The 72,089-nt window shown below is 39.0% G+C and overlaps 1 long non-coding RNA gene across 1 annotated transcript; it reads left to right on the forward strand.

Moving 5' to 3' along the window:
* Nucleotides 1-884: 884 nt before the first annotated feature.
* On the forward strand, nt 885-33,310 carry LOC149149856 (uncharacterized). The gene is made up of 2 exons (XR_016262393.1): nt 885-1,087; nt 32,871-33,310. It is a non-coding gene; the product is annotated as an uncharacterized LOC149149856 (long non-coding RNA).
* Nucleotides 33,311-72,089: the final 38,779 nt, after the last annotated feature.

Below are 72,089 nucleotides of genomic sequence, written 5' to 3' on the forward strand. Positions count from 1 at the left end.
AATACTACACTGTAGAGCACAATGATGATGGAAAGTATGTTTAGATGCAGCATACTTGGATGGTTGCAGGATGGATAGTGAATGCATTGATGAATCCAGTGACTGTTGTGGGCAGCATGGTGCAGTATAGTGTAGCAAAATGGATGCAGTACAGTGCAGGACAATGGTACAACATGGCGATGATGGGCATGTAGGTATAGTAGTAGCACGATGCATTGCAACAGCTTGCTGATAATGAGTACAACATGATGATGTGGTACTGCTTAGTGATGGGAGCAGCATAGTGATGAGAGCAACTCAGTGATTGGGTGCAGCACAGTGTCAGGTGCAGCATGATGATGAGGTGCAACACAGTGATGGGTGCAACATGGTGATGGAGTCACCTTGGAGGATCAGTTGAAGCAGTATGCCTTCACTTGAGATCAGATCAACTACCTCATTATGTTATCTTCATGGTGAAGATCTATGCTCTTATCTTGTCAAGTCAAAGTGTTGACTTCTGATGTATATGTACTATCTCTCTCTGCTGAACTATTGAAGAACATAAGAAGAATTGATCAAGGGTTTCCCCACATTGGGGTTTGTCCTTGGCTGGCGCCACATCTTGTTTCCTCTTGTCTTGGCTTGTCGTCTGCGATTTATGTTTATGTACTATCTGCATTTTACTATCATGCTAAATGTGATTGCAAATCTAGAATTGATATTGAGTTAATGTGAAAAATTGAAGTAAATTGCTCTCAGCATAGAACATACCTAAAATTTACAATTGGGGACCATTGATACGATGTCATTCACATTCCAGTGATTTTTATACATTGTTTGCTTTTAAATTTGGGGTGTAGATTTCAAAGGAGTTTGGCGCCCATTTGCGGTCAAATCTGGGAACAGATAGTTTTGTGGTCCTATAGCCATCAGATTACCACCAGAAATTTGGGTATTAGCATTATTGATTGCAAGTTTTGTAACAAAGAGGAACAAATGTGATGGTTGGGAAACCAACATGGGTGATCCATGGGGCGTGCAGACATTCTCCATTGGCATTCAGCCCGGTGGTCTTCACTTCGCCAACACTGGAGGAGACCATAAGGTTAGTTCATTCTCATTTTTATTATTTGTCCCGTGCACATTCCATCCACTATTTTCGTAAAATGCTATCTGTTGATTAAAGTACTATTTTCTCATGATTTTATGGCACGAGCGTACTGTTAGTTTTTTTGATGCATCTAATGAATTTACTACTTCCGATGAGTTTGTGCCTTGTAAGGTCCGGTCATAGCTGCTATGCCATATCATGAAATGGCCCAATTGGAATTGACAGATAAAAATAGCCCTAACCCAAACTCTAGCATTTTCCCACCATAACAATCGACGAGAATGGTCTCAGATGCATGATATTTGTTAAGTGCCAGTTCTAGTTTTGGGTATGGCTATAACAAGAATTGATGTTAGTTTTATGAACACTAAAATAAATGAAAACTGAAATGAAATGAAACTTTTGTTGTTGTCCTCAGAAGACCAGAACAGGATCTATCGGTGTCACGTAAAATGGAGTAGACAAGATTATGGGGCGTTATGTGTATTTTTCCCCAGGAAAACTTCAGTCTTTTTCTTTGTATTAACAACCCAGTGAGTCTCTGTATGCACTCGAGAAAACCAAGAGAAACTGAGCTGTAATCATCATAAAATATCTCTCATTTAGTGTAACTGGCAAAAACAACCCTCCTCTACCAGTGTATCCCGAATCTGTTTGCAATGAAAGGATATTCTATCAAGCCACATCTTCTGAACAAAAGAAATTGATATCCACTTGACCAAAAGAATGAGCTAAAATTTAAGGAAACACCTCTGATTTATAACCCAAAGTTCCCATCAGAACAAGCTGAAATGAACAGTAAAAACATTAAAGGCCAGATGCTAAGTCACATGGTTCGTGTTCGAGTTCAGGTTTGGATCGAATTCAAATTTTTTGATGATGTTTGGATGAGGTTTGAACCTCAAGGTTGAGGTTTCGACAAACCTTGTGATATAGGCTAGAAGTCCTCACAAAAGTGAACACAAGTCGTTGGCATCATATATCAGTGCCTCATATTATGCATCCAGGAGTGAGAGTTCTTCCTTTGTTGTTGGCCTATCAGCAACACTGTTTTTCAGCCTGATTATTTGAGCAATTTCAAAAGGCTGAAAACTGCCTTTTAATTCCAAAACTTGGTGTCAAGCACCCTGAAGCAATATATTATTAAGAGCTGATTCTATAACTTCCACCACCACCTGAGAGTCGTTGTAAACATCAGGAGAAGACAGTTTGAGGAAGACTTCTATTTTGAGGATCAAACAGGTAGCAAAGATATTAGTGAAATTGTTATAAAGCCCAACCTAGGCCCATTTTGAAAATGATTTTTTTGCTATTCCATGAAACCAAGCCACTTGCTTCAGCCATCCCCAGGTTTCAGCTGGATGATTCATCTAAAAACCATAGTTTACTGTGGGGAAAGAATGAGGGGATTTACCTTACGCTGTCTTGGAATCCTAACCTTTGCACTCGACTCGCAAGGCAGTGCAACCTTCAAATTAATGATCACCTGCATTGCAGATGGGTATTTACTATTTAGAAAGAGAATGGAAGCATTTTGACACAATCATATTGACCATATAATGTAAAGAAGTAAGCCATGAATATGGCTAGATCCTTTACATTGAGAAAGCCAAACATTTAGTTATTCCACAATGCAAGGGCCATTCCTTTTCAGCCGATTATGGACAAACAAACCTAACAAGTTCCAAACATCCATTCAAAAAAGGCAGTGAGTGAATAAATGAACACTGGTTTCAGTTTTGTTATTGTACAGAGGGAAAAAAATGTAAAAAACTAGCCTTTGTCATCCTTTAGAAGTAAGCCATGAATATGGCTATATCCTTTACATTGAGAAAGCCAAACATTTAGTTATTCCACAATGCAAGGGCCATTCCTTAGCCAATTATGGACAAACAAACCTAACAAGTTCCAAACATCCATTCAAAAAGGGCAGTGAGTGAATAAATGAACACTGGTTTCAGTTTTGTCATTGTACAAAGGGAAAAAAAACTAGCCTTTGTCATCATTTAGAAGTAAGCCATGAATATGGCTATATCCTTTACATTGAGAAAGCCAAACATTTAGTTATTCCCCAATGCAAGGGCCATTCCTTTTCAGCTGATTATGGACAAACAAACCTAACAAGTTCCAAACATCCATTCAAAAAGGGCAGTGAGTGAATAAATGAACACTGGTTTCAGTTTTGTCATTGTACAAAGGGAAAAAAAACTAGCCTTTGTCATCCTTCATTGTGGAGGACTTCATGGTCAAAGCTTGATTTGACACTACTAGCCAAAAGAACAATTCTACTTTTGGAGGAGACTCTAACTTCCATAATATCTCAGCTCAAAAAATAATGAGAAACAAAACACCTGTGTCACTTGTGGGAGATTATTTGCAAACCTTTCTTAACAACATACATTTTGGAGTCTAGATTAGACATTTAAATTTAATGGGTAGTTCTTGGTGCTATGTACGTGTTTCACTTTATGGTGGTTTCATATCAATTTAATGAATGGAAAATATGATTTGTATTACAACAAAATAGCCATAATAATGGCACTCCAATTATACATATGGATATGGTCAACAACATGGGAAGGCAACAAGTGCAGCAACCATGTAGGTTGGGTATCTTTGAAGTTGAAACCTGTTGCATCTAGAAGCCAAGTAGTGTACACTTGGCTGCATGGCAGGCTGTATTTTTTGTGATACTCTCCAATTTTGTTGAGATGTCATAGGAGAATGAAGGCACATTTGTATGGAACAACCCACCCAACAGTTAAAAACCTTTCCATGAAGAACTAAAAGGATTAAAAATGTGGTTGTTCAATCAATAAAATTCATGATGTACGATGTTTTTGAGTTTGATCTTTTTTTTTTAACTTTTATTTGCACTGAGAAAATGACTCCTCTCTATTTCATCTGACTAATAAAAATGATCTTATGATGAGTGTTCTTTAAGTTTGAGCACAAAACATTTCAATTATTTTCACAATAAGAAGACAATTTTTAACATGCAATAGATCAATATATTTCAGGGGAGGTTAGATACTGATGTAAATCTTTGTGGTCATACACAGGACCACTATTCCATCCACAAGCATTTAAATCCCCTTTTAGATAGTAAGGCAAATCTGTTTTTCACCTATATTTATTTGATCATTTTCTTGCATTTATGTTGGATAAGCACTTACCACTGGCATGATAGGTTGTGTGTAGATTTATATGGAAATGGTTGTTGTTTTTTTATCAAGTTATCTTTTCATCCACTCTTCATGTTTGTATTTTGTGTTAAATAGTTTCTGTGACTAACTGTGAGAAAATTGTATTTTGATAAAAAATGTTGTCTTGATATGGTTCCATTTCTCTCTTAGCTGCATTTTGATGTCTATATGCAAAGAAAAAGTGACCAAGCCATCTTTTGTGTTACATAATACTGTACACATATAAACCCAAGAGTCATATTATGTGAGTGTTATGTTTACTGAACAGCTAAGCTATTGGCCAGCTTAGTTAATGGGTACACAAAGGAAAGGTAGGCTTGTGTAGTTTATGGGAAATTAAGACTGAAGCAGTTACTAGTTAGAGCATTTGTATAATATATGAACTATGTGCCAACTCAGTAAAGAATGTGCAGCCAAAAATAAAAGGCAGACTTAGTAAAAGGATTGCATAGCCAAAGAATAAAAGGTAGGCTCAGTCAAGAATGTGCAGCCAATAAAATAAAGGTAGGTTCAGTAAAGAATGCCCAGCCACTAAATGAAAGGTAGGCTAAGGTATTGTTCACATAATGCCTCCATCCTGTTCACATAATTCTTGCAATCTCAAGCTATGTATATGCCCCAGCAGTTCTAGGAAAGGCACCATAGAATATTGCTCATTGTCTCCTACAAGTTACCTCTTTTGGTGAATGGGCCCTTTGTGTTGGAGATAGTTTGTTTGAGTTATCTTGCCAGAGGTTCTTTGTGAAATTATACTTTCAATTTTATATAAATTGTCATTGGAGTGTTTTGTATAGTTCCTACCTTGTATGAGTGCCAATAAGTTTATATGGGAGAATTTCATTTTCCTCATTTTTTTTTGTGTTTTCGTTTTGGAATGTGCTTCCTTTAAGCTCATGAGAATCATTTTAAAAATGGGAAAAGGGGTTGGGCACTGCAAGTGGCACACTTGCTTGAGTGAAATGGATTTTGTGCGGTTAACCATTGAACACAACTTACACGTGTCTGGGTATATCTGAAAAGATAGCACATTTATTTATTGTGTAATATCCCAAACGGGATATTTTGCTAAATATCCAACAATTTAACTCAACCAAAATTCCACCATAAAATTACTATTCAATTAACAGAAGATTGTCATGTAAAATATAACAAGTAAAGTGCATGCAATTTAATAACACAATGAACAAAAATAATCTCAGCTTTCATTATAATAAATAACTGAAAGAGTGTACAGGATGATATAACTGAAATAATTAAGATAGATAATTTGGTCTCCAAAACTGATATGCTCCAATGCTGAAACTAGCCCTCCAAAACTGAACTGATATCAATCACTGCACCTGTGAATTCTGGTTGAATCCTCCAAGGTGATGAGGTGGGTTTTCGTCCACTCTCACCAAAATCACCCGAAGGTTTCCGTCCTGGGGCTACTGCTGAAGTAGAGAACCAGGTTCTCAACCTCTCATACAAGGAGAAATATCAAATCCAAGATGTCCTCCTATGGCCTCCTCCTCCTCTTTTATAAATATGATGGACCCCTCTAGAACCTCCTATTTTATTATTATTTTAATCATGGAGCACTTTTCCCTCTTTTTATTTCAATTAAAATATTTTTTTAATTGGAAAAAGGGTAAATTGGCCACCATGCCTCCTCAGGTCACTGAAAATCCCTTCTAACCATCCCATGTTGTAGATCTTCTCATTCCAGTTCCAACGAGCTATTACACTAAGATGCTCTGCCAAGTATTGCTCCCGAAATGCCACCTTAAGCATAATTAATTGAGGCAAGCCCATTAATAACTCTGTTTTTTGAAAATTGTCGGAATGCAATGGAAAAAAGACAAACTGTGCGGATGATGGAATATACCAAGCAAATGCCATCGGACCTCATAATAACTCCTCAAAACCCCTCCAAAATCCCCTAGGCTCGTTGATGATGCCAACCTATACCTGTGACCTGTGTGCCCCCAACTTTGAAAGTCCATCCTAACCATGCCATAAGGAACACCGAAAAAAGGAACATCACAAATCCTCTCACCCCAAGATTGCTTTCCCTCAAGCAATCCATATCTGTCGACCAATCTGGCAGTCCCATGCAACTGAGAATCAATACCTGGATCCCATACAAACCACTGGGTGATATTGTAGCTCCGTGCCACCCAACCAAGAACGGCTCCCTCAATGCTTGGATCCCAGACTAAACTCTGACTTGTCCTACCTCAACAGATCCTCCTGGATCCCAATGCCACCATAGCCACTCATCAACACCCCTATCCCATGGATCTAGTTGTGCTCTGTCTCCAGCTATAACTGTTTCTCCCTCAACTGAATCCCAACTCATCACCTCTCTCCATTCTAACCCCTAACTTAATCCAATGTCAATCCCATTCTCCTGATGCTGGGGTGGAATGCTAAAGAGTTGTCAATCTGTATCCCATTGCTAATTGGAGCATGTAGTATTTGTTATGCTTACCATCAATATCTGTATCCCTCTCCACTATGCCCTTGACTAAGAATATCATACCATCAATATGATACCAACTCATGATCTCCCACCAATCTAATGTATGGACACTTGTGCAAGGAATACATCTACTATGCTAATACTGGCCCATGTTCAACTCCTGAGGCTCTGCCCAGTAAACCAACCAAATCTGTCCAAGAAATCCTGCCCCTCTCCCTATAATGGGAAAAAGTGGGCAAGCGGTGCTGCAAACCTTGTCTATGTACTCTTGGAGAGGGATGTTGCTTGAAAATGTTGCAGCTTTGTTGGCTACCACTACATTTGTTTGCATCTCATCAATGGGTAGACCCAAATATGGATGCGCTTCCATCTCCCTCTTCTGATAGGAAACTCCACGCTTGTCCAGTCCACCAATCTCCTACAAAACTATCCTGTTAGATTCCAACACCTCCTGAGGACAAGTGTCTATAAATATTGCCACCCTGCTAACTGTCTATACATTTGTTTTGCTCCTCACCAATGACTGACCCCAAGGGTGGCTGCTCATCCTCCTCCATCACAGGCTCAATATGAGCCTCCAACTGGCTCTCCCAAAAAGGCTCATCATGCATACTGTGCACATCATCCTCCTCAGCTGACTCATGCTCCACCATATGCTGCTCATGCTGAATCATCACTGGTGACTCATCATCTTGAATGTCTCCCATAGGGTCCACTGACTGCTCACCATACACACCTAAATATAAATTTGGCTTGTTGTCAACAACTCCACATGACTCATGCTCCTCAAAGGCATCCTCGTATGAACCCATGGACTCGTCTAAAGAAGAATCCTCACCCTGAAAGTTAGAAGGAATCTCCTCCTGCTCTACCTCTGTCATCTCCTCAGTGTCACTCAAGCATGAGTGGTCAAGTCCCCAAGGTTCCTTGCAGATGAAGCAAAGTCCCTTCCTCCTCAATTCATTCTTGCTGCATGATCCACCAAACTTGAGCAACTCCTCCCTGGTCAATTGTCTTCTGAACAACCCAATGTTTTGCTCAACCAACCTTTCAGCTAGTTCATAAGCAGTAGGTGAGACCAATTGTTCTCTCCTCCAAATGGTCAACAATTTAGTTCACAATCTTCTACAAATGGCATCATGGCTTTCCATACATGAGAACAAATAGACTACATGTGCGCTATCACTGTGTCAGGATGATGTTTCTTAATGCTAAAGAAGCATTGGAACATGTGCAGGATTATATCATCACACTCCAAATCAAGCATGATGTCATAAGATCTAACCAGGGCCATGGCTTCTAGAATCTCAAGCTTCTTTCCAAAAGTAGGACCCTCACCGTTATCCAAATCCTGAAAGATATCTACTATCAATCTGAAAATTCTCCTTATTATGCCATCACTGTAAGGAGCTATAGGTGTGGTTAGCACTATGATATTGCTGAGACAGGAGGCAACTGGAAGTGTGACCCCTTCACAAGGGTACTCCAAGAACTTGTTTTGTATTAGGGCTAGCATAGCTGGTTTTAGGGCCCAAATTAGTTTCTTCCCCTCTAACTGGTGTACTTTGGAAAGAAGTGCATCCAGTTCTTCTAGTTTGAGAAGAGATTTCACTGTGACCCTCATGTGTTTCAAATCTATCCCAAGATTAAAGATTTTGTGTCCCAACTCATGTTCTTTCTATGGTTGTTCTTGCTGTAGCACAGTGAGTATCCCCTTGGAAAGGGATCTGTTAATTTTTGCTGCAAATTTATTAAGAGATTTTATGAAGTTCTCATCCATGTTTTTGTTCAGTGATAGCAAACACCTCAGGCTATTTTATGCATGACTTTGACTGACAAACTTTCCAACAAAATTTATCATTTAGCAATGTTATACAAGGCTGCCTCAATCCTTGAGACTATGACAATAATTTGACTTTTGAGGACTTAGTCATAAATGACAGATGAACAACAACAATATAAGGCAACTTTATAGCAATATCTGTAGACTTATTGTTCTAGCACAGTCAGAGCACTCTCTCTTACATTTGGCTAACATATAATTACACACTTTGTCCTTGACCATCGAAAAACCCTTACATGAAACTTATGACAATACCCTACTCATATCACATTTCATCAAATCTTTGATTTGGCTCACACTTCACTAAGACACTTTACAATCAGCTATGAACCCTGTCCTCAACACATTTGATTTATTAAGCGCTCAGAAATACATATGCAAGGGTATTAATGTTGTTATAAACACAGAGGATAAAAAGTGTATAACAACCCGAACTTGTGCTTAGATTTAGCTGAAACAAGAAACCTTCCCACGTACAGTGAAGTGCCCAGAACACTGGCTGATTTGATTTGAATATCTTTTTCTGTTTAGGCTGCTACAAGTATATATATACATTGGCCTTTAGCTATTGACCAACAATTCAAACCAACAACTGATAAATTTTGCTTAGAAATGTCTAGTCTTTAGAATACATACAAACAACTCTAGATTAATGACTTGTCCTGCAATTCAACATGTTTTCTACCCAACGAATGCTACATGATATGCTCAACATATAACATATTCGGTCCTCAGAATGCGGCTCCCACTCGAAGAATAAAATCTACCTCCTTCGTAGACGATTCAGGCAATTCAGCGACAACGCTCTCAATTATCCTATGGACAACAACATTTAAAGCTGGGCATGTGGATGGCATTTATGGATCCTAAACTTTATCAATGGCACAATACGCCCTAGCCAACCCTTTTGCTCGATCTCTATTCATTCTCTAGCAACCATCGTATTCTGCCAAAGACCTTTGATACAGGTGCACACCTTGTTCTCCAACGAGTGGAATTCAACTTCCCAATGTGTTCGATGCACACAGAGTCAATATGAACAATCCAACTCCTGTAGGCACGATGGGTCAAAAGTCAAACCTTCGTGATTGACTCCTCCATCTGGACGTGTTGCAATAGGAAGGATGATTTGTCGCTGTTAGTTTTTGTAGCATCAGATGTGTTATAGCCACGAAATTTGGTGGAGAGGCTAGAATACATGAGATCTCCAAAACCTAAAAATTGTTTCTGGAAATTCGCCTAGAAGTGTCCTAATTAGATTATTAACTGTTTTTTAAATATTTCCCAAGTCGAAACTTAGGTAATATGGTTAATTAATCAGTATTAATTGAGATAAGGTGAGAATCATCTAGAAACTCACATGAATCGATCCAAAGATGATCCTGGCCATTGATTAAGTTTTAATTTTGTCGTTGGTGCTCCAATAGTGGATTATAAGAGGAGATCGATGTGGTGATGGAGAATACACCAGTGTCGATACTCAGTTGCCTAGGCAGTTCAATTTTCTCAGTAGCAGTAGCTCAACAAAGAAGATAGAGCCAAAGGGTGAGTAGCAGGTGGAAGAGGAGGGTAGCAGCATTCCAGAAGGAAGGTTTCCAGTTCCCGGAAGAGGCAAAGGAAGGAAGGCCGAAATTCTCATAGGGCTAGCAAGGTAATTTCAAAGGCAGAAATTAGTTGTGGGGTGAGAGGAAATTCTCACAATAATTTTGCCAGCATTTTCCTTGGATTAGATTGCCAGTTGGCATCTAAATTATTGTACTCGTAATTGTTGCTGAAGAATTATAATAAAACCCTCATCTACTGTACTGGTTTTCCCGCATTGGGTTTTTCCGGGGACAATTGTCCGAAAATCACTGCTTCAAAATTCTTGTGTGTGTGCTAAAATTTCTAAGTTTTCAGTATATTATTTTTTGTAGTATTCTTATGGTTAAAATTGCAGTTGTGATTTTATTCATTGTTTGCTGTAGCAAATAAACTTCATAATTAAATTTTTAGTTAGAAGAATAATTTCCAGTTGCTGCAATAGATAAAAATTTCATAGTAGAACATCTTTGAATTGACAACAGTTTGAGGGTTTAGCTCAACAATTAATAATTTGATTTGCTCCTGGAAGGATGGCTCAATCCTAACGGAATTCGCCTGTATTATGGAGCTCGACTCCCAACAATATTGCTACCTGCTACGCGACAAATCTCAGCACCTGTAACTAACTCGGCTCCACATGAAATCTTGGTGCAGACATTTACAACCCAAGCACTCAACAATCACTCTGTCAAGGAATGCGACTCCCTTCCGTCCGTGGCTTTACCAGCTGGTTCAATTGTCATGTTGTTCACCCTCCAGCAGTGATTCGAACCATAATCACCTCGCTCTGCAAACAACAATTAAACAGATAGGCAGATGAAATGCACCAAATACGTCTACCTCTGGTAAACAGATGACTCAGCTCAGGTAGTTGCATCCGATCACTACGCTGTCATAATTTTTGGATAGATTACTTTACGTCGATTGTCCTGAAGATAGTTGACACCGTTGAATTATCTGACATGGCTGGCCACCTAGACACTTGCGACCACAAAATCTTGTCCCTGACGGCTCAGTTACGATGCTAGTGAACTCTATTTTGAAGAATTTAGGGACGTAGCCGTGCCTCTCAATTGGATATGGGGTGGTTGACAACTCAATCCGCCAAATGATGATTGACCCACATATTTCAATCAATCCCTTTAATTAATCAAATCCACGTATTAAATACATCAACCTCCCCAAGACTTGATTTTGGGTCAGCGCAAACTCGGTCTCGTGACTATAGCGAGACTCGGCCAATCACCAACATCTTATTCGACACAACTTTACAAATAACCACACACCACATTTCTTGATATCTAACGCTACCACGCTCTGCTACTACGATATGAGTATGCCATCACACGTCAACAAATATAGCCAAAATCCTATATGCGAACAACCTTTATCAATGCATATCTTCACTTAACGATTTCTGCAGCTTCTATGCGCACAACAACATTATATTCAACAACCAGTAGACGTTGCCGCTCAGGAAAAAAATATACACTCGGTCTTCACAAGAAATGAACTTGGCAATAATTAGAATAACTTGATCTTCCTCTGCAATTGATTTGTGGTAAAACCCTCAGGCTGGCACGAAAACCAGCTCTGATACCACTGTAATATATGGAATGAGATATTTTGCTAAATATGCAGAAATATAACTCAACCAAAATTCCACCATAAAATTACTATTCAATTAAAAGAAGATTTCCATGTAAAATATAACAATTAGGGTGCATGCAATTCAATAACACAATGAGCAGAAATAATCTCAGCTTTCATTATAATAAATAATTGAAAGAGTGTACATGATGATATAACTAAAATAGCTAAGATAGATAATATGGTATCCAAAACTAATCTGCTCCAATGCTGAAACCAACCCTCCAAAACTGAATTGAAATCAATCACTGCACCTATGAATTTTGGTTGAATCCACCAAGGAGATGAAGTGGGTTTTCGTCCACTCTCACCCGAGGATTTCCATCCTGGGGCTACTGCTGAAGTAGAGAACCGGGTTCTCAACCTCTCATACAAGGAGAAATATCAAATGCAATATGTCCTCACATGGTCTCCTCCTCCTCTTTTATTAATCTGATGGACCCCTATAGAACCTCCTATTTTATTATTATTTTAATCATGGAGCACTTTTTCCTCTTTTTAATTCAAATAAAATATTATTTTTAATGTGGAAAAAGGGTAAATTGACCACCATGCCTCCTCAAGTCACTGAAAATACCTTCTAACCATCCCATCCAGGAGATCTTCTCATTTCAGTTCCAACGAGCTATTACACGAAGGTGCTCTGCCAAGTATTCCTCCCGAACTGCCACCTTAAGTGTATTAATTGAGTCAGACCCATTAATAACTATGTTGTTTGAAAGTTGTCGGAGTGCAACGAAACGAAAGGCAAACTGTGTGGATGATGGAATATGCCAAGCGAATGCCATCGAACCTCATAAAAACTCCTCAAAACCCCTCCAAAATCCCCTAGGCCCACTGATGACGCCAACCAATACCTCTGACCTCCCTGCCCCCAACTCTGAAGGTCCATCCTAACCATACCATAAGGAACACCAAAAAAAGGAACATCACACCTTGATCTTTTTTTTTTTCTGGTTTTGAATGGCTAGATTGTCACCTACTTCTCACATGTCCACAGAGTCATATCTCCAATATATCTAGAAATGGTCATCAATATGGTGTATAATTTTTGCTCTTAAAGATGGCTAATATTTTGTATGATCATGAAGTTTTTCCAATTTCCCCGTGGAATTTTTTAGACATACTGTATTTTTCTTTTGGCCAATAGGTTTTGGTTTAGTTGTAAGTAGTGTCGATTACATCATGATTTCATGTAAAACGTTGTGATTATTGATGCTTGAGAAAACATACCAGTTCAAAATAAAATCCCTTTTGAATTGATAAGTAAAAACTGGTTCAAAATAATGATCTTTGTTCATTTTCAGTTGTTCCTTCGTGAATGAAATTTGTTGCCTTGTTATTCAGATTTCATTTTTTGCATATTTTGTTACACGTGCATGATACTGAGAGATTGTTGTTGTGTTTTTTGTTTTAAATTCTTCCCTCTATTTGTTTAAATAAAATGAACATTTTTATTTATATATAATCACCTTCATGGCGATGCACATAGTACATAAATATATTAGTCTACCATAACTAGGTTCCCTATTTCAAAAATGAAAATAATTAAATATTGAAGACCAAAACAGACAACTTAGTGTAAGCGTCTAGCCTTAGGACAATTACCCAAATTTACAAAAACTCTTTAACAAGTTCCAAGAGTTTTTTGATATGTGATTGGGATTCAAACTTTCAAGTCCAACAAACAGAAGATTACAAAACTAGGCTATCAACATATGAAAATAAAACTACCCTATCAGGTTGTGTTAAGTTGTTGTAGGGCCACATGATTTCCTATGGTATCTCATCCTAGATTAGACAGAAGGTTACAAAATTAGGTAGACAACATATGAAAATAAACATCTTAGATGGCCTTGTTGAGCTGCTGTGGGCCACGGGATTTTGATATGGGATTTCCTCAATCGGAACTGGTGGTTAACAATTTAGTATTTCCGTGGATAGCATCTACAACTTCCTTGATATAATTTTGTTCATATTAAATAGTTCACTATGAAGTTTCCTAATGTTTGAGACATTGACTCTGTGATCATTAACCATTTTATCTGTGCAAGTTTTTGACTGGTTGAGTTTTTGTTAAAATTGGCAACTAGGGCCAAATTCCACCTTAGGACAACTCATATGATGGAGATGATTATTGCACTGGATTCCTCTTTCGGAGAGGTACAATTTTGATATGAAGATCATCTCATTCTGATAAGTAGAAATGGAATTAGGAATTTATTTCTCCTATGGACAAATTGTCAAGGTCAACTTTAGTCAAATGTATGCTCATGAAGCCCAACAGATGTGTCTTTTCACCCTCAACGTTGTGTATAAATAAGAGATACCTTTTCCTCATTTGGACATCATCCTCTCATCACATCTTCTTCTCTCTCTTGATTGGGTCAAACAACATTGGAGGCTTCTCTTTTCTACTTCGCACGTGTGGCTGGGTAGCGCTTTCTCTTCTTCGCACGTGTGGCAGGAGGCCGAGTTTCTTTTGGGCAAAACAGGTTGAAATTGCAGAGCGTTGACCAATGAGAGTTTGACCAATGTTGACCTTGGTTTTTGGGCTAGAATTTCGCTTTTCCTAGGCTGCATTTATTGGCACAGAAATCGAGGCATTTGGAGTGGTTTGACCAATGTTGACTTTAGGTTTGACTACATAAAATTACAACAGACTTTCTCTCTCCTTTGACTAGGTTTGACTGAAGATTTTGAGCTAAATTTGACTCTCTTGGCAAGCCAAATTGGACTGTTGTTTGAAGGATCTTTTGGGGCAGCTTTGACCACCGTTGACTTTCTGATTAGGGCTGATTTGACTGTTGATTTAGCATATTTGTTTTGGGCTTATATTTGTACTCTCTCTCTCTGTTGTACTATTAAAGAATAATAAGAAGATTTGATGAAAGGGTTTCCCCACATTGGGGTTTTTCCCTGGCATGCACCACATCTTGTGTCCTCTTGTCTTGGCTTGTCTTATGCATATGATTTTATGTTCTATTCGCATTTACTGTCAATGTTTATAAGTTAATGTGATTGCTACTAGATATAATTGGAATTTGTCATTGGGTTCCTAAAGGAACATTGAAGTAAATTGCCTTAAGCATAGAACATACCATTTTTATCTAAAATTAACATGGAATCACTTGTTACCGATGAAGATTCCACACTTAGAAAGATTCAAGATCTTCCTATTCCTAGGAAGGCGAATGATAATGTAGATGTAGAAAAGCAGGATGAATCTCCATCTGATGAACCGATGCCTGATGGTGAAGGATCGATGGATGCCATTGATCCATCTCCTTGTGAGCCCTCTACTAAAAGAAAGAGGCCTTTGTTGCTTAAAGATACTCTTGAAGATGCCGAGAAACACATTCCACCAAGAGGGACATTTTGTGAAAGCAAGAAGCTGAATAGGTACCAAGGGTACTTAGCTGTCATGAGTACTATTGTACAATCTAAGCCTTGTACATTCGAAGAAGACGTGAAGCAACAGGTTTGGAAGGATGCGATGAACGAAGAGTATGAATCAATCATGAAGAACGATGTCTGGGATGTGGTTCCTAGACCCAAGGATAACCTTGTGGTCACTTCGAAATGGCTCTACAAGATCAAACATTGAGCTAATGGGAATGCTGAGAAATTCAAGGCCAGATTTGTAGCTTGAGGCTTCTGTCAAAAGGAAGGAGTAGGCTATGACGAGATATTTGCACCAGTTTCTCGATATACCACCATTCGTTCGATCATAGCCCTTGTTGCCTCGCAAGGATGGAACCTTCATCAGATGGATGTCAAAACTACCTTCTTGCATGGTTTGCTTAAGGAGGAAGTATATGTGGAACAACCCAGGGGTTCGAGGTTCAAGATCGTGAGACACATGTGTGCAGGTTGAAGAAAGCCCTCTATAAATTGAAGCAAGCCCCTAGGGCTTGGTATGAGATGATCGATAACTATCTTATGAAGCTGGGGTTTACAAGAAGCGATGTTGACCTGAACCTATACTTCAAGGTTGAAAAGGACAGAACCCTCATTCTGGTCCTTTATGTGGATGATCTCTTTCTGACCAGTGATGACCCTCTCATTCATCAATGCAAGAGGGAGTTGGCTTCCGAGTTCAAGATGAAGGACCTAGGAATGATGCATTATTTCCTAGGGTTGGAGGTTTGCCAAAAACCACGTGAGATTTTCCTTTCTCAAGGAAAATATAATGTGAAGCTACTTGAGAGATGTGGGATGGCGGACTGCAAGTCTCTGACTACTCCGATGGAACTCAACTTTAAGAAGCTATGTGGAAGTGTTGTTGGCCCTGAATTGGCGAATCTTACCGAGTATCGTAAACTTGTGGGGGCACTGGTGTTCTTGGTCAAAAACCGTCCTGACATATGCTTCGCTGTGAAGACGTTGATTCCATATATAGTCGAGCCTCATCACATTCATTGGATTGGTGCCAAGAATTTCTTGAGATATCTCCGAGGCACCATCCATTATGGTTTGCGATACACTGCCAGGAATTTGAGGCTACGTGGATATTCAGATGCTGACTGGGCTGGCAGTGTGGTGGATCATAAGAGCATGTCTAGGTGCTTCTTCGCTTTGGGGTCTGCTTCTATATCCTCGATGAGCAGGAAGCAAAAATCAGTTGCACTAAGCACCGCCGAGGCCGAATACATTGTTGCAAGTATGGCCTGTTGTGAAGTAGTCTGGTTGAGGAAGCTCTTCATTGAGCTATTTGAGCACGTGCTAGATACAACAATGATATTTTGTGACAATCAGAGTGGGATTCGTTTATCATAGAATCCCTTGTTCCATGAACGCTCCAAACACATTGATATCATGTACCACTTTATTCGGGATATGGTACAACGGGGAGCAATTAGGCTCCAACACATCAAGACAGATGAGCAGGTTGCTAACATTCTCACGAAGCCTCTCGGGAAGGTCAAATTATTATTGTTCTGAGAGATACTTGGAGTCGTGGAACGAGCCTCTTATGAGGGTCCCGTATGAGTTGGACACAGATCTCTGGGAGCTCCTCGGGGCGTTGGGTACTTCTTGGAGCTATCTATGCTTGACCATAGGGTGAGTGGTTCACCTTTCCCTAGTGGTGCACTAAATATAGGGTGGGTGGTTCACCTTCCCCTGTGATACCCCATTATGGTTGACATGTGTGTAGGGTAAGTGGTTCACCTTCCCCTACCTGGACACATGCATGTAGGGCATGTCCTTCCCCTATAGTTGACATATACAGAGGATGAGTGGTTCACCTTCTCTTATGGCATATTAGCAGGATGAGTGGTTCACCTTCTCCTGCTTATGCCCCAACACACATCCTACCCATAGAGTTTGGGACTCATGGGAAGTACCTCTCATGTGGCCAATGAGTTGGGAAAAGCTGGTTTGGGACCATAGTATAACCGATGGATGCATCATGTAATGTCGTACTCCCTATGACTAGGATGCATGGTGTTCAAAAACTTGATCTGGGATCAAGCACTGACTTTAGTCATTGGAGAGTGGTATGATACACTCTCGATCACTTCTTTTTCATTATTACTTCATGGTTCAAGAGAGCAGAGAAGTGATGTTAGGATGGTACAGGATGACAGGTTGGCATGGTGATGGATTGGCAGGTGGAATTCTCCCTAGTTGAGAGGGTCCCGTATGAGTTTGATACAGAGCTCTGGGAGCTCCTGGGGGTGTTGGGTACTCCTTGGATCTAGCTATGAGAAACCATAGGGTGAGTGGTTCAACTTCCCCTAGTGGTGCGCTGGATACAGGGTGAGTGGTTCACCTTCCCCTATGATACCCCATTATGGTTGACATGTGTGTAGGGTGAGTGGTTCACCTTCCCCTACCCGGACACATGCATGTAGGGCGAGTCCTTCCTCTACAGTTAACATATGCATAGAATGAGTGGTTCACCTTCTCCTATGACATATGAGAAAGATGAGTGGTTAACATTCTCCTGTTGATGCCCCGACACACATCCTACCCATGAGTCTAGGACTCATGGGAAGTACCTCTCATCCGGCCAATGAGTTGGGAAAAGATGGTTAGGGACCATAGCACTACAGATAGACGCATCGTGTACTGCCGTACTCCCTATGACTAGGATGCATGGTGTTCAACAACTTGATATGGGATCAAGGACTGACTTTATTTAGTGGCGAGTGGTATGATACACTCTCGATCAGTTCTTATTCATTATTACTTCATTGTTTAGCATAGCAGAGCAGTGATGGCAGGATGGTACATGATGATAAGTTGGCATGATGATGGATTGGCAGGTGGAATTCTCCCTAATTGAGAGGGAGTGTTAAAATTGGAAACTAGGGCCAAATTTCACCTTAGGACAACTCATATGATGGAGATGATTATTGCATTGGATTTTTCTTTCGGAGAGGTACAATATTGATATAAAGATCATCTCATTATGATAAGCAGAAATGGAATTATCAATTTATTTCTCCTATGGACAAATTGTCAAGGTCGACTTCAGTGAAATGTAGGCTCATGAAGCCCAACATATGTGTCTTTTCACCTTCAATGTTGTGTATAAACAAGAGATACCTTTTCCTCATTTGGACATCATCATCTCATCACATCTTCTTCTCTCTTGATTGGGTCAAACAACATTGGAGGCTTCTCTCTTCTACTTCACACATGTGGCTAGGCAATACTTTTTCTTCTTCGCACTTGTGGTAGGAGACCGAGTTTCTTCTAGGAAGAACAGATCGAAATTGCAGAGCGTTGAATAGCGTTGACCAAGGGAAGTTTGACCAGTTGACCTTCTTTTTTGGGCCAAAATTTCGCTTTTCCTAGGCTGCATTTATTGGCACAGAAATCGAGGCATTTGGAGTGGTTTGACCAGCGTTGACTTCAGGTTTGACTGCAAAAAATTACAACAGACTTTCTCTCTCCTTTGATTGGGTTTGACTAAAAATTTTGAGTTGATTTTGACTCTCTTGGAAGGCCAAATTGGACTGCTGTTATCGATGAAGATTCCGCACTTAGAAAGATTTGAGATCTTCCTATTCCTAGGAAGGCCAATGATGATGCAAATGCAGAAAAGCAGGATGAATCTTCGTCCGATGTACCGATGCCTGATGTTGAAGGACCGATGGATCCCATTGATCCACCTCCTTGTGAGCCCTCTACTACAAGAAAGAGGCCTTTGTGGCTTAAATATACTCTTGAAGATGCTGAGAAACACATTGCACCAAGAGGGACATTTCGTGAAAGCAAGAAGTCGAATAGGTACCAAGGGTACTTAGCTGTCATGAGTACTATTGTACAATCTGAGCCTTGTACATTCGAAGAAGCCGTGAAGCAACAAGTTTGGAAGGATGCGATGAACGAAGAGTATGAATCAATCATGAAGAATGATGTCTGGGATGTGGTTCCTAGACCCAAGGATAAGTCTGTGGTCACTTCGAAATGGCTCTACAAGATCAAACATGGAGCTGATGGGAGTGTTGAGAAATTCAAGGCCAGATTTGTAGCTTGAGGCTTCTCTCAAAAGGAAGGACTAGACTATGATGAGATATTTGCAGCAGATGCTCGATATATGACTATCCGTTCGATCATAGCCCTTTTTGCCTCGCAAGGATGGAACCTTCATTAAATGGATGTCAAAACTGCCTTCTTGCATGGTTCGCTTAAGGAGGAAGTATATGTGGAACAACTCGAGGGGTTAGAGGTTGAAGAAATCCCTCTATGAATTGAAGAAATACCCTAGGGATTTCTATGAGAGGATCAATAGCTATCTTATGAAGCTTGGGTTTACAAGTGATGATGACCCAAACCTATACTTCAAGGTTGAAAAGGACATACCCCTCATTCTGGTCCCTTATGTGGATGATCTCTTTCTGGCAGGTGATGACCCTCTCATTCATCAATGCAAGAGGGATTTGGCTTCCGAGTTCGAGATGAAGGACCTAGGACTGATGCATTATTTCCTAGGGTTGGAGGTCTGGCAAAAGCTAGGTGAGATTTTCCTTTCTCAAAGAAAATATATTGTGATGCTACTTGAGATATGTGGAATGGTGGATTGCAAGTCTGTGACTACTCCGATGGAACTCAACTTTAAGAAGCTATGTGGAAGTGTTGTTGGGCTGGAATTGGTGAACCCTACTGAGTATCGTCAAGTTGTGGGGGCACTAATGTTCTTGGTCAACTCCCGTCCTCACATATGCTTCGCTGTGAGCATGTTGAGTCAATATATGTTCGAGCCTCATCAAATTCATTGGATCTATTAGCTTTGTTGGCATGTGGCCCAAAATGGATCCAAATATGCTCTCTAAGTCTTCAAAAGTTAGTAAAATCAGGCTAAAGATCAAAGCAATCGCAGGAGGAGAGCCATTAGAATGGCGGAAAAGCACTATCGGGAGGCCAAAAACACATAAAAACAGTGAAAAACAGAGTATCGGAGGCATAAACAGTAAAATGCATAGCAGCCGTCAGATCTAGCCGATCAACGGTCCAGATCTGATCGACGGTATCGACGCGGACTATATGAAACTTGCGATGGCGATCGGCGGAGTCAACGTGGACCGTCGATCAAGCGCGCAGATCGATGGCCCATGTTGCATTGCAGGATCGCTATCAAAGATTACAAAGAGCGATTGCATCGGCCTGGGGCATGAGCGATATGTGATTGTGACTAATCGCATCGGAGTTTAATAGAGGTGTGATGAACCGGACCCGACAGTTATATACATAGTATTGCATAAGATTTGAGATCCGCCGAAAGGCATTTTCCTATGTATTTTGCATATTTTCGTTATTTAACGAAATATAAAGAGACAGCGCTGATGCGATAAAACCCGGACCCGAAGGGGTTCGGGAATGAAAATATATAATATTTCAGATCTGCCAAAGCCATTTTTTCAAGATTTTTAGTGTTTTTAACGTATTTCAAAATACAAAGGGAAGACTGGGAACATGCCATTTGCGACTTGCGATAGCGATAAGGATGGACCCGATAGAGGAATAGACCGTGTTTAAGGACTTTTGAAGTCCGAAATGAACAGAGCTTGGCGGATTTCACAGTGTTGCAGCGTTTCTCTGTGTAAAACAGAAAACAGTCATTGTTAGTATTTGAAAGGATTTCAAAGGCCCGAAGACCCATTCCATCACAGAACAGAGGCCGGGAGACAGAGGCCGGGAGACAGAGACTAGGAGACAGAAGGTTGGAAGGGGAAAGGCAACAGTGCAACACAGCCAAACCAACAAATGATCATGGAGCATCGCTGGCACGAGCGAGCCACTTGACAACGCAACACATTTACTAGAATTTGGTTACTATGCTGTTAGAAAAGAAACCTCCGAGCTCATGCGTGTCTAGTCATGGCATCAAACAGTTAAAAAGACAGAGGGGATAGATTAAGACACCTCGAGCCTTTGAGAGCTCGGGAGCATTGTAAAAAGCCTATAAATGGCTGAAAGTTAGAAAGATGAAGGGTTCAACTTTTGGAGACTGTGGAGACTCTGCTCCTCTAGCTTCTCATCTTCATTCCAGCAATATAAGCTTCTTTTGTTGTTACATGTTCAATTCCCATTTTCTCTTCTGTTCTAAGCTTGCACTTGAATAGGTTATTCATGTTTTCTTCTGTGTCTAATGCCAAATAACTATCATCTTATCTCTGTGTTGATAAATTAGATTTGCAAGCTTCATTTACTTCCTGTAGCTAGCCATTCATATGTGTTTATGTATGCATCTGCTGGTACAGTCAGTATTCTCCATCTATCCATTGAATCTATAAACTATTGAGCATTAGTGGTCTAAAGCCTTGTAAAGCTGAGGGTGTTCATGCATGTCTTGAGTGAAAATAGAGTTGAAACAGTCATCTGACTTGATCCAAACCATCATCCATTCCAATAGTTCAAAGAACAATATTGAAGATTTATATGTTACCAGGCATCTTCGAGCTACAACCTAGGAGAGCTTCCTGGAGTGATAACAGGATCGCTGCCAAGAATCCCTTGAGATATCTCTGGGGCACTATCCACTATGGTTTGAGATACATTGCCGGGAATTTGAGGCTACATGGATATCCAAATGTTGATTGTGTTGGCAGTGTGATGGATCATAAGAGCACTTTTGGGTGTTGCTTCTCTTTGGGGTATGCTTCTATATCCTAGATGAGCAGGAAGCATAAATCGGTTGCAATAAGCACCGCCGAGGCCGAATACATTTCTTCAAAGATGGCCTGTTGTGAAGCAGTTTAGTTGAGGAAGCTCTTCAGTGAGCTATTTGAGCATGTGCTAGATATGTCCGTGATCCTCTGCGACAACCAGAGTGGGATTCGTTTATCAGAGAATCCTGTGTTCCACAATCACTCCAAGAACATTGATATCAGGTACCACTTTATCCAGGATATGGTACAACGGGGAGCAGGTTAGGCTCCAACACATCAAGACAAATGTGCAGGTTGCTAACATTTTCACGAAGCCTCTTGGAAAGGTCACATTCTTATTCTTCCAAGAGATACTTGGAGTCGTGGAACGACCCTCTTATGAGGGTCTCGTATGAGTTGGACACAGAGCTTTGGGAGCCCTTGGGGGTATTGGGTACTTCTCAGAGCTAGCTATGAGCGACCATATGGTGAGTGGTTCACCTTGCCCTAGTGGTGCGCTGGATACAGGGTGAGTGGTTCACCTTCCCCTGTGATACCCCATTATGGTTGACATGTGTGTAGGGTGAGTGGTTCACCTTCCCCTACCTGGACACATGCATGTAGGGTGAGTCCTTCCCCTACAGTTGACATATGCATAGGATGAGTGGTTCACCTTCTCCTATGGCATATGAGCAGGATGAGTGGTTCACCTTCTCCTGTTGATGCCCCAACACACATCCTACCCATAGAGTCTGGGACTCATGGGAAGTACCTCTCATCTGGCCAATGAGTTGGGAAAAGCTGGTTAGGGACCATAACACTACCGATGGATGCATCGTGTACTACCGTACTCCTTATGACTAAGATGCATGGTGTTCAATAACTTGATATGGGATCAAGGAATGACTTTAGTCAGTGGAGAGTGGTATGATACACTCTCGATCACTTCTTCTTCATTATTACTTCATGGTTCAGTAGAGTAGAGAAGTGATGACAGGATGGTACAGAATGACAGGTTGGCATGATGATGTATTGGTAGGTGGAATTCTCCCTAGCTAAGAAGGAGTGTTAAAATTGGCAACTAGGGCGAAATTCCACCTTAGGACAACTCATATGATGGAGATGATTATTGCATTGGATTCCTCTTTTGGAGAGCTACAATTTTGATGTAGGCTCATGAAACCCAATATATGTGTCTTTTCACCCTCAACGTTGTGTATAAATAAGAGAGACCTTTTCCTCATTTCCACATCATCATCTCATCACATCTTATTCTCTCTCTTGATTAGGTCCAACAACATTATGATTAGAGGCTTCTCTCTTCTACTTCGCACGTGTGGCTAGGCAGCTCTTTCTTTTCTTTGCACGTGTGACAGGAGGCCAAGTTTCTTCTCGGTAGAACAAGTCAAAATTGCAGAGAGTTGACCAACGTTGACCAAGGGGAGTTTGACCAGTGTTGACCTCGATTTTTGGGCCATAATTTCACTTTTCCTAGGCATCATTTATTGGCACAAAAATCGAGGCATTTGGAGTGGTTTGACTAGTGGTGACTTTAGTTTTGACTGTAGAAAATTATGGCAAACTTTCTCTCTCCTTTGACTGGGTTTGACCAAAGATGTTGAGTTGACTTTGACTCTCTTGGAAGGCTGAGTTGGACTTCTGTTTGGAGGATGTTTTGGGGTAGCTTTGACCACCGTTGACTTTCTGGTTAGGGCTGATTTGATTGCTGATTTAGTAGATCTGTTTTGGGCTTATATTTGTACTCTCTCTCTGCTGAACTATTGAAGGATAATAAGAATATTTGATCAAAGGGTTTCCCCACATTGGGGTTTGTCCCTGGCATGCGCCACATCTTGTGTCTTCTTGTCTTGGCCTGCCTTATGCATATGATTATATGTTCTATCTGTATTTACTGTCAATGTTTACAAGTTAATGTGATTGCTACTAGATATAATTGGAATTTTTCATTGGGCTACTAAAGGAACATTGAAGTAAATTGTCCTAAGCATAGAACTTACCATTGTTATATAAAATTAACAATTTTACTGTAAAAGCTAACTTCCACTGGAGTCATATGCGAAGTCAGAGCTTCAATGCTCTTGTCTTCCTGACAGTTCAAGCTTTAGATCATTGTTCCAAAGGACAGTTAGCATCTGATCTGTGATCGCTGATCACCTAAGTAACTACAATTAGAGCTTATATGTAACTACCTCTAGCCCATCTTCAACTCATTGTCTTTAACACTAGAATTATGCTCAAGTTCCTCCAACCTCTGCCCAACATTGTCATAAGAATTTCCTCCCCCATCTATTCGACAATGATCATAGGAGCATTTGGGCATCTACCCCATCTCCTTGTAGGATTTCCAGGCCCAATTGCCTTCCACAATAAGTACTTTTCAAGCTCAAATAATGCAAGGTGTAATTTCTTGCCTTGAATAACAATCCTTTGTTGTCAACATCACATACCTTCTTCGTGGCTTACTTCCTTGACTGGATATGTATTGATGCAATTTGTGGGAGATAAGATAATATTAGACAATTTTATTAATGTCTAATAAATGACTATAATAAGTAGGTCAATGGGACTTAAAACTACATCCACTTTATGTATGTAATATACATTTCCTAGGTCAGAGGGGGCCCTTAACATCCAAGTTTAATGGGAAGGAATTATGGATGGAACATTTGGATCTTGACCAAACTTGGAGAGTTTTATTCTGCATGGAGATAGTCTGGCTCTGGGATCTTCTAGTGTTGATTTGTATGTTGGTATGGTGATTTGTCTTGCTGATTTGAAACGTGAGCTCCTAGAAGTGTTGTGGAAGGTAGTTGATCCATAATGAGAGGGATTCAAGAGGAAACCCCACGTCTCAGCAATTTAAAATTCTGGAGTGGTATGGGCCTCAATATGGCATTTGTTGCCCTGAGTGGACAAACAACATGGAAGAAGTTGATTCTCCTAATGGGCTTTGGCTAGGGAGGTCCATGCAAAGGTTGAGATCTATGATTAAAAGTCTTATTCATTAAAAGAGCGAGGCATCTTTTTTGGATAATGAAAGAATGTCGAGAGGGAGCCACCTAAGTCTTGGTAAAGGCAGTAAAATCCCCCTTCGATCTCATAATAGATAGGACATATGAATATGAGATGTTTGATGTGGGATGTGGTGATTAGTCTCAATTCGAAGTCGATGAAATCCTACCTGAAAGTGTCCAAGGAGGATCTTGAGGCCATGCATTTAGTGTTTACAAATATATGCAGGTATGGCAATGCTGACATCTTGCAGTTGCATGTTGTACTCAGAATAATAAGCCATCTTGGGGCTAAGATCTTTGAGAGGTGTGATCCAAGTGTTGACATATATCTAATCACCTAGTTTAGTTCATGCTTGAATGGTAAGAGGTGATACGTGAAGGGGGCAGGATGAAGAAGGAAAATGATCATGAGAGAATGAATTGTGGAAGATAGTCCGCCCCAAATTCCAAGAGGTGTCATTTTCTTTCATAAAGGTGACCATGATTACCTTTATTCCATGGAAGGCTCGCATTTACTAATATTGTAGAAGGGGGTATTATGTCTAAGGTGTTCCTCATGGGCTTTAGGATTCAAATCTTGATTGTATGCTCCCTAAGGGGTTCTTGATTTTCTTGTTCATAGATTGATTTGCTTAGATCCTAGATAGAGTTTCAATTTTATATTGACTTCTTTGTTGCTGGACAACCAGTGAGCAATTTGGTCTGATGCTCTTTCAACATGGGAACATGATACTATTAATTCATTAGATTTATACTTAGGAAATCAATTGGCAGTTTTGAATCACCTTCCTTCTTTCTCTAGATCTCTGAATACATTATTGAGGCTAAGTTTTTATCCCTTCATGAAGTGTTTTGACTTTTTCTTGGTTATTTAAGGCATATCCTCATAAATTGTAGAAAACCTTCAAGATTGTACAATTTTTGTCTGTATTGTGAACATTCGGCTAACCCCGAAGCCTACTGTAGCAACTAATGTTATTTCTTCTATTTGTTAATTTAATTAAACAAATTATTTTTTGTGTGCTACAACAAGTATTGAAACAAATACACTGCAACCTTCACAAAACAAATACTGTGGAAGAAATAAAAACTCTAGAAGAAATAGATGCACACACACAATATAACACTGTTATTTTTAGACTAAGTCCCCGGAAAAACCCAACTTGGGAAAACCGGTGTAGCAACTGAGGGTTTTAATATTATGCAATAGTGAAGATTTGAGTACAAACTATGTATGTCCAAACTGACTATCCAAACAGAGGAAAACTGGCAAAAATAACTAGTGAGGAAAATTCCTCACTCCATGGGCGATCTGACACTGACCTCAACTTGAAACTGAGACGTCCCTTGCTATCTTTGTGCAGTCTTTGCATCAGCCTACATAGTCACTGCATCCCTCTAGCTCGGAACTACGTCACCTCTCATTGTCTCGTCAACTATTGTTTGGGAAACTGATTCTCCCGGCCTCTTGTACCTCTATCCAGCTTCTAGCACTGAGTCTCGACTTCTCCCCAGCAAAACGAAAATCTCCTCTAGAGGGCTCTGCGTTGCCTCTCTGTGGCAATCACTGTCTCTCTACAATGTACTCGTAGGAACTGGAAAATCTTCCTCCGGCCTCACTATCTCTGCCCCTCTCTCACTACTTCGATCTCACTGAATGACCTACAACAACTGAATTTTGCTTCTATGGAGATTGATTTCCCAGCAAAATCGAATGCTCAGCTGATTTGGTGTGTCTTCTCCAACCCCCATCGACTTCTTCTTATAATCCTTCGTTGATACTTCAACGACCACGATTTAATCTTAGTAGACGGCTAGGATTATCTAGAAATCGATCCATGTACTTTTCTATAACATTCTCACCATGAATTAATTAATTCTGATTAATTAATCATATTTCCTAAGTTCAAACTTAAGAAATATTAAAAACTGACTAATAAATCTAATTAAGTCGTCTTTAGGTGGAATTTCCATAAACTATTTCTGGGTATTAGAGAATACATGTATTTTAGCCTCTCCACCAAAGCTCGTGGCTAGAACACATCCGATGCTACAAAAACTGACACTCCCTCTAGTGAGGAACATGTTCTAGTATTGCAACCCACTGAAACAACACCTTGTATTTGCATCATCTCCTATCACGCTGCTGATGTCTGCCTGTCGCTGCCCACCAACCACTGCGCAACTCTAATATTTGCTACATCTGTGTTGCTGTTGATTGAACAACTGCCAACACTGCATCTGCATTGCAACTCCCTCTCCATCTACTATTGCTGCAACTGAAAAGCATCCAAAATACTGAATCAACTATGATTAGTATGATACATCTGTCACCCGAGTCTCTGACTGCTACTAGTATCTGTGTTGTCATTGAGGCATCTGCGTTGCTACTGACTCTGCACTGTGCCAACTGTACTGCTGCCAACTCTGCACTGCGCTCCCCATCTTCTGACATGAAACTAGACTCTGCATCTGTCACTTTGGCATTTGATTGCATCTACTGCCACTGATCCATCCTGCTACTGAAATACTGTGGGTTCCCGTAGCAAGGTTCTAATTCAAGAGGTGGACCTCCTTAAGAATCCTGCCCATCTATAGCACTCTGGGGCTACAAAACCAAATCACCCCACCTTACTCTTGGGGGTATGTCAACAAACATGGCGAAGTCTTCCTCCAACCTGGAGGAAAGTCTATCGATCTCTGTTGATGTTGCCTACTGGTCCTGCTTCTCCTTCTTATCCTTCTTCCTGAGAGGACACTGGGTATTGTAGTGGCCAAGCTCACCACATCTGAAACACTTGACCTTCGACAAGCCCTTCTTCTTTCTGCTTTGCTCCACCTGTCCCTGACTAGGGCCCTTTGATGTGAGGTCCACATTCTCCTACTCCTTCACCTGCTTCGATCCGCTGCTGTTGCCACTGATGGAGCTCTTCACTAAGTCTCACCTCAACTCCTCCTGCTGCAAATCGACCCACATCTTGTCCCACCTTGGAAAGGTTTCTCTGCCCAAAATGCTTTGGACGAATACCTGCCACTCCTTGGAGACACTGTTGAGTGCCAATCGTACTAGCTCTGTGGCTTGAGGTGTTGCTCCAACAACTGACAATTGATCCCGGATCTCCTGAATCCTAGTGAGGTAGGGGTCTATGCATTCCCCTTTTGCATCCTGGTGCATCTCAACTTTTCCTCCAAGTACATCTTTCACTACTTAGAAGTGCCTTGGTTTAGCGTGGAAAGTGTATCCCACATCTCCTTGGTCGTTCCCTGGCTCACTATGTGTGGTACAATGTGATCTCAAACACCGTCAAGAATCAACCTCTTTGCCCTCACCATCTCCTTTCAATATTCCTTCAACTGATCTGCATTTGTGGGGATAGCTACCACTTCATCTATGAATGTCTTCAGGCCATATTCATCTAGAAGGAAGGACATCCTTGCCTTCTATATGACATAGTTGAAGCACCATCCAACCTGTCCTGATCTCGTAGCCCAACAATGGCCATCTCAGCAAAATAAGTTGAAATCCTCTTCTCTTATGCTCATATGATTCTAGGCTCTACGCACCCCCTACTGGAGTGAGTAAAATTGTTCACAACGACTACTGATCTGTAAGAGAAAATCGAACTTCTAAAGCTAGAAGTCCCCTAAGGAAAATTTCCCTCAATGTGTATTCTTTCCTCCTCCTGGCGTTATTTTACACTAGAAAATGCTGCAAAATACTGCGTCTAGCTAGGGATATGCTCTGCAAGGAAAATACTAGCTACTCCCTATGCCTTTGGTAATCCTCGAATTGGAGAAATCTGATTTCTCTGTCGCTCTCTCAGAGAAATCGATTTTTCCTCAAGAAATTGACCTTCTTGGCCATGAAACTGCGCTGCCTCTGAGGGTTTTGAACTGCTGCCTATGCAGAGCTACGGAATTCCTCTTCCCTTCTTCCACTAAGCTCTCCGACTCAATCTACGCTCTGATACCATGTGAAAATTCGACTAACCCCGAATCTTATTGCAACAACTGATGTTATTTCTTCTATTTGTTAATTTAATTAAACAAATTATTTGTTGTCTGCTACGGCAAATATCGAAACAAATACACAGCAACCTTCACAAAAAAAATACTGTAGAAGAAATAAAAATGTTGGAAGAAATATATGCACACACATAATATAACACCGCTATTTTATGACTAAGTCCCAAGAAAAATTGGTGCAGCAGCTGAGGGTTTTAATATTATGCAGTAGTAAAAATCTGAGTACAAACTATGGATGCCAAAAGTGGCTATCCAAATAGAGGAAAATTGGCAAAAATAACTAGTGAGGAAAATTCCTCACTCCACATGCAATTCGACATTGACCTCAGCTTGAAACTGAGTCGTCCCTTGCTACCTCTGCGCAGTCTCTATGTCAGCCTACGTAGTCATTGCGTCCCTCTAGCTTGGAACTGCGTCACCTCTCACTATCTCGTGAGCTATTGTATAGGAAATTGATTCTCCTAGCCTCTGGAACCTCTATCCAGCTTTTGGCATTGAGTCTCAACTTCTCCCCAACAAAACGAAAATCTCCTCTAGAGGGATTTGTGCTTCCTCTCTATGGAAATCACTGCCTCTCTGCAATGTACTTGCCGAAACTAGAAAAGCTTCCTCCGACCTCACTATCTTTGCCCCTTTCTCACTACTTTGATCTCACTGAATCACCTCTGACAACTGAACGCTGCTACTTTGGAGATCGATTTCCCAGCAAAATCGAATGCTCAGCTGGTTTGGTGTGTCTTCTCCAAGCCCCATCAATTTCTTCTTATAATCCCCCATTGAGACTTTAATGAACGCGATTAAATGTTAATCAATGGCTAGGATTAGCTAGAAATCGATCCATGTACTTTTCTAGAACATTCTCACCATGACTTAATTAATTCTTATTAATTAATCATATTTCCTAAGTTTAGACTTAGGAAATATTAAAATCTAACTAATAAATCTAATTAAGTCATCTCTAGGTGGAATTTCCAGAAACGATTTCTGGGTATTGGAGAATACATGCATTCTAGCCTCTCCACCAAATCTTGTGGTTAGAACACATCCGATGCTACAAAAACTAACATGTACTTCTTGCTTGGTTTTTTAAGGCGTATCCTTAGAAATTGTAGAAAACCTTCAGGATTGTACATTTTTTGTCTGTAAAGGATCTTCCTTCCCCTAGGTTTCTTTTTTCTCTCCATTGAAGTTTAGCTTTGTGTCCATCCTTCCGTTGGGGACTTAAATCTGATGGGTTGTTTTTTGTTCTTGATGATATTGATCAATGGGTTTTATGCCATTTTCAAAGATAACTTCATATTGACTTCTTGCTATATTAATAAAATTTCATTTTGTATTTTCTAAAATCTGTTAGAAAAGATCTATTGTTGTCAAAGAAAAATATACGAAGAGGTAGCACACTGCCGCCCTAATGGCAACTAAAAAGATAAAATCAGGGATTAATGATAAGCTTTTCTTATCCCCTCTTGAAGTTCTTTTTGCTTGCTTTGAGACGGAGCATTTCATCTTAGTAATCACGTATTTTATGTGTTTTGAGGGAGAAATCCATGTCTATTTTGTGGTTCAGGAGGATGATTTGCTCAGACCTTAGTGTGTTTATCTAGACTCTGCCCCATTATATTGATCACCTTCTTCCTCCAACTTATGCAAACAATTGCAGGTGCAAAGTCTCGTGACAACTCCCTATAATTGGATGCAAATTATACTAGGTTGGTGAGATGGTGTACATCTTCCCATTCTGTTTCTAGACAATCACTTCCATGAAGGCCACATAGATGTAGTCGCTTTCAGTGTAGAGTTGCCTTCCAACCAGATTGAACAATTAGACACCCACCACTATATATTTCTCTTCATCTTCATATGTTGGGAGAGCCTCAACTTTTCGTCACAGGGCTTTCCCAGGATCATACAGGTAGGCTTTCTCTGCCCTAGGTAGACATTCTTTTACAGTGATTGATGAGGATGGAGATGACCATACTCCTTCCTATAAACTCAACTCTTAAACCACCCTTTTGTACTCTTTTTTTCTCATATTTTTACTTGTACCTCTTTAACTTGTAGAATCTACCTCTTTCTAATGTTGAGTAGTGCTTGTCCATTTTCTAGGGTTCACCCTTTATTCCTCTCTTTTTGTTTTTTTCCATTTCACTTGTATCTCTCTGTCTTGTAACTTTCAAGAGTAGTATTGGCACTTCCACCTTATTTTTGTGACTTGTTTTATTTTCTATCTCCATTGACCTATTAGTCGTGTCATTTGTTGACATTAATGAATTTCCTTATTTTATCTTTGCTGAAATTGCTTCACCAAATGTTTCCATTTAAGCTTTTAAATTAGCTGACTTTAACTTTCTGTCTCCGGTTGAAAAAATAATCCTCCAAGACAACTGCGCTCTCTAAGATAATGCTCAACTCTTTCAACTTATGAGTGAAGAACCAACCCCATATGTTTCTTTTTGTGTCTATTTTTTTTTGGTTATTTAATTTATTTTTAAAAATATTGTATTTTGAAAACGTGCCTTGGGCAACTAAACAATTGAGAAGTGTCTGTTAGACTAAATGGCTTGTTGTTGTTTGGTTATTTCTTGGTTGAGGAGTGTGTTTCTTGATAAACCTGATTGTGAGAACAGAAACACCTCCAGATATTGAGAGAGAACTGCCAAGCCATTTTGAGATGATAGGAAACGGATCAATGTCCACTATGGTAACATAGATTGGGACTTTATATTTCCTCTTAAGTCTGGATTTCTTGACCTCTTCTTGTAGGAAGTGTAACGAACCAATGTAGGATATGAAATTGACAGGATGTTATTTACCAGGTTAAGGCATGAGAATTACTCTTTATTTACCTTAACAACTATGTCACATCTTCCTTTCCAACCTTTTTGAGATCTCAGTGTCTTATCATGATGTGCAATTTAAGCTATGAATATTTTAATTACATGGAAGAGCCTTTGAGTTATCCATATTATGTTTATTGATGTATTGGATATATTAAACTAAACAATGTTAGTTTATAATTTTTTTTGGGTTTACTATAAAATGCTTTGAGCAACTATGCTTTAAAAGGATGCAAATGGGGTTCATGAAATCTCTGCATTTTGTTTTGGTTGAACTCAAAATGTTCCCATTCCGTAAGCAACATGCCAACATTATATAGATCCCAAAGAAGAGCTTGGAAATGCAGTAGTGCCAACCCATGATGGGGTCTAACTCCATTTGAACTTTTGACATTATATTATAATAACAACTCCTAAAAAAGTGGTGTTGTTCTTATTGTTTTGAAAACTATATCACTGGGTGCCTTAATACTTTTCCCACCTATGAAGGGGTTTGTCTATCAGTTTCGAAATTTTATTCTAACAGTTCTAATGAATAAGGGATGCTAATCCTATGGTTTTGAGATTTACGAGCCATGAGTTTGATATATAGTCTTTCTTCAATATGTACATATTAGTTATGAGGCTTGAAACTAAAGTGCAGTGTTATTTAAAATTTGGTTGTCATACGGTGGTGATGTACAACTTTGGCTCCGAGGGAGTCATGTTAAACTGAAAGACATCATTTTGAAGTTCTGGAATCCAACTCCAAGGAAGTTTAACTATTATTTGTTGAGGAGGATTGTGGTCTTTCATCCTTATTATAAGAATTGATTCGTTTCATGCCTTTGAGATGACTTCCACAATTTTTCAAGCTCTCATTTCCCACTATTGTCGTCATATGTTTTTTCTTGGTGCGTCCTCCAGATTATTGCACATGATTTTATACTGTATTAATTATAGATATATTCATTTTATTTCTAAACAATATATTTGGTTTTGGTGCACCTTTTTTGCAAGAAAATCTTATAGTTATTTTGAATTTAACAGATTCATCATATGGTGGGAATTTTGCCAAATTTTTTTGTGGGATCCGTACCCAGAATAGTTATAGAGGAGGATGCAAGTCTTACAACAAAGATTATTTACAGTGCCTAAGAGTCACTGAGATATTCTTTTTGTTGAAACAATTGCATTTGCCATCGCTAATTTTTCAGGATTAGTATACCTCATTTCTATATGAATATCTAGCAATTATGTTTTTCTGTTTTCAATTACGAATGTGAGTTTGCATGCAGCATTGATTCTACACTCTAGATGGGCAAAGAGCAACTGTGACATGTATTGGACAAAGTCGCTAAAAATATCAATTTTAGGGTATTAATGCTCCCATGGGAAGAATGAAACCATAGATGCAATCAATTCATTCCCTACAGATTTGTGAATTATTATTGTGTTTGTTTAGGAATTTGCATTGTTAAGAACTTCAAAATTTGTCCACTTGCTAACAAATTTGCATTGTTTGAAACTTACTTGATAATGCCAACATTCTCTGGTCATGTATGATCCATATTTGCTTAACATGGAAATGCCTTTTAAGTCCTTTGATTGATGTTGTATTATTGTAACTTGTCTGATTGTTCAGTTATTCAGTTAAATAAACACTGACCTTTCAGTCACAGTGAAATAAAATTGATTTTTTTTTGTCAGATACGTCCTCTGTTTGATGAACATGGAAATGTCCTTGAAGTTGCTTTGATCAAAGATAAAAGAACTGGACAACAACAAGGTGCACACCTTATCTCTCTTTCACAAATATGTTTTAGTTTTGTTTTTATTTCTTATAAGATTTCATGTATTATTAGTCTATGCACAAAATTCAACTGCAATCAACCATGTTTGTTTATTTGTTTCATCATTTAGTGGTGCAATGTTTCAATAAATATGATTAATTTACTCCATAATTATGATATCCCTAGAATTAATTTGTGAAGCTATTGAAACATTTAGAACTCATCTTTGCAAAAGATGAAGCAAGGATTACAATGACATTGTAATTGATAGATTTGCCCTTTTTTCTCTGTAGAGCTAATAAATTTGATATGTGGATCAACCACATTTACAAGAAGGTGGTGCATCTTGTATGGCCTTTGTGAATTTATAGTATTATACAACATATTGAGATAGATGACCAGAGTAATATTCTATACAAACTCCATTAACAGTAAAAAACATACACTAGATATTAATTTTATTGATGTGCAAATTGATATGTTATAATGTCCAACGAAAAGAGCATAGTTGTTGATTCCATGATGTAGATGGTTTCCACTGTGTTTTCTGCTTTGCCACACACCTGAAAAAACCAACGAATCTAGTGACTTTGATGTGCATGCAACAAATCTAGTGATTCTAATGTGCATATAGGTACATGAGAATGGTAGACACAAGTTACGTGCAAGTCAAAGTCAAAGGATGATCACACAGTGACAATGTACATGCTAAAGTAGAAGGGTTGACATCAGTTCCATACATGTTGATTGTTGAATAGGGTTGTGACATTGTGATCCAGATTAGATCATTATATTGTTTGTCATCCAACTCGATGCATTCAGAGTGGAAACAGTGGAGGAATCAACTCATGGGACAGTTTTTATTGGTGGGACCTAGTTTAGCGAAATGGGGTCTGACACTTTCTGGGAGTGTTTTGAGCTAAGTCACCTGACACGGGGATTCGGGACACGTAGGATTCGGGATTCGTGGTGTTGGATTCGGGACACGCTGACCCCCGGAACAGGACACGTTAGGACACGTTATATATTATTTTATTATATATATATATATATATATATATAAATATATATATATATATATATATATAAATATATATATATATATATATATTAAAAATTAGATATATCATATTAGCATATTTCATACACAAATTTTAATTAATGATACAAATTTATTGATTTCAAACATAGATCTTGAACTGCTAAGGCAATTATGCTAGACCTGAATTAATAATCTATCTTTTCATAAAGCTCGCAAATAAATTGCCACTACCAGTCATAGGGCTTTACAAAGGGTCGGTGATTTTCACAATTCAGTAGTTCAAATGGCCTAGATGCATATTTGAATATGCCTAAAGTTATTAAGTATTATTCCACAAGATCCAACAATGTTTGAGGGCACTTTACGTACTAACCTTGATCCTCTTGGAGAGAACTCAGACACACAGATTTGGGAGGTGGGTATTGTCTAACTGTCTCACCTATTGTTCAAAATGTAATGATTATGCCATCATAAATATAAGCTATCCCTTTTTTAAACAATATAAACATATTTTAGGCAGTCGTTGAGATAATTTAATTATGATGATTGGATTTTGTTTGCGTTGTAGGCTTTGAAAAAGTGTCAACTTGAAGAAATTGTGAGTGCAAAGGAAAATAAGCTAGATTCTTTGGGTTTGTAACTTTGTTCCATTCTTGCAGCTGCTATCGAACATTGAAATATAAATCAAGATTCCTATTATAATGTTCTTGATGTCATAACCCCTTGCTGCCGCTGGTTGATTTCAAAACTGGTGGCCCTAAACTTATTTATTTGTTTGATTGCGGGGAAGTTTGGAGCTGTTTGTCTCACATTTCTCCATCCGTTTTTCAATCTCTGCTTCACTGGTGTTCCATGCTACAGGGTTCCCGCCGCCCGGTTACACAAAAATTAAAATCGATTATATTTATTTTTATATGAAACTGCGTTATCTTGACCTTCCCTCAGAACTGCGTTATGATGTTATCTGGTGGACCGTGGACTTACCTCAGAACTTAGAAGTTAGTGGACGATGGGTGGTCGATTGAGCCGTCAACCAAGCACACGCCCCTTTAACCTAGCAAACGAGTCTGAAATACAGGACACGCAAAAAAAATCGAGACACGATTTGGGAATTCAGCGGCACGTTACCGACACGACGTGTCACAAAAGGACACGACGTGCCCTTAATTTTGGACACGAATCCGACGAGAATCGTGTCGGATTCGCAGGATTCGCGATTCGTCAAGGGGTTTGGACGAATCCGGTATCAGGTTTTGAGGCATCAAATGATGTTTTTTAGGGGTAAAACTTTGTTGTTTTAGTGCAACATATTTTCATGCTATTCTACACACAAAGATCTTTCCAACGACACAAGAATTGCGTTAATCAGAGCTCCTCTAAAAAAGTTATGCCACTCAGAAGTTGACCTTCTAGTTTTCACACCTATAATTTGGGAGGATGCCGCGTCAACCCCCATTATTCATAGAAAAGGGACTAGCCACATGATTGTGATGTAAAAGACTTTAGAAGAGTCTATATTGTAATTCTAGTTAAGAGTTGATGTAGCCAAACTTAACCACTAGTAGGCTATCGATTTGTGTTATAACCGGGCCACTAGGAGGAAGAGGCATTCCATTCTTTCGAGAGCATTTTGTTCCATAGTTGAGCAAAGATAGCCAAGAGGGATAAGAGGTAGAGCACAAAGGGAAGATTTGTGCAGTGTAGCATCCCATGGGCCACAAGCCTTACTTCTTTGTACCTCCAGCCAAATTTCCAGATAGAGAAAGAGAGCGAAGCAACCTCACTTTCTAGCTAGGTTTTTCCCCGAATGGGTCTCCCAAAGCATATTTTGTGTCAATGTGTGTGTGAAATTATTTTTATGTTCTCTATTTTATTGCATAATTTCCATTCGCATGCATGCATTAATTACAGTTAAATCTACAGTTCTTAAAGTTTAATAAAACTGTGATAGTGTAGAATCTCAATTTTTTAATATAATATTACCATATTTGTTGTGACGAACTGTCCAATGGAAATTTTATAGATCATATTGGTATCATAGTGGGTTTCTTTGGGTATTTTGTGGAGTTTGTGGGGGATCTTGGTCGGCACGGTCAAAAATCATAAAACCCTAATCATGGTCGACAAATCTGTAAACGACCCTCGTGATCCTATAGAGGTGAGGTTTTCGTAGTTGGAACAACAAGTTGTAGACATAAATCGCAATGCAAACCTCATCATGGCAACCCTGAGCGATAAGCTTGGGATATTTGGAGAAGATGGGGGTTTGATTGCAGAGGAAAAAATAGAAGGGGGATCGAGAGATTGGGAAGAAACGAAGAACCAACTGAAAAAATAACCCAAAAAATATCAACCTGGTTTGAGTGTCGTGAATCAATCCCTGTTTAAAATGGAAGCAAAATTCAATATGAAGTCGTACCATAGCGAGATCGAGACCCTAAAGCTGAACCATTGGTTGTAACAATTGGAAGTTTATTTCAACGTTAATCAGATCGAGGAAGGGCAAAAGATCTCATTCGCACGACTAAAATTAGAGGGTCATGCATTGACTTGGTGGGAGAGCCACATGAAAATCCTGAGGTTGGAGGGAGAACCTCCAATGACCAAGTGGGAGGATTTCAAAACCCTCATTGAGTCACAGTTTTATCCCATTGGGTATGTGGAGGACCAGTGGATTCAATGGTATTACTTCAGGCAAAATTTGGGCCAAAGCATGCAGGAGTACACCACGAAATTTAGAAAGATGACTATAATGTTGGGTATCTCTCAAAAGAACCCAGATGTACTCAAGTATTTGGGGGGTCTGCACTGCCATCTGCGTGAGCAAGTGATGCTATTCAAGCCCAAATCGGTGGACGAGGCTTGTGTACAGGCATAATACTTAGAGAACATAGGCCTGAAGAGAGCACAATCAAGTGGATTGAAGCAGAAGGAACAACATGATGCTTCTAAGGAGGGAAAGAAGAAGCAAAAAGGGGGAAAAGATAAAAAGACAACAACCACAACACACTAGTGCAAAGATTCTAGCAACCATTGCAACATTAATGGCCATACAGAGGAGAAGTGTTGGAAGTTGCATCTAGAGCTAAACCTGAAGAACAAGAAGAAAGATAATAAGAAGAAGAATCTCATGGACACTGATTTGAGCAACCAAGTTGAAAGCAGCTCAGACGTGGATGAGAGGATTGTCTGTACATCAGCGTTGAAGGAGGTGAATCTGAGTAGCCTTCAGCAGTAGGAAGAGAAAGAAATGACCAAACTCTTCCATATCAAAATATAGGCCAAGAAGACAAAGATTGATGCTATGTTTGACTCAAAATTGTAGGCGAATCTCATTGCAGCATAGCTGGTCAAGAAGTTGGGGATGGAAGTTCGTGATCATCCAAACCCATATCCACTAGGATGGGTAAATAAGGATGCAGAGCTAAAGGTAACTAAACAATGCAAAATTAGATTTGCTATCAGTGCTGATTTTATTGATGAAGTAGATCTAGATGTGGTTCCCCTTGATGTACGTGGAGTCGTGTTTGGGAGTCCATACATGTACATGTGTGATGTAATATTCATGAGGAGAGCCAACCAATATCGACCTGTCAAGGATGGAAAATCGTTCATCATCAATGCGCACAAAGGCAAGTCAAAATTTCACTGGTAAGTGCCAATCAAACCAAGAAATTGATCAGTTCCAGCAATAAATATGTTTTATTGTTTTTAAGAGAGTCAGTCTGAAGAGGAGTCAATAAGAGGCAAGGCATCTCCGGAGGGGTGTACTAAGAAACAAAAGCAACAATTGGAGGAGTTGTTATAGGAATACAAGGATGTGTTTCGAGAGCCTAAAGAGTTACCACCTAAGAGAGAAGTGGAGCACGAGATTCAACAATTTCTGGACTCCCCATTGTTGAATATTGGACTATACAAGCAGTCTGTTATAGAAGCAAGTGAGGTGAAGAACAAGGTGTCATTCGACTGAGTACATCACCATGTGGGTCACCCATCATCATTGTGCCAAAGAAGGATGAGACTTGGCGGATGTGTATAGATTACAAGGCATTGAACAAAATCACGCTTAAGAACAGATATCCCCTGGCCAAGGTGGATGGTTTGTTGGATTAGTTGCAGCAAGTAAAGTACTTCACCAAGCTAGACTTGGAGTCTGGATATCACTAGGTTCAAGTCAAAGAAGAATATACATGAAAGACCGCCTTCAAAACCAGGCAAGGTTTGTATGAGTGGTTAGTCATGCCATTTGGCCTATGTAATGCACCAACTACATTTATGAGATTAATGAATGATATATTGCGCTCTTTTATAGATTCATTTGTTATTGCCTATTTGGATGAGTATATAGTGCTAACTGGGAGGAGCATATTTCACATTTGATGCAGGTGCTGGAAACATTGAAGAAGCACCAACTGCTAGCAAATTTCAAGAAGTGCGAGGTTGCACAACATTATTTGGTGTATCTGTGGTATGTGATCAAGGGAGGAGATTTGAAGATAGATTCTTCCAAGATGGAGGCCATCATGAAATGGTTGGTGCATACTAATGTTTATGTGGTCAGGAGTTTCATTGGGGAAGCACAGTACTTGAGGAAATTCATAGCCTCGTTTTCAGCGGTAGCTCAACCTCTCCATGCCATAACAACAAGTGGCAAGAGTTTCTAGTGGGGAAAAGGTTAGAAGAGGGCTTTCGAGGAGTTAAAGAAGAAGATCATCCAAGCACCAGTTTTGGCATTACCAAACTTGCAACGACCCTTTGAAGTGGAGACAAATGCGAGTGGGTATGTTATGGGAGTTGTCTTGATGCAGGGAGGAAGGCATGTATGCTATCATTATGAAGTATTTCATGGGGCGGTCCTTAACTACCCTCCCTATGACAAGTAAATCTATGCCATGGTGCAAGTTTTGAAGAAGTGTAAGCACTATCTGAGGGGAAATGAGACAGTAATCCACACAGATCACTAGTCATTATAGTACTTGCAAGCCCAAAGTAAGCTATCACAGACCAGGCATTAGAAGTGGATGGGGTTTTTACAACAATTTCATTTAGTGATCAAGTATAAGAAGGGAAACACAAACAAGTTGGCCGATATGCTTTTAAGGACACCCACATCGAAGATTACAACTTTGGGGACTCTTATGCACATGGATCCATTCACCCATGAACTTCAAGGAGGTGTATCAGCAATTGCAGATTCAGAGTCATGTGCATGATGGCGATAATGCCATTGACTACCATCTCCAGGGCGGGTTACTCTATAGGCTGGATAAGTTATTTGTTCTTAAAGGTGAGAAATTGCAACTAATTAGAGAGGCTTACACCTCCAAGGATGCGGGGCACTTTGGTGTAGGGAAGATCATGACGAACTTGAAGAGATATGTGTATTTTCCCAAGATGCAAGAGAAGGTAGCTAGGTTCATAAGAGGATGCATGCTTTGTTGTACTATCAAGCCTAGTAACAAGAAACATGGTCTATATCATCCCTTACCTGTACCTACTCATCCTTGGGAAAGCATTTCTATGGACTTTGTGGGAGATTTATCGACAACCAGGAAGGGACATCACAACTTATTTGTGGTAGTTGACAGGTTCAACAAGATGTGTGTTTTGATGCCTTGTAAAAATACCATTAGTGGGCAAGAAACATTAATCTTTTTCTTTGGACAGATCTAGGTGCGCTTTGGGATACCAAGGAGCATCATTTTAGACAAGGATACAAGATTTCTTAGTGCATTTTGGACTACATTGTGGGAGAAGATGGACATGAAGCTAAAGATATCTACAACATTCCATCCATAGACAGCGAGGCAGACAAAAGTAGTCAACAAGACTTTGGTGCAACTTCTAAGTGGATACAACCAGAAGCATCTGAATGCTTGGAATTAAAATCTGGTATATATACAACATTCTTACAACAGAGCAATCCACACTTCTATAGGAAAGTCCCCAGTTGAAACTTGTTTTGGATATTTTCTGCCTTCACCATTGGACATTGCATATGGGCAACAAGGAGGAGTGATGGAAGATCTCATGGGAGATGCTTCGAGGGCTGAAAAAATTATAGAGAAGATCAAGAATATCCATTTACAGGTAAGAAACTCCGCAGTAGTCACAGGAGAAGTATAAGTCCAAGCATGATTAGCACAGAACATGTTAGACTCCGTCTTCTCAAGTCCTCTGTCAGTGTCCAATTTAGATAGGTGGCTGTCAAAGTCTCTTTTCAATATGCTGGCTAATGTCAACCAGCCTTCACCAACCACGGCTTAGAAGTTTGCATAACTTGTTCTTAGAGTGTTTCAATAACATGTGCAAGCCAGAGGAAGTTTCAGTGAGTTAGTATTTCAGGAGTTTCAATGATTAAAAGGATGATTCTTCTCCAAAACAGTGTTTTGGAGAAGAAATTGTCAAATTAGTTATTTGTAATAAGTATAGTTTTTAGTCTGGCCTCATGAAAAATGTCAAATGTAGGCCCTGGTTACCTTGCCAGGACTCATCAGCTCCAATCCCTGCAAAAGACAGCAAAGTTATCAGTCCAAAATTCAGAAAAGCCATAGAAAATGCATTGTATTAAATGACCGAATGTCAAATGCCAAAACAGGGTCATGAACCAAACAAAAATCAAAAGGGAGTCTTCATAAAGCTATTTCATGACATTTTCAAATTATTTTGCATGCCAAGAGTGAAGAGCATCGTTCCAAGGCGACTTTGTGAGTTTGTGGGAAAATCGGGCCGTTTCCAGGGCGCGCTACGCATCAGGTTGGGCGCGCGGCGCATCAGTGGCGCGCTACGCATCAGGCCACAAATTTCAGTGCAATTTTACACAGGTGAGGCGCATCAGGAGCGCGCGGCGCGTTGGGTGAGGTGCGCAGCGCATTGAGTCTCAGAGCGAAAGAAATTTCTCTTATTCATCCAGATTCGAGCGTTAACAGTAGTATCAGAGCAGTGTTCTATGTAAGCTTCTGCGACAAATGATTCTAAATTTATAAAAGATGACTTTTGTCTTCTTTATCTGAGCTTCTATAGCGCACCAGATTCAGAATCCTGTCAAAGTGAAGATGTTCTAAATGCATTGGAAACTTTAATAGGTAGAAAATTTCAATATTTCGATCACTCTTCGACCAGACTTAATTCTGTGTCCATACAGCCATTGTTTATGACTTTGGAATCCATGCGCAAATCAAAGTGCTCTGATCAACCTCAAATTTGACCAGAAGATAGAACTCAGAATCTAGATCGTATTTTCCTTCTGCGGCAGGTCCGAATTCTACCACCATATATAATGTTTGGGCGACCTTGGGATTTGTGGAAAAAACACGCTATCGGAATGGGCAAATTTTCAGGGAGATATATTTTGTGATTCCAAACATTTTTATCTTCCACTGTCAAATGCAAATCCTTTCCAGTTTTCAGTTCTTTATATTTTATCGCTAAAATAAAGATCTACAAGGTTGTGTTTGTCTTAATGCAACTCATAACCTAGATTCCAAGCTAAAAGTTTTCCGGAAAGTCTCACAGATATGCAACAATATGGCAATAAGCATCACTGACCCAGAGGAACGCATTATGGAAATCAAGCACACCCAATCTACAGCTGAACCATAGGTTCAAAAGGAATCCATCGGATCTTGGGCAAGGTTGTGGTACACTCTTTCTGCCGCAAGGGAATTTCATTCATTCTTAGAATGCGTTCATCTTTATGCAAAAGACAGGGGTTCCTCTTCCTCAAAATCATTCAAGCAAATTACACGTTCTGTCCCTTCAATAAAACGCTCCTTCTCTGTGTAATTGAAGATCGGGATTGATCGGATCACTGATGCATCGAGCCCATCGTCATTAAGATCCCATGGCTCTGTTAGAGAAAGCTCTGTATTGGGATCTTGTTGGCTAACCCAACTGGTGCAAAAGCTGCATTTGGCCACAATGGCGTAGTAGCTTATGACTAAAAATGCAGTGGAGGCACCAGGAAAGGAAAAGTTTATGTTTGGGAATTACAGTCGAGCCCTCCTAATTTAATTGCCAGGTTATCACATCCACATTGCAAACATCCTATTAGATAGACGGCTATATCTCATGATGGAAGTACCATTCTCTGCTGCTGTGACGATGGTAGTATGTGGCGCTGGGACGTGGCTCAGTAAAATCATCAATTTCTTGGTTCAATGTGCATTGCATGCCCATTTTTATAAAGCTACACTTTACTGGACATTTGAAATTAGCATGCTCCCCAGGGCCTTGTGTTCATAAAGATGCCTTCAAAGACAGCCAGTTGTTATTATCATCTTAATGGAGTCAAAGGAATCTTCTCAGACGTCAGTGGGACATCATCACTGCCAGTTCTAATGCATGTATTCAAAACAGATAGTGTATGTTGTCATGGAGTAAAGTGGAAATGGACACAGTATTTTCAGGAAAATGGTCTATTCGCATCAGATAGTTGATGGCCGCATTGAGTTGTTTATATATAAGTCGTTGTTTTATGATAGAACCTTCTTCAGATGAATTAAAGGTATCAGTATATGTATGATGTGGTGATAAGCACATGGAAAATGTAACGTGGCAATCGTTGCAATATGTGGGCATTCGATTCATCTAAAAGAGCATATGTGGCAGTTTGACCCATATTTTAGCATTAAAATATTGGGGACCTCTTCCCAATTTCTGTAAAGTGGCAAAGCGTATCTCCAGAAATTTGAGAGCAGTTGCAAAGTGGCATTCAAAGGTTCGATTGCCTATTTCTGTCTTTAGTTAGTCTACATTCCAGGATTAGTTTTCATGGGTCATTAAAGCTGGAATAATGGAAGGCTTTTCTATCTTTAGAGCAGATGGAGGATTCTTTTCTATCTTTATGGCTTCAGGTGAAATAGCGCCCTTGTTTTGGGTCGTTCTGTTTTCTTCTAGTATAGTTTATTTATTGTATTGGAAAATCATTTTTGTGAGGAGTGTGAGAGAATTCTGAGAGCTGGTGAAAAAAAACAGAGCTTCTATTGTACAGTTTTGACAGAGATTTTAATAGAAAATGCAGCTCTGACCCCTGAGATTCCTGTGGTATGAAATTTAACATTTGTGTCATCCTTTGTTTCATATGTAGCCTGTTATGTGTTCATTTCATTTCATGATCGTTTCCAATTGAACAAGTGAAGTGTTAAGGTAGAATTCTTTATTTGTATGCTCTGCCTTTAAGTTTGTTCATATTTAATGTTTTCTTTTGTTTGACAAGGATTCATTTTCTATGCCCTTGTCAACTCCTCAGCAGTCTTGCCGTTCCATTTAATCTCAATTTGATGTTAAAATTTCTTGCCTACCTTGCCTCAGGAGATAATCTGTGTTTTTGATACTTGTACTAGGTAAGGTAGAATTCATAATTTGTATGCTCTGCCTTTAAGTTTGTTCATATTTAATGTTTTCTTCTGTTTGACAAGGATTCATTTTCTATGCCCTTGTCAACTCCTCAGCAGTCTTGCCGTTCCATTTAATCTCAATTTGATGTTAAAATTTCTTGCCTACCTTACCTCAGGAGATAATCTGTGTTTTTGATAATTGGCGACCATATTGGGGCGAACAAATTGTTTGCCAGTTGATGTGTTTATTTCATAAGTCTTAGACGGAGTCTGAAGTTATGCCAGGTAGCCTTCGAAACGCTTTTGCTTTGCATAAGCGAAAGTAGATAAACGTTGCTTCAGTCAATCTCCGTGAGCTTGTGAATACAACACTTCATTTGCATTTTACCCCAGTACATTTGTAAACTCTGAACTTTTGATGATAAGTTGAAAGTTTTCACAGGCTGATTGGCTATTTGTTCCTTGATATTTTGAGAATAACAAGCTGACTTCAGATCCTAGTCATATATTTAAATCTCATTCATGTCCGACTGTTTTTAAGTATTTTGAAGACATTGATTTTGACGAGAGCTTCGAGTTGTCACTGTTCAAAACCAAATCTGAAAGTGCACTTGATTCTCTAGTTCCCAACCCTGATTTTGCTGCTGCCCTTGAAATCGAGAGACACTATAAATTGGTTGAAAATTTCATCCTAAGACACCTTCAGACAGATATCCAAGTCACTAATCTTGCTGATTTCCTCGAAACTGTATCTGTCAATATTGGATCTACTATCACGGCTTCTGTTCCGCACGAGCAGACCGATCCTCCTTTTATTTCTATTTCCCCTATAGTCACACATCCTGAATCTACAGTCAATTCTCCCTCTTCATCCCATATCGCTTCTCCTTCGCCTACACCTCCCCATACTCCTCATACTACAGCTACACCTACTCCACCTACTACTCCTAGACCCAATCTACCCAAAGCAATGGCTGCTCGGTTTGCTCCTCTTGCTCTTCCTCAAAATCTGCATGATATGCCAGCTGATTATCAGAGCAAAATTCCCATGTTTGATGGCACTCTTCAAAGTGTTTCCGCTCAGCAGCATATAGACAAAATGGCGTTTGTTTGTGCAAACATTCGGAGGAGAAGTAAGAAAATGGTTCAGAGGTTTGACAGCTAGAAGCATACCCACATTGGATGAACTTCAGAGACAGTTTCTAGACCGATGGGAAATCAGAAAGGATCCACTTCAGATCAATGCCGAGTACAACAATCTCAAACGTAATCATGGTGAGTCTGTCCAAGATTATATTATCAGATTTAACACAGTTTATAATGCTATTTTGGATGACTTAAGATCATCTAGAAAATCAGCTCTTCTCAAATTCCCGGATGGCTTTGATCCAGAGATGGCTTATTCATTGCGAGATAGAGATCCGCCTACCTTGGAGGATATGCAGAAAATCGCTGTTAGTGTTGAAGCGAATTTGAATGACAAAAGAGCAAGGATGAAAGCTGAAAAGCGAGTAACAATCAAAGAAGAAGCCTCTACATCAGATCAGCTTCTTCGCAAGGTAGAGAGGATGCTCGAAAAGGCCACTCTCGACAAGCCGGAGCCGCAGATTCGCAATCCTAATTTCCGAGGTCCGCAACAGCCACAATACAAAATTAAGCAGCGTGAAACAAGGACACAAGAGTCAGCAGTTCAGCAGCAAGTAAAAACTCCTCTTCAGCAGAATTTTGTTAGCCAAGAATCCGAGGATGAAGGTGATACTGTAGGGGAGGAAAATCATTTCTTTACTCCTGATGATCTGCCTACCTATGTTACGGAAGAGGAAGAATTTGTGAGAAACTCCATCATCCACCAAGATGAGAATTATATCTTATCAAATGATGCAGCGCTTGAGGAAGAATCGGAGGAGTACCAAAGAGGATACCTGAACGCTTTGTCTGCCCAGCAGAAACAATTAAGAAATCGAGCTGTGCCCATAAATCCTATTCAGAAGAAGAAAGATACTTCAGCAAAAAATGATTCAGCTGTCCCACAGAAAAAAGGAAAAGAGATAAGTGATCCCGCAGCAGGTCAATCATCATCAGCAGATAAGGTAAATCAGCCACCAAGCACAATGAAGGATAAAGTTGAAAGAAGAGAAGTTCCGGCCAAGGAGGGTGAAAAGGTTTCAGCATTTAGTTTGGAGAATGAAATTTCAAAGCTGAAAGTGTCGATTCCTTTGACTGAAATCATGAAAAACAGCAGCTACCGAGGTCAAATCTCCAAAATTCTGAATTTTGATCCAATGCTTGACAAGGTAAATGTAGAAGATGATCAGCTAGAATTAGTTTTTGGGCCTGCTTTAGATGGTGAGTCTCCTGAAAGTGATGTTCCTCCCTTCTATATCAGTTTGAGGTTGCACGAGTATGTTTTACATAATGCTATGTTTGACTCGGGTGCTTCGCACAATTTGATGCCGAAAGCAATCATGGAAAAGCTGGGATTAGACATCACAAGAAAATATATGATTTGTATTCATTTGATTCCAGCTGAGTAAAGTGTATCGGATTGATCAAGGACTTGGTGGTAAGCTTAGATCAAATTCCAGCTAAGAATGTCTTGATGGATGTGGTTGTGGCGGATATTCCTCCGCGTTTTGGTATGCTGCTCTCAAGATCTTGGGGAGCTAAGTTGAAAGGTACACTTTAGTTGGATTTTTCTTATGCTACAATTCCAGTCTTAGGTCAAATGAGAAAGCTATATCGGGAGCAAAAGATGAAATATATGATAACCAACAAAGAGAAGCCAATTAATCATCCTGTAAATTATGTACATACAGATTTGGAGTCGTTTGTTTTGTTTGCTGATAGTTTTAATGAGATAGATAGTCAGTTAGTTTAGGCAGAAGATATATCAGAGATTACCGAAAATTTTAGAGAGGTTCTGCAAAAGGAAAGAGAAGAAAAGCCAGCTGCTATGAAGCAAACAGCTGAAGATAAGGGGCAGCAAACAGAAAAAACAGAGCCAACACAGTTTCAGCACTTGGAGGAAGATGAAGATGGTCTTTGGACCATGGATTTTGATGGCGCCGTGGGCAGCGATGGTGCTGGTATTGGTGTGTGGATTCGAAGTCCCTTTTCCGCCCAAGACAAAGTCCCAAGCAAGGTGAGAGTGTGTTCTTATAAACTAGCATTCGATTGTTCAAATAATGAGGCGGAATATGAGGCTCTCATTGCTGGCCTTAAAATTCTTCGAAAGTTGAAAGCAAAGAAGATTGCAGTCTATGGTGATTCCGAGTTGGTGATAAAACAAGTTAAAGGTGAGTTTCAGGCCAAGCATCCTCGTATGAGGGCATATCGAAATGTTGTCCTAGATATTTTGAAATTATTTTCTGAGCATACTTTGACATGTGTGCCCCGCATACAAAATGGTGTTGCTGATGCGCTGGCCAAGGCAGCAAGTAACTTAAAAATTCCATTGAATTCCAGCAACAAATTTGAGATTTATGTGAAACACCGCCCCACAGTTCCGGATAATCAACGATGTTGGCAAGTCTTTCAGGATGATGAAGAAATCAAAGATTTTCTGCAGATTGAAGGTGAGTTTAAAGATACCTCCATAGATACAGAATCAGATGAAGTAAATCAAATGGATGTGCTGCAACTTAAGGATAATTTTATTCCTAAGGGATTGATTCCTTTAGAGGAGCTGTTTGATCAAGATGATGTGGCCCGCAAACCGACATTAAGACCGACTGAAAAAGGTGTTGAAGAGGTAAATATTGGGACAACTGAAAATCCTAAGATGGTAAAGCTATCTAAGTCATTGTCACCAAAGGCAAAGGAAGAATATATCAGATTGTTATCTTCATTTTCTAATGTTTTTGCATGGGATTACTCAGATCTGAAAACATATGACACCAATATCATTCAGCATACTATTCCTATAAAGCCAAATCAGAAACCTTTCCGTCAAAAGTTGAGGAGAATCAATCCTAAATTGCTGCCATTGATAGAAAAAGAAGTGAACAGGTTGTACAAGTCTGGAATCATAGTGCCTATCAGATTTTCCGATTGGATATCAAATTTGGTGCCCGTAAGAAAGAAGACCGGTGAGATCCGTTTATGCATTGACTTTAGAAATTTGAATAAGGTGTCTTTAAAAGACAATTATCCGCTGCCCAAGATGGATCATATATTGCAGCGAGTAGTTGGAGCATCAAGGATGTCGCTACTCGATGGCTATTCCGGGTACAATCAGATTTTGGTGCATGAGGATGATCGTGACAAAACTGCATTCACCACTCCATGGGGAACTTTTCATTATGCAAAGATGCCGTTTGGTTTGAAAAATGCAGGTGCCACTTTTCAGCGTGCGATGGATATGGCTTTCGCCAACGAGAAAGATGTTTTTTTGGTTGTTTACCTTGATGACTTGACTATATTTTCAAAATCTGATGAAGAACATTTATATCACTTGAAAATTGTTTTTCAAAAGTGCAGAAAATATGGTATTTCGCTGAATCCAAAGAAGAGTCTTTTCGCCATGAGTGAAGGCAAGCTCTTGGGTCACATCATTTCCAAAGACGGCATCCGTATAGATCCTGCACGTGTTGAAGCTATTCAGCAAATTGAGCAGCCTCAGAACAAGAAAGAAATACAGTCCTTTAACGGGAAACTGAATTTTCTGCGTCGCTTCATTCCAAATCTTGCTGAGCATCTTAGAGAAATCACAAACATGCTGAAAAAGGACAGTCAATTAAAGTGGACAGAAGAGGCGGTAAAATCTTTCAATTTGGTAAAGTTGGTTCTATCTTCAGCCCCTACTCTAATCAGTCCGGATTACACACAAGACTTTATTTTGTTTTCATTTGCTTCTGAGCACACATTGGCAGCTGTACTAATGCAAAAAAGAGATGGAGTTGAGAAGCCTATTGCTTTTTTCAGCCGTATTATAAGGGACGGAGCATTAAAGTATAACATCATTGAAAAACAAGCACTTGCGCTTGTGAAGGCCTTGAAGGATTTCTGTGTGTATATATTGCATTCCCACATTATAGCATATGTTCCTAACGCGGCAGTAAAGGATGTTTTGGTACAGGCAGAACCAGAAGGAAGGCGGGGTAAGTGGATCGCTACGTTGTTAGAGTATGACGTGGAGATTAAACCAACAAAGCTGATCAAAGGTCAAGGTCTCGCTAAATTAATGGCTGAAACAAATCTGCATGTCCTATATATCAATTTGATGGCTGCTATGTCCGATGAAGATGAGGAGAATTCAGCACAACAGGTATTCGATATTTTTATTTCCTCTCCTTGGTATTCTGATATTATATATACACTCCAAAATTTATCTTCACCTCCTGGGATGCCCCAAAATAAAAGTAGGACATTGAAATTGAAAGCTGCCAAGTTTTGCATCCTAAATTCTGCATTATATTGGAGGGACCCCGGTGGAATGTTGCTGAATTGTTTGGTCGAGGAGGAAGCCAAAAAAGTTGTGGAGGATTTTCATAGAGGTGACTGCGGGGGCCATTTGTTTTGGAAAACTACAGCAAATAATATTCCAAGGGCAGGTTTTTATTGGCCTTCGTTGTTTTCAGATGTATATAAAGCTGTTAAGAATTGTCACGAGTGCCAAATTTTTCAAGGAAAAAAGAAATTACAGCCATTGCCTCTCAAACCAATTGAGGTCAGCGCAGCCTTGGTTTCCTTTGCCAAAGCATTTCAGAGCTATCCCTGCAAAAATCATCAGAAGAAATCATTATTTCAACCAATTTATTTTAAAAAAGTGAAACCAGAAATCAGAGCCTATTAATTCAAAAAAGTGTCAACACTCAAACATTACAAAGTGGGTTTTGGTCAATTAAAAATTAAAAAGGAGCCTATTTAAGCATATTCCTCTTCATTAACAACTCATTCATCTCTTACAAGCAAAGTGGATCCTTGCAAAGGCGATTTCACAAATTCTTGAGCAAATCGGGCAGTTCCAGAGGCGCGCTACGCACCCAGGGCGCGCTACGCATCAGCGCGATTTTCGCAGTGTTATTTTGGTCGCACGCTACACACCAGAGGGGCGCTACGCGTTGGGCAAGGTGCGCTACGCGTTGGGTTTTTCGCCCTGTAACTTGCCAGCAAGCACACAAATCCTCTCTTAACTCAAGCAAAATACAAGTAAGCTCCTTTTCCATGGCTGGTTTTGTTGTTGCAAGATGAATGTGAAAGAAATATGATAAGTATGCCATGAAAATTAAAAGCAAAAAACCCTAAGTTGTTGTGTGAATTTAAAGGTCAAGTTTGCTAGGGTTTCAAAGTGATATGCTGCCCAAGGTTTTCCCATTTTGATCCTTTTTTTTGCCCCCATATTCACCAGCATTTCCCTTCAAATTTCTCATAAAATTCTATAATATCCCTCCACAAAATCCCAAACCCTACTTAATCCCAAAACCTATTTCACCCCAAAACCCTACAATATCATAATTTCCTATGCCCTTTCCCTTCCATAAATTCCTTGTTTATTTTCATTGCCCCTAATTCCCTCATGTTTCCCTTTCCCTAACAATTCCCTTGTATTTATGTCCCCTTGGTAACAACATTTGAAAAAGTCAAACAGCAATCAATTGTGTGCACAGTCAGCATATACATTTCAGCCATCCTGTCTTCAAAACTATGTCAGAAACCGAATCAGATTATGAGCAGAGTTATGACAGTGATTCAACACCAGAGATAGAAGTGCCAAGGAGGCATCACAAGGGTGGTAAAGGTGGTCGGCATGTCAGGGAGGAGCCCACTTCTTTGGCTCATTTGCAAGCTTGTCCACTTGCAATGAACTGTTTTCAGTACCAATCATGTTTTGGATATTGTGAGCGGATCTCACAAATTCAACATCACAGAGAACTAGCTCGCTTGTTTGTCCTACATTTGCAGAATGGTCATGTGAACCTTGCAGGAGTGGACTTCACCCTATCACCCGAGATTGTTGCTCAAGCCACCGGGATACCAAATGTAGGGGAGGAATGGAATAAGCGCCAGCAGTTAGACAGATTTCACTATGAGCCATATATCAAACCCGGGTGTATGAGACACTTAACTGTTGTTTTTCCTTTTAGATTCCTAAGGGATGAGTATGCACCGTTGATGAGACTCATTATTCGCTATTTCACTTGTGAGGGCGGATTTTCACGTCTCTATTCATACCATATTCATTTGTTGATGCATTTCACAAGGGTACGAATGATGAACATTCCTTTTTTCATGTGTCGCAATATAGAAAGGATGGTGCCCTTGGTACAAAGGAAGAGCCCAGCACAGCAGCACAAGAGTATTTATCATTATGCACTGATTAAAATCATAGTGATGCATCAGTTGGCACAGCAGGGTATTGCTTGGGAGGATTTCATTTCTCGCGACTTTTTCACGGTGCCACAGCCACCTCCTGAGATTGTCCATGATGAGGGAGGGTTTTCACATCAGTTTGACATTCCAGAGCCCGAGCATGTCAGCACTCCTTCATATGTTACATATCAGAGAGGCCACAGGGCCTTATTTGCATCTGCACGGCGAGTATTATCTCCACCTAGGGTGGAAGGGGTCTCGCCTTCTTCATCGGCACAACGAGTATTATCTCCACATCAGGTGGAAAGGGTCTCGCCTTCTGCAGCACAGGTACAGGACAGAGGCAAGCAACCCATATTTGATGAGGGACCTTCAGGAGATCCGGATACGGATATTATTGATCTTGATATCAGTTCTCCTAGCTCGGAGCTAAAGGAGATCATTCAGCAACAAAAGGCTGAGAATCGCTTGTTGCAATAGAAGTTGGAAACGGCCAATTGGACAATCAACTACTTGGAGCAGCGTAACAAGCAGCTAGAAGATGAACACACTCTTGATGAGTTGCGGCGAATCCGAGAAGACCGAAACTTGGCCCGCAAGAGACCCGGTGATTTGACACCTATTGAGCAAGGGTCTATGCTCATCCGGGTGAACACTCATTTAGAGAAATTGTTAGCCAAGGCAAACAGAGACAAAGATATGCTCCGCCATATGAAGAATCATTACTGGGCTCGCATGCATGTTTGCAAAGCGAAAATGAAGATCCTTAAGAGGCGATTGAGCAAGGCATTAAAACGGCGAAAAAGGCCCGATCCACTCCAAATTTTGGCCAAAGCCTCCTTGAAGGAACATGGTACTTGATGATACACCCCCAGCTCAAATCTCAAAAAATTTGGAGAAGTTTTGGTCAATTTTGAAATTTTTGTATTGAAAACAGGTTTTTGTCCTCAACGTGTAGAGCGCCGCACGCTACCCTGAAGATGGGGAGGCCCAATTCAAGAAAGGTTTGCATTTTTGGATTTGTCATGATAAAATACACCTGCTCAGCCACTGCCAAGACATTTCATCAAGTTTTGGGCCCCCAAAAGGTCAAAAAACATGCAAAAAATGACCTTCTGCCCCTTTTTGGACACACAGGAAGCAGTCTTGGGAGAATTCATTTTTGGAGGGGCAAATGGGCACCAAATTGAGAAATTCCACTTGGGTTGGAAAGTAGACATCCAGACCTTTCCAACAAGCCCACCTGAGCCTCATTTGGATGTCGGGAAGTGCCCCAAAAGTGGGCTGAAAGGCGCGCTACGCGTAGAGATTTGGCGCGCTACGCATCAGGGAAATTTTCCAGTTTTTCATCTACAGCACAGGACAACACAGCTATTTGACTAGTTTTGACTTTTTATGGGATTTTTCACCCTCTTTGATGTAATTAATGTATTTTCATGTTGACATGACACTTTTTTACCTATTCTAGAAGATTCATTCATAAAATGGCAAAAAATTAATGAATGAATTGGTTTCCTAGCTTATAGAGGCAAGTTGTTTTGATTGCCTAGATTGTAGTGCTCAGTTTAGAAATGGTTGAAACAGCTCCTAGGATGATGAGCTCGACCCCTAGAGGCAAGGAAATGTGTTAGCTTGCCTATATTATGTATCTTCTTAGTCATTTTCATGGTTGGACTCTTGGGGGATAAGCTTAGATTGTATTACACATTGTATCTCTGCAATTTTGGCAAAGGAAAGACCAGGGTTTTGCAGCACTATTTGGGATTCCTGTGGTTATTTGTGTTGATGGTGTGTTTCTCTCATGTACTTGTAAGTTTGTTATGTGTATCATTTTCCTACTATTCTCTTCTGCAAATTAAACAAATGAAGTGTTAAGGTAGAATTCATAATCTTGTATGCTCTGCCTTTAAGTTTGTTTAATATCTATGTTTTCATCTGTTTAAGGAGAAATCCTGAAAGTTTCTCGCTCTCCTTAGCTCCTCACCAGTCATTTCTATCCATTCAATTCCTTTAAAGACATCAGGACGATTGCCTACCTTGCCCCAAAAAGACCTCTGCAAAAACTGTGTCACATCCCCGCACCCAAAATTGCCTTTCCCTGTTTTCCAACAAAACCCTAAAAATCTTAAATCAAACTATCTTATCAATTTACTAGCCTAAAATCAGTATTCATATCGGTCATCTCAGCCCCTTTGAAGACCTTTTGCCGAGATAGACCCGGAGAGAGCCCTCTCCTGTCCTCGTAGGGCTAGCTACGAGGCTAAGCTTGGTTTGATGTTGCCTTGAGTTTCGCCTTCCTCAGCCTGAGGCAAATTCGAGCGCTAACAGAACAAATAAATCATTCAAGGTGGGAGATCGAGCATGGTTATAGTTGATTAAGGAGAGGCTGCAGGGGCCTGGTAAGAAAATCAAGGCTCTGGGGTATGGTACCTTTGAGATACTGGAAAAGGTGGGTGATAATTCCTATCGACCCAGTTTACCACCATACATGTGCATTTACTCAGTTGTGAATGTAGAGAATTTGAAACTCTATGAGCCTTCCATGCTAGATCAGGAAGATGAACATGTCCTACCTTCTGTGGAAAATGCTCGGACAGAGTTGAAACAAGATACAACTTTGCAGAAGAGGTCCAAAACTACAATACAGGGGCAACATGACCTTTGGTAGATTGAGTTGAAGGGACAATTTCTAGGAAAAGCTAAATGGTACACCTGAGAGAAGGTGGAGGAAAAATTTCCTCACCTCATTCAATAGAAGTTTTTGGAGACCAAAAGACTCCCAAAATGGGGAGGTGTGATCCATATTGGATCATTATATTGTTTTTCATCTATCTCGATGCATTCAGAGTGGAAAAAGTGGAGGAATCGACTCATGGGACCATTTTTACTGACGGGACCCAGTTTGGCGAAACAGGCTCTGAAGCCTTCTGGGAGTGTTCTGAGGCATCAACTGACGTTTTTTTGGGGGTAAAAATTCACCATGTTATTCTTGCACCTTTTCATGTTGTTCTACACATAAAGATCTTTCCAACCGCATAAGAAACACGCCAATCGAAACCCGTATGCAAAATTTATGCTACTCAGAAGTTGACCTTCCCATTTTCACACATATAATTTGAGAGGATGCCGCGTTAGGCCCCATTATTCATGGAAAAGGGGATAGCCACATGATTTTGATGTAAAAGACTCTATAAGAGTCTATATTTTAAATCTAAGTAAGATTTGATGTAGTCAAACTTAACCATTAGTAGGCTATCGAGTTGTATTATAACCGGGCCACTAGGAGGAAGAGACATTCCATTCTATTGAGAGAATTTTGTTCCATAGTTGAACAAAGATAATAGCCAAGAGGGATAGGAGGTAGAGCACACCGGGAGTATTTGTGCATTGTAGCAGCCCACGGGCCACAGGCCTTATTTCTTTGTACCTGCAGCCAAATTTCCAAACAGAGAAGGAGAGAAAAGTGACCTCACCTTCCAACTTGGTTTTCTCCCGAAAGGGTTTCCCAGAGCATATTTTGTCTGTGTTTGTGAGCTTATTTTGTTGTTCTCTATTTTTCTACATAATTTCCATTCACATGCATGTATTAATTAAAGTTAAATCTACATATCTTAAAGTTTAATAAACTAGTAATAGTGTAGAATTTCATATTTTTAATATAATATTATTAGATTTATTGTGACGAACTGTCCAATGGAATATCCACAATAGTTTACATATCACATTGATACTAAATTTTAATTTGACTCATGCAATAAAACATTAGAGGTGGACTTCATATATTCTCTTTGTATGGAATGGCATTAGGCCTCTTTGGTTTTTATGCAGTCATAACATTAGGCCTCAAAATCATTTTAAGAATGACTCTTCTTTGGACTATGGCTCCATGAGCTTCTTCTATGGCTCCTGGATTAAAGGGTTCCATTAGTGGATGATGGTAACCAATTAATGAAAGCACTAAAAGATATTGATGATAATTATATCTTTTGATTTTCTATTAACGTAACGATCTGTTTTTACATTCCAAACATTTTATTGTACAAATTTTTGAAGTGATTTGGATTATCTTCCCAATTTAACCTTAGACATGTTAAATTTATCATTAAGTTTTATGTTAGTATGAACTTTTTGAAAATATTAATACATATTTTAGCATTTGGGTTGACACTTTCAAACACAAACGCTTCTAAGTTCCTACTACCTATACTGTGATTTATATGGGAAGGTTTTCTTACTCACTTTATGCTAATTGTGAGGTTTTCATCTAATTGGTTCATTCAAAGTGTGAACAAACAACATAATTGTTGACAATATGATATTACATTCTCTTACCAATTATATTAAAATTGTCACAAAATTTAATATTACTAAGTAACACTATTCCACTTTAACTAAACCTACTAACTAAATTGAAAATTATATTATTAATTAGTAATCAATATTGTCAAAAAAATTTCCTACTTAACATTTTCCCTTTTTAACTTTTAAGTGATTAAGAGCTCATCCTCCTCATACGTAAGAAAACATGGTAATGGTCCAAGACTAGAGGTCTTTGGAAGAAGTAGCACTTTGTGCTCTTATGGACCACAAAACAAGTCATTTCAGGTGACCAAATTTTTTCTGCATAGAATGATGTAATTGCAATTGGGGATATTGCAAGTGGGGGTATTGAAGTTGTATCAACAAAACTTGGTCGATACCCTCTTGGAGTTTTTTTGGATTGGTTTTGAAATTGCACATGGGAAATAATCCAACCATGTAGAAAATGAACTTTGGAAAGAAAGAGAAGTAGCAATGTGTAAGGTGACAGTTTGAACAAACCAAGGTTTCACTTCCAGAGATGTTCGTTTGTCTATGAAGGCGATTTCAATACAATAACATCGTATTAACATGCATGGCAGGGAAGGGCATCATATTCAATCAAATTATCTCGTCTTAAACATGCCCATTTGAATTTGTGAAACAATCACCAAATTTTCTATGAACATAGTTACCGATCAAACGAGAACTATTACCTCAAAATAGGTCCTCTAGCCCAATAACCCCTAAAAAACATGAAAAAACACTGAAAACGAAAAGTGTTGATGTTGGAATAACCTTTTTTTTTTTTTTTCGGGGTACATTTTCAACATTTTTTAAAAATGACAGTGAAAATCAAATTTTTGTGTGCAAAAGACACCCTAAAAAAAAAGTGTTGATGCTGGAATAACGTTTTTTTAGGGTAAAATTTCAACATTTTTTAATAATGATGTTAAAAATAAAATATCATGACTCTGAAAAACTTTAAATTTCCAACGATTTTCAAGCATGACATTAAAGATAAAATACCACGTCTTTGAAAGCTTTAAAATTCCAAGATTTTTAGGCATGATATTAAGTTTAAAATATCATGTCTTTGAAAAACCTTAAAATTCCAACAATTTTCAGACATGGTACTAAAGAAAAAATATTTATAATTGCTTTCAACCATCGCATTAAAGATAAAATATCATGATTTAGAAAAACATTAAAATCTTGACAAACTTTCAACCATGAAATTAAAACCAAAAATTATGACTACAAAAGAATATTAAGTTTTCAAAATATTTCAGGCATGATATTATGGAAAAAATTTATGACTAAAAAAACTTAAAAAATGAACACTTAAATGAAAGAGTTATTATACCAAGATTAATTTATTTTTTTAATGCTAAATGTATAGCAATTTTAAAATCTTAGCCTAAGACAACTTGAAACATTGCAACAAAAAATTAAAAAGCAACCACAAATTGACACGCAGTGTAGGTGAGTTGTACCCATTGTAATGAAAACTTAAAGACCAACCATGAAATTGACACATTGTGGAGGCAGACTTAATTCATTATAACCAAAATTTTAAAATCAACTATCAAATTGCACATAATGTTATTAGGGAGCTAGATGAGCATCGACACAGACCTTGTAGAGAAAAAAATAAATTCAAAGTAATAAATAAATATATAAATAAAAATGAAAAATATAACAAAAAAAAAAACAAAATTTCAAATATTGAAAAGAAAAAAAAAACAATAAAAAACACAAAAAATAATACAAAAGAAAACAAAAAATCAAATATTGAAAAAAATCAAATATAAAAAATTATATAAAAAGACAAAAAAAAACTATAAAATGTAAACAAAAATCAAAATTAACTTTTAAAATTTAAACCAAAAAAAATGGAAAAATATTTCAAAAATACACATAATTTAAGAAGAAAAAAATTAACCATTTTTTTTTCAAGTTAAAAAAATAAAATAAAATAATAATAATTATAAAATAACAAAATTAAATTAAAAACATTAAAAAAATTAAAATAAAACATTAAAATAAAAATATTTAAAAAATAATATATATATATATATATATATAAACAAAAAAAATAGCCTAGGGTGGCAGGGGCTGATTTCGGGAATTGACCCCTGCCACCCCGGGCCTGTCGAGCCACGGGGGTGAGTGGGGAGGGAGTTGCGCAGCACAGTCGGTCCCTTGCCATCCCCGGGGCGGCTGAGTCGCAGCACCCTCCACGCTCACGCAGCTCATTCGGCCCCTGCCACCCCCGAGTTGGCTGGGCTGTGGGGGTGCGTGGGGAGGGAGTGCGTGCAACACCCTTCTCGCCCACCCCTGCGGCCCAAAGGGCTCAGGCGTGGCAGGGGCTGTTCCCGTGCAACACCCTCCCTGTCGAGCCCGACGGCCCAACAGGCCTGGGCGTGGCCCTTGCCACCCCGAAGTTGATTGAGCCACCGGGTAGGCGGCAAGGGAGTTGCGCAGCTTCCTCCCCGTCCACCCCCGCGGCCCAACAAGCCCAGGGTGGCAGGGGACAATTCCCGGAATCGGCCCCTGCCACTGCTCGGTGGTCCAACATGCCCGGGTGTGGTAGGGACTGACTCATGGAGTCGCCCGGCCCCTGCCACCCCCAAGCTGGCTGAGCCACGGGGGGAGGTGGCAAGGGAGTTGCGTAGCTTCCTCCCCGTCCACCCTCGCGACCCAACTGGCCCAGGGTGGCAAGGGTCGATTCTGATTCCCGGAATCGGCCCCTGCCACCCTGGCTTGTTTTTTGCAGTTTATATATATATTTTAAAAATTTTAATTTTTATTATTTTAATGTTTTATTCTAATTTTGTTATTTTTTTATTTTTTTTAATTATTGTTATTATTTTTATAATTTTATTATTATTTTTTTTAAATTTTATTATTATTATTATTATTTTTTTTTTTAACTTAAAAAAATGGTTTTTGTTTTTTATTTTTTTGGTTAATTTAAATTTTATTTTCTTAAATTATGTGTATTTTTTTTTTTTTAGTTTAAATTTTTGAATTTTACAAGATAATTTTGATTTTTTACATTTTATAGTTTTTTTTTTGGTCTTGTTTTTATTTTTATTTTTTTAATTTTCTTTATTTTTTTTGTTTTGTTTTTATTTGATATTTTTTGTCATGTTTTTAATTTTTAATTTTATGTTTTATTACTTGTTACTATTTTTTAAAATTTTGTGTTTTTTGTTTGTATGTTTTATTATTTGTTAAAAAATTTTGTGTGTTTTTTGTTTTTTTTTTTTTTGTTTTTTTTTTTTTGAAATTTTGTTTTCTTTTTTATTCTTTTTTGTGTTTATTTTATTTTTTTATCGTTTTTATTTTTTTTCAATATTTGAATTTTTTGATATATTTTTATTTTGTTTTTTGTTTTTTGACTTTTTTTTTACAAGTTAATTTTGTTTATATATATATATATATATATATATATTTTTGATTTTTCTTTTTGTCATGTTTTATTTTATTTTATTATCAACGTGAAAATGACTATATATTTGATTTTTCTTTTTGTCATGTTTTATTTTATTTTATTTTATTACCAACGTGAAAATGACTAACATTTAAAAAAAATATTTACAGTTAATACATTAGAAAATTTAAAATGTAAAAAATACATTGTCTAAACAAAAAGGGTTGATGTTGCATCAACGCTTTTCAAAATCAAAATGAAAATCACTAAAAAAAAATGTTTTTACTTTATACATAAAAAAAATTAAAGTGTCAATAATAAGCCCTCTAAAAAAATGTGTTGATCCAGATCAACACTTTTCAAAATCGACATGAAAATCAATAACATTTAAAAAAAAATGTTCATACTTGATACATAAGAAAATTTAAAGTGCCTAAAATATGCTAAAAAAATGTGTATTTTGAATCACCACTTTCCAAAATCGGGTGATTTTTTGCTACCTCAAAAAAACGGGTATTAGGTAATTTTCTTGTTTGATCGGTACCTATGTTTATGGTACCTATCTCATCACTCTTATGCTAAATTAGATTGATTGAGTGCAGTTTCTCTAATTTACATTAGTTTCTCTCATTGACATTGCTTGATGCAACAAACATGAAACCTTTTAGAATGCAGTACTTGATATTTAGTATTTAGTATTTACAAAAGTTGCTACCTTCTTAAACATATGCCAAATTTTAAAAATTGATTTATCATTGCTTGATTTACATGCCAAAAATATTATCTTTTAGTCCTGAATGAACTAAAATATCTTCCCTATGAATTCAGATTGAGACCACCCTTTGAAAGGTTGCTCAGTTGTTATAAACTCTATGACCAATCCTAGTTAACCTGTACAACTTCATATCTCGGCCAAAATGTGGAGAGGGATCTTCAATTAGAGTAATCTCTGAATTGGACGACAGGAGTTTCCATATTTATATTATGGTACAAGTTTTTAATTCAAAGAGATGAGTTTTCAAAATTTTAGTGGAGAGAAAAATGATAAGACATGGGTCCAACAAACATTGGGCAAAGTCTAAAAAAGAAAATTGGCATAAAAATCCACAATTAAAACAAATTCCAAAATAGTAGCTTGCCTAGTTGGCAAAATTGAAGTGTTGAAATTGCCCATATCAGTGTTTAAGCCTCTTTGATGACAAAATTGCATTTGTGCTTATGGATGTAACAACGCAAAAAATGATGGCTGGAGTCCAATCCAAGTTCAAAGCGTCTTTTGGCAGAATAAATTCCCTCACAATATCTTAGTGGATATTATTGGTTCTGATTTGTCTCACTTATTTAGCCACATTTTGGTAAGAGGAGGCTAGTTCAAATTCTCTTCGAGACATATTGAAAGAGAAATTTTGACAAAACATGTCAAAGCAATCATCTCTATCAAACTTCATTTTCAAAATTTTGGGTCAAACTTGTTGACTAGGTTAGGTAAACATAATTAAGCTCATTGCATCTTGGCCGAACATGACAAGATTTGACTAGATTTGGCCCAAACTTTAACAAATCAGACATATTTAGAAACAAATTTGGGAACTCTTATTTTAATGTTGGAGAGTAAGCATAGAGTGTAGCATATAACCCCAATGCCATACATAGAGGATTTATTTTAGAAAATAATAGAAAAGAGGCTCAAATTTTCTTCCTTTTTACTAAAGAAGTAAATTCAATTTTATTAAGCGCGTAATCAATCATGCTGAATTTTTTTGTTTCCTCTAATCTTTGAATACATGTGGACATATTGTTCAAATTAGATCTTGTTGTTGGTTCTTTTTTGCTTATTGTCTTTATTTTTCCCACTATAATCCTATTCTCTATGGATCTTTTTGTTATTCCCCTAGATCTATTCTATAAAGGTGGAGGGGGGATGAAGTGTATTTTTGTATTGTGTAGTTCTTTTTTCTTTGAGGTTCTTATCTTCACACCCCTTTTCTAGTTGAAGTACTTGTGGGAGGACATAGTTATCATTGAGAGGTAGAGAATGCTTTCCTTGTATCCATGCAATTGCATTTTTGGATACTTGTGCTTGGTGTGGATTTGGAAGTGTTTGAATGTCTCTTGGATATTTTGTTGGTGTAACAAATTTCATCCAAACTTTGTGCTTACAATTTTAACATTTGTTTAATGGTTACATTTTCGTATCATTGTTATTGATCGATGTATTTTGACATTTTGAATTAATTAATAACAAGAAACACTCCCAGTTAGTTTTTTAGGCCTCATAGCCAATAGGATTCAAGAATGTGGTGCATTATTCATAATGCCATCATATATATTCATTGTTTTTTACTTTTTGGCATGCAAATCCGTCTTTTAGAGGTATATTTTTATGTTGTCACAACAAATTTACATGATTCACAAGGTGATAAATCAATCTTTAGTGTAATTGCAGATTTTGGGTTTGATAATTATAGGTCATTTATAAGCTATAAATGTCTTCAAAGTTTCACTTCTAATTGAGTATTCAACTAATCATATTGGGTATCTTATATGTAACTATTTTTCCCTCCACCTACTTTTCATAAATTCGATACTATTTTGCTTGTTTAGTAAAAGATTTGCCAAGAATTTACAAAGTTTTATAATTTATTGAAAGTTGTAGAATTTACAATTTATAAATTTTTAGGGCCTAATTTTTGAAAGTCTAATTCTTTAAAGGTTGCTATCTCAATGGAAGAGCACTTGCTTACAAGCAAGAGGTTGGTGGTTCGATTTTATCATGCATTGATATTCATTTGGAATGGCGACGATTAGTGTTTTGGTGATGGAGGCTATTTTGGCCATCATCAATGAGCTTATGGTGACATTTTTTTATCCTCATCAAAATATGAAATGGAGACGATCAATGAACGCCACCATGTATATGCATTAATAATGACAACCATGAAAGGTCATTGTTGTTCATATGAAATGGTGGCAGTCACTATTTGTCACTATAATAATTATTCGTGATAGACCTTGAATATCACCACAACACCTATACTTTTGGCGACGTTCAATTTTTGGTGATGTTCAATTTTTGGTGACAAAGCCTCTTTTGACCATCACCGATGAGTTTATGGTGACATTTTTCGATCTTAACCAAAATATGAAATGGTGACGGTCAACGATCGTTGCCATATATATGCATCAATAGTGATGACCATGAAAGGTCAATCACAATAAATCATTGTTGTTCATATGAAATGATGATGGTCACTATCGGTCATTATAATAATTATTCGTGATAAATTTAAATGTCGTCACTATTACCGCTCAAACTAGCAGGGGATCCCTAAAGGGAAAATGCTAGGCCAAGGGCAATAAATGGAGACTTAGCCCAATGTCACCTCAGCTAAGGCTCCCTTCTATTTACAGACTTTCACCGATGGGAGGAGACCCGGTATATTATGGAGTCACCGATGAAGGATAAGTCAATGAAAGGATGTGGAGTGACCCAAATAATCCCTTTCTCGGAAGAGTTAGAAAGATAGAGCTTGCTTTCTTTCTAAGCAAGGTACAATGTCTTATAGGGAAAGGAAGGGAGGATTTGAGGGTTAGGTTGTGGGATATGACTTGTGAAGGAATTTCTTATTCCCTAAAATCCTTATTGAAATTGGTATCCCGGATGGTTCTTGGAGAATTGTCTTTTCAAAGGAATGGGACCACATGGGACCAAGAGGACCCAGTATAGGGTAGGTGAGAAGAGTATGGCAACCAATGATTGTCCCTAACCTGGACAAGGTATGGAAATGGATCAAAGAAAGAATATTTGCTTAAAGGTTTGAATTGATCCAATAAGGTACTAGCCTTTGTGGATGCTAGGGCAAAGTTTGATCCTGAAGTCAGGGCTTGGTTTTTCTCACAACTCCACCATTGGGACGGCCTCAAATTTGGAGGAGGTCTAGAGGAAACACGAGCACAGGAGACCCTAAGAGATTGAACTTTTTGGATGGGTAGTTTGCTAGGAAAATGATGCCCTAGGTGACCTAACTTGGTTAGACCTGGGAAAAGGTGAAAAAGGTATGATTTTAGGTGACCACCTCTTGGTAGATCAATTCTTTAGTCTTGGGAGAAAGGAGTCTATGATGAATATGAGTATCTTTGAATCTCAGCCAAGGAGACCTCAAGACCACTTCGCTAGCCTTCTAGGTCAAAGAGAAGTAGTATTGTAGCTTTTATAATTTGATGTGCAAAGGAGATGGCTTATCAAGGTCAATTCGTTGATAGAATTACCCTTAGGACATTTCGTTCACATCACATGGCCCATACATTGAGAGATGCTATAATAGAGACAAAATTCCACAATTTAAAGCAGTAAATGCATGCAATAATTAGCCCTAAAAATAACAAAAATCCTAGTTCAATGTATATGACAAAGTAAAACAAGAATAACATTAAAAGCATGTACTTACATGTAACATAATATATCCAACCATCTACAATTGACAAAAGAGAAGCTCTAAGATAAGATAGACCAATATCCACACATCAAAATTCATCCATAAAGCTCCAATTCATCCTCTAGAAAAAGTTCGAAATTCTTAAGAGAGAGAAAAGATACAATCCAAAGTGTTGATGAACAAATGAACTCATCTCACTTGTATTTATACATTAATGAAGAGTTCAAATTAGTCTCCTTGGCCTACATAAGCCCCAAAATAAAATAATTTGCTAATAATCTAACCTTTGGTGACAAACCCACCAAACTAGCCCACAAATGAAAGAATAAGCCTCTTAAGAGGTCAGACGATGAATAATACATGTCATAGGGCCCTCCAAGAGGCATGATGAGGTCCATGGATGTCATAATGAAGATTAGGACCCTCAAAAGTGATGGACAAGGGGTTGGCGCCTTGTTCTCCAAACAATAAACCTGTGGTGCTCCGAATGGGTGTGGGGGCACAATAATAACCTCATGGGTCTCCAAATGAGTCAAAGATGCTTGTAGATTGTCTGTAAGGGCTCTGATGATGGTGTTGGGGATGCCACATCATCCTACAAGTCCTAGGTGTGGGCAAGGGGAAGGGGTGAGCTAGCCCTATGTGGACCCAGGTGGGAGAAATGATCAATGGGGTGATAATGAATGGAAAGGGAGTAATATAAGAGGATAAGGGAGCAGGACCATGCAACCAAAATCGGGGTTTCCCATGAAATACCACCCCTAAAGCCAAATGGTCAGTAAAAGAGATCCCACGGGACTAGAATCCAAGGTTAATATCGAAAAGGGGTCTAAGGGACAAGAGCACATGTGTAGCCCATTCTTTTTGTTGAATCCCCCCATTAATCCATGCCTAGAAGTGTCCATAATAAGCAAGCTACAATATTCAATTACCAAATGACAAAGCATGCCTTTAGGTTCGAGAGGTCCACCTTCAAACATATGATCATGGCAGATGGGCGAGGGACCACATGGCTACCTCAGGTGGTAGAGAAATGGCACAATGAGCTAGCTGATGACCATCTTGGAAAAAAAATTCTCCTAGGGATATCACCCAAAAAATAGTGGGTAACCACAACACCTATATTTTTGGTGACGCCACCTTTAGTGACATTCAATTTTTTGGTGATGTAGGCCAAGGTCCATCACCATTGCTCATATGAAATGGTGACAGACAATATTTATCATTATAAATCATTATTGGTGACGAACCTTGAATGTCACCACAACACCTATACTTTTAGTGACACCATCTTTGGTGACGTTCAATTTTTTGTGACAGAGGCTCTTTTGACCGTCACCAATAAGCTTATGGCGACATTTTTTGACCCTCGCCAATGTACTTTTTTCTTGTAGTGGATGATAAGTGGAAAATATTTAGAAGCATTTTCTTAGTCTATTGTTCAACCTCGGGCATGCCGATTAGTGAACATAAGCCCACTTTCTTTTATAATAATGTCCCTGTGCAGGGTATACATAATATTAAATCAATGCTATCATATAAGATGACTCCTTAAGATCATGGTCTTCTATACTTGGACTTTTTTCTCAAGCCAAACTACTCATCTTTTGTTTGTCGATGATATCCTTATTCTAGGCGATGGCTTCGAAGATGAGTGGAAAATATTTAGAATCATTTTCTTAGTTTGTTGTTCATCCTCAAACATGTTGGTTAGTCAACATAAGCCCACTTTCTTTTATAATAATGTCCCTAAGAAGACTATCTAGAATATTGAATCAATTCTACCATATAAGATGACTCCTCGAGATCATGGTCTTCTATACTTGGACTTTTTTCTCAAGCCAAACTACTATCATGTGGAGGATTGGAACTAGTTAATAAAGCAGATTGAAGGCAAAGTTAACAACTGGTGCTATAGATGGCTTTCAATTAGTGGCAGAATGACTTTGATTAAATCAACTTTGGAAAAGCATCCCCATGTATTTGTTTTCTCTTGCAAAGATTGCAAAGTATACCATTCACAAGATTCGACAATGTATGAGTAATTTCTTATGAAATGATAAAAGAAGTTTCACATATCGTCATTTGGTCAAGTGGGAAATTCTTGCCCAACCAAAGCATTAGGGTGGTTGGTGATTCAAGAACCTCCACTGGTTCAGTCTTGCATTAGCCACGAAACGTACATGGTGGGCAACCACAAGGGATGGTATCTGGAGCAACATAATTTTAGACAAATACTTGCACAACCAACCTGTTCAATATTGGATTTGGTCCTTTAGACCACCGAAACACACTGTAGGATTAAACATTTGGAGGGGAATGATGACCATTATACCTTGGATCAATAAATGGATGATGCAGAAAGTAGGTAAAAGGAAGTAGGTCAAACTGGGGTCATTTCATATTACAGGAAGATCTTCTTTCTTTCATTTATCTTATGAGCTCATCAATCATCTCGACTCTTGGAGTTTTTTTAGATTATGGCCATGCTCTTATGTCTTCCTTATTGAGAAATCTATAGGGAAGTAGTTAGGATGATTTCTCTTTCTATGATAACTGCTTGTGATGTCTTTTTACTCTTTCTTACTTATTAGATTATTTTTTTATTATTATGTTTGTTTATCATCAAACAACTACCAAAAAAAAGAAGAACAAGAACAAAAAATATAGGCTACAAGCCAAGGTCAAAACCTCTCGACTTGAAAGGAAAACCTGTAAATCTCTTCTCTTCTTATAGATTCTTCAATTGACGAATTCCAAGACCTCTAGACCAATACCAATACCCTTTCAAGACCAAGTCCGACCTCTCCTGATGATGTGCTTCCTTCGTCCAAGTCAAACCCAATCAAATCTCTTCCAGCAACACCACTTTGACCCTCAACTTCAGAATTTCAGCCTCTATTGCAAGTCTAAAATTTTTGGCCCCTAGAAACTACTACTGTATCCACACATGTGAGTGAAATCTAGCTTTCCAAGGGCTCCCATCAACTTCACTTTCTTTCCTTCGTTGTCTAGGGCTAAAAGGTGACCTAGTAGGCCCTTCTTCCAGCAACTTTGATAATCTTTTAGCAAATAGAGAATCTCGACCTTGAAGCAACAAACCCTATTCTTCCTTTTTCACACATGTGAGATAGAATGAGTGCATAAACTTCTTTCTTCATCCTCTTTGTTCTTCGCTATCCATTTTCTGCTCCTCCTTTGCTTGAATGAGATGTGAAGTGAATGTGTCTCAAGCAAGTTGAGTTCCCTCCTTTATATAGGCTTCTTAAGGTGGATGTGGCTCCTCAAAATAGGCCAACTTCTCAGCTGCTAGGCTGACTTATTCTTGAAGGGTATTTTGACACTTTTAATTACAAAAATAATTTTCTTTACAAGTTACAATGTGCCCGATGGGGTCTTCAACTTATGACAATGACTCTTTTGAATTCTTGACCTAGGGAAAACCCCAGAAGCACTCAATGGGTGCTTTACCTCTAAAATAAAAGACCTTGAGCATGAAACCCATGCTCCAAAAATAGCAATAATATTTGTCTTTCATTTTACAAAATACAAGAATCAAAAGTACATTTCATATTTATGAATACCAAACCTAGGTACACATTTTTCAACATTTCTCAGCGCAACCTCTTGCTGGCAGGTGGAAAAGTGCTCCATATTTGGGTCTTTAGGGTCCTCTTGTTGAGGAATGGGATTTATTCACAAAAAATATTCTTCTCAGTGGTCTTATTCTAAATGAGGAGGGTGATTCTATTTTTGGGCTTGGAATTCCTCATCTGGACAAATAAATGCTCATCGTGCCTACAATTCCATATTTGATTGGCCTCCTATGTAAATAGTAAATTGGTGGCACTAGAAAATATGGGATTGGCCTATAGCACCTAAATTGAAGTGTTTTATTTAGCTAGCATTAGAAAATCGAATTCAAACTTGGGACCTTCTGCTACAAAAAGGATTTTCAGGGCCAAATGTTTGTGTCCTTTGCTCAGAGGACTTTGAAATAGTTAATCATTTATTTTTTATGTGTGAATTTTCTAGGACTCTCTAGTCAGAAGCCCTTGGGTTATTAAACATCCTAGATAATGGCCCATTGGCACCTCTTGATCAATGCCTTATTTGGTGGGAGAAAAACATGGGCATTTATAAAGCTTTACCCATCTTCATTGCATGGGGTATCTAGAAAGTCATAAATAAATTCATCTTTGAGGGAAGAGCTATAGAAGTTAATGGCATCTTGGCCCAGATCATGGGTTTCTTCTCATATTATGTAAAGCCTTGGAAGGAGCCATGAAGTTGATCCTTTCACTTCCCTCCCAGTCCACTATATGCAAATGTTGGCTTTTTTGATGGAGCATATCAATTCAAGGTTTGTGGAGAGGGTGCCATTTTTTTCCTTCGTGGAGATGTGTCTTACCATATTTGTTTGAATTCTTGTGTTGGGTCCAACATCAAAGTAGAGGTGTTTTTTGCATGGGTCCTGTTAGCAGTCCAGGAAACTCTCCTAGGTTGTAGCTCGGAGATGCTTGGTAACATATAAATCTTCAATATCGTTCTCTGAACTATTGGAATGGATTGGGGTTTGGATCAAGTCAGATGACTGTTTCAACTCTGTTTCACTCAAGACATGCATGAACACCCTCAACTTGACAAGGCTTTCAACCACTAATGCTCAATAGTTTATAGATTCAATGAATAGATGGAGAATCCTAACTGTACCAATAGATATATACGTAAACACATATGAATGGCTAGCTACAGAAAGTAAATGAAGCTTGCAAATCTAATTTATCAACATAGAGATAATATGACAATTATCCGGCATTAGACACAGAAGAAAACATGAATAACCTATTCAAGTGTAAGCTTAGAACAAAGGAGAAGATGGCAATTGAACATGTAACAACAAAAGAAGCTTGTATTACGGGAATGAAGACAAGACGCTAGGAGGAATAGAGTATCCACCGTCTCCAAAAGTTGAACCTCTATTACTTCGAACTTTTAGCCATTTATATTATTTTTACAATACTCTCGAACTATCTGAGGCTCGGGATGTCTTAATCTATCCCTTCTGTCTTCTAACTACTTGATGCCATAACTAGACAAACATGAGCTCAGAGAGCTCTGTTTCTAACAAATGCGGTAATCAAATTCTGGTAATTTCGCCGCATTGTCAGGTGGTTCACTCGTGCCAGCGATGTTCCATGATCATTTCTGTTGGTTCAGCTGCATCGTGCTGTTGTTTTTTCCCCTTTCGGCCATGCATTCTGTTATTTCAGTTCAACTGTCCGACTATCAAAAACACTAACAAAGCCAACAAATTTCCTCCCTAGGTGACTGGTGGGAAGTGGGGTACGGGGGCACGTGGGCCGTTGGATGGTGTGGATCGACGGTCGGGATGTTGGTCAGGCGGCGGAGGATGAACTATGGTGATCGTGAACGAGGGCCGTTGGATTGGGAGGAATGGGTGGAGGAGATCAATTGTCGGAGGCTTGAAGTCGTGGCGGGAGCGGAATAAGTCCGAGCCGTCAAATCTTAGATGGGTAGATTGAACGGCTATTGGGTGGAGGAGGTGCTCGAAGGATAACGCCCGGGAGCGATTTACTTAAGCGGAAATGGTTTATATCGGGCGGTAAGTGGTAAAGGTCGGAGCCCGCTCGATTCCATTCATTGAGCGCCATGTAGTAACGGAGGAGAGAGAGGAAACTGCTTTATCGGGCGGGTATCCCTCTCTCTTGTTGCCTGAGCGATATGCGTGATAGCTGTTAGATCTGGCGGAAATGATCTAACGGTGGTGATTGGTCGAAGCGGGTGAGCGTATAACATTGGTCGGATGAAGTGTGGACCGTCAGATCAGTGGGAAGATCGACAGCAGGGGACACGAAGGTATGGGACAACCTCGAGAAATGTGCAAAGGGGCACATATGGATGGAAAGGTAAGGTTTTTAGGGGCTTTTGCGCATTAGTGCATGTTTTCATGCACTCTAAAAAATAATACATAGGGGGGCAAAAATGGATTAATTCACGTAGGGCCAAGGCAAAAGTGAGTTTTGTTATGATGTGAGGGTTGGGTTAGGACATGAGTGAACGTGGATGGGAGTGGATGAGTGAGAAAAGTGAGGTGATGGACCGTATGGGAACCTCTCCATGACAACAGAATAGACCATTTCCCTCCTTTAGTCTTCAAAATAGCAGCACTGCACCTCAGGGCTAACACTGGCTCCTTCTGGGGATGAAAGCCTCCCTGTGATGTTTCAAGAACTGCAAACTACTACCTTTCTAGTAACAACCAAAACAAACTTATCTCCTAGTGTTCCATTGGGCATGGAGTTTATTTGCATAGAAAACAAAAACTGAAAAAACCTATTACAATATTAAGTCCTTAAAGCTTCATATGAAGTAAAGTTTCAAAAACCGCCCATTGACTGGGCCATCAAAAACACCTCCCCCCTTAAAATTGTGTAGAATGAAATTATTGTTCATCTGAACTTTAGCAATGACAAACCGTCTCGTCCATAAGGCATCAAATTTACCATGGTTGCCCTTCCTTTCCTTCAATGCATCCCATTTGAGAACCTAGTCACCAACCTGAAAACTGTCCATTTTTGCCTTTCTATCAAAGGTTTCTTTGATCTTCTTCTGATGAATTCTTGACTTCTCAACTAGTTGTTCTCTAATTTGCTGTAATTCAACCAAGTTACTCATTCTCCTCGCCATGTCATTCTCTTCATCCTGTTCTTCTTGCAAGAATTTGGCCATAGGGAGAATCAGCTGGATAGGAAAAACAACATTAGCGCCATAAACCAGCTTAAATGGAGAATTTCCTATGGACTTCTTGTTGGTAACTCTGTCAGCCCACAGTGCAAACTTCAACTTGGAATCCCAGCTCTTTTTGTTGTCCTCCAATAGTTTTTTGATTATCCTTACAAGGCTCTTGTTAGATGATTCTGCCAGGCCATTGCCTTGAGGATAATATGAGGTAGAATGCACCAATTGAATACCCATGGATTCACACATGTCCACCAATTCTTCTGCCCTGAAAGATGTTGCATTATCAGTGACTAGTTTGGTTGGGCAACCAAATCTAGTGAAAATATTCTCATTCAAGAACTTTAGTGGGTATAGCCTCAATCCATTTGGTGAAATAATCAGTGGCTACCAAGATCCATTTGTGCTGGCCACTGGAATGTGGATTGATCTCACCTATGAAGTCCAAGCCCCACTGTTGGAAGGGACCATTGGCATGTACTGGCTTCAAGGGCAGAGATTTTAGTTGTTGTCTTCCTACAAACCTCTGACATTTGTCACAAGACTTCACAAAAGAAAACACATCAGAGAACAAAGTAGGCCAATAATACCCAGCTCTCAGGATCTTGTGGGCTGTGGTTTTCCAATAATGATGCCCTCCACAGATGCTAGAATGGAACTGGTGCATGACTTCCACAGATTGTCCTTTGTCTAGACATCTCAAGAGGATCCCTAATGGGTCTCTCCAATAAAGCAGGTTTTTATTAATGCAGAATTTGGTTGATTTGAGCTTAATGGCCCAGGCTTGACTTGAGCTATGCCTTCGAGGGAATTCTAGCTTCTACAAAAAATGAACTACACTGGAATACCATTCACAGGTGTCTAGATTTTTAGCCAAACACTGATTCTGCCCTTGCTCTTCTGCTTCTTCCTCTGTCTGCTCACCAGCTGAATTTGAACCCATGCAATTTATGTCTAACAAACTATATTTTCCTCAGCCATAAGCTTAGCCAAGCCCTGGCCTTTGACAAGCTGGGTGGGCTTCACCTTTATGTTGAACTCTATGAATTTTGCAATCTATTTAGCTCTCTTTCCATCAATATCTGGCTAAGTTAGGACATATTTTACTGAGGCTAAAGGTACATACACAACCACGTTGGAATGTAGAATATAAATTTTGAATGCCTTTAAAGATTTTATGAGAGCATAAGCTTGTTTTTCAATAAGGTCATACCTTAGTTCAACATCCCTCAGAGTTTTTCTGAAAAAGGCCACAGGGTGCTCTACACCTTCACCATTTTTCTGCAATAGAATTTCTGCAAGTGTATCATAAGAGGCAAAAGAGAAGGTATAAAACTCCCTAGTATAATCTGGACTGATTAGAGTGGGAGCTTCCATGATAGCTTGTTTGATGGCTTCAAAAGAGCTTTTTGCAGCATTTGTCCATTTTATTTCTGATCCTTTCTTCAGCATGGAAGTGATGTGCTTCACTAGCTCTGCAAAGTTTGGAATAAGCCTCCTGACAAAGTTATTCTTACCTAGGAAAGATTGAATGTCCCTTTTTGACCTTGGGATGGACAATGTCTGAATTGCTTGAACTCTTGCTGGATCGATCTTCACACCTTCAGCAGAAACAATATGTCCCAGAAGTTTGCCTTCTTCTAGAGAAAACTGTGACTTCTTTGGGTTCACAGAAATTCCAAACCGTCTGCACTTTAGAAACACCTTCTTCAAATGTTGAAAATGGTCCTTGTGACTACTAGAAAAGACTATTATGTCATCAAGGTAAATAAGGACAAACTTGTCCTTCTCTCCCACAAAGGCTATGTCCATGGTCCTTTGAAAAGTAGCCCCAACATTCATCAGTCCA

The sequence above is a fragment of the Pinus tabuliformis genome, chromosome 9, assembly GCF_031772625.1.
Source record: "Pinus tabuliformis cultivar Carrire ecotype Pingquan chromosome 9, CPIR1, whole genome shotgun sequence".
Classification (NCBI taxonomy): domain Eukaryota; kingdom Viridiplantae; phylum Streptophyta; class Pinopsida; order Pinales; family Pinaceae; genus Pinus; species Pinus tabuliformis.